The 72,089-nt window shown below is 45.1% G+C and overlaps 1 protein-coding gene across 6 annotated transcripts; it reads right to left on the reverse strand.

Annotated features, from left to right (window-relative positions):
- Nucleotides 1–794: 794 nt before the first annotated feature.
- Nucleotides 795–36,231, reverse strand: LAS1L (LAS1 like ribosome biogenesis factor). Of its 6 annotated transcripts, XM_037135163.2 has the most exons (15): nucleotides 36,160–36,231; nucleotides 32,554–32,651; nucleotides 29,518–29,643; nucleotides 29,358–29,427; nucleotides 28,455–28,524; nucleotides 27,524–27,605; nucleotides 25,968–26,249; nucleotides 25,641–25,687; nucleotides 24,702–24,811; nucleotides 22,884–22,969; nucleotides 21,907–22,113; nucleotides 21,404–21,551; nucleotides 5,859–6,355; nucleotides 2,639–2,789; nucleotides 795–1,074 (listed from the first exon to the last, which is right to left on the reverse strand). In XM_037135163.2, exons 6-15 carry the CDS (start codon nucleotides 27,549–27,551, stop codon nucleotides 951–953), a joined length of 1,680 nt encoding a protein of 559 aa, XP_036991058.2. In that variant the 5' UTR covers nucleotides 27,552–27,605; nucleotides 28,455–28,524; nucleotides 29,358–29,427; nucleotides 29,518–29,643; nucleotides 32,554–32,651; nucleotides 36,160–36,231; the 3' UTR covers nucleotides 795–950. The 6 variants fall into 6 exon arrangements, with proteins under 6 accessions (XP_036991058.2, XP_036991056.2, XP_036991057.2 ...); XM_037135161.2 differs by lacking the exon at nucleotides 29,358–29,427; XM_037135162.2 differs by having other exon boundaries at nucleotides 28,455–29,427.
- Nucleotides 36,232–72,089: the final 35,858 nt, after the last annotated feature.

A 72,089-nucleotide genomic window follows, 5' to 3' on the forward strand; every position in this document is an offset into this window, starting at 1 on the left:
ATTCCTGTCCCCAGAGTGGGGGCTGGGGAAGCTATACCCAGATTTGGCCTTGATCAACCACCGCCCTGGAAATACCGCCCTGAGAAAAACCAAGAGCTTGTGGTGGCACACCACAGGTCCCTAGGACACTTATTGGTGACTTTTTCCTTTCTCACCAGGCAGAGGGTTCTGAGGGGTGAGAACATGGATTATTCATTCATCCATGTGTGTTGGCAGCTCAGGGCTGACACGGGGTAGGCGCCGTTAAGTATCTAAGGGAACTGGGTGCTCGTGGAGGAGCTCTGGGCCAGTTGCTAAGGCAGCTCTGGCTTTAGTGTGCTCCACAGGGAAGTCCACTCTATTTTTTCTAGGCCAAAGGAGAGGGAAAGGAACGAACAAAGGATTCTCTCACTTTCAACTGCTGTCTGGTGGCCAGTAAGGGCAGACAGGGAAATGAGTCAGAAGCCTGCTGGGGAGCATCAGAAAGGTGTGGGTATTCCCACTGCCAGGGAGGTTCTGAGTAGATTCCCCTGCTGCTGGCTGGGCTGTGTGTCTAGCAGTGCTCTCTTCTGGGGCTTCATGCTTTCCGGTGAGCTGGCCCCAAACTAACAGGTGAGGCGAGCAAACGTGGTTTCAGTAAGGAAGAAGCAATGAACGGAGGGTGCTGATGGAAACAATCAGGAGCAGCGGGCTCAGTGGGCCTCAGGACCCAGCTCTTGCTCAAGACTCCACTATAATTCCACCTCCTCTGGAGCCCCCAGAATAAATGAAGAACCATGTTGGGTGTGACCCAGCACACAAATGATTTCAAAAACAATAATGGCTTGTTTATTGTATTTCAAACAAAAACCAAACAAAACCAATCAAAATAACATTGGGGTGAACACTGAATTGATGTGGCTGACAAGGGTTGGCTCCCGGGAGGTTTGGGGGAACATCAGGTACAACAGGAGGGGGGACTAAAGCGGACATCAGAAGAGCTGCAGACCAGTTTTGAGCCCATGCAGCTGGCCCTGGCTCCAGAGAAGGCCCTCCAGGTCGTTGCTGCCGTTGCTACAGTTGCCACTGCCGATGCCACAGGTCAGGGCCAGGGTGCTATGGAGAGGGGGGGCAGTCAGGGAAGGACGCAGGCTCTGGAAGGGCTAAGAGTGCTTGCCTGGGTGTCTGTGGGAAGAACCCACCGTTCTGCTTGGCCTTACAAAGAAGAGATTAGAGCAAATCTGAGAAACCACTTCAGATGGCCTCCAGCGAGGGCTCTGCCCTCCCCTTCCCGGTGAGGAAGGAGAGAAACAGAACTTTTCAAGTTAAACTTTATGCAGAGCCCCGATATGTAAACTAGATCTTGGTTGAGAGACAGAGGGGTCCTACACGACCCCGCCCACAGGAAGACACTGACAGTGGCTGCCTTAACAGGCCTTCTTCTAAGAACCCAGAAGAATCCCAGGCTGGATCCCTCCCACTCCCCAGAGCTGGTGAAGGAGCCCCGAGGCCAGGTGTGGGCGGCAGGACAACGCCCAGCTTCCCAGCCAGGATTTCAACTTTGCTCTAGGGAGACTCTGTGCCCACCATGTCCCTGGCCCTGCTCAGAATGTTGTTGCCCCCCCTCCCCGCTTTCCGTGGGTCAAAGGACCTTCCAGGTAGATGAGGATGACAGCTCAGAGCAAAGCTCCCCTCGGGCAGGCCTATGCTTACACTACAGCTTCTGAAAAAACCTTTATGGGTGATACAGTCCCATCCCCTCCCATTACCCACCAATTTACAGCCCAGGGACCTCAGGGCTCAGACATGAAAAGGGACTTGCCCAAGGCAGAAAGCCAAAGTCAGGGGTGAGGTGCAGGAGCTGGGCGAACTTAGCTTCATTCTGGAATTAGTTCCACCAACCCACACTTCATTCACCCTTGATACCTGGGGGTGGGGGGGGGGGGTTCATCGAGCCAGTGTCATCAAGGGGACAGGAGCTGATGTGTGGGACCCACATACAACTACACACCACCTGGCCTCTCCAGCTGCCTCCTCCCTTCCCATCTCTGAGAGGCCTGCTGTGTCCCAGCCTTGGACAGCCAGTTCATGGCACTGCCTTGGGCCTGGCTGGCCGCTGGCCTCTCAGTTATACAGCCCTCTCCCTGAATGTCCAGCGCCTCTCAGCAGGGGCTACCTGGTTCCTATCTCTCTGATGACCCCAGAGCTCCCAGGCCTGTGACACAAAGGTGAGTTACACAGGGGAGAGTGGAGCTGTGTGCAGGCCTTGCTACAAGATGTCCAGACAGTGTGGGGAGGCCCACTGATTATGTGCTCCAGGCCTTTGGACAAATCCCTTCCCTCTTGACCTTTTGGGAGTGGCGGACCCTTCAGAGAACCTGTTGAAAGCTATGGAACTCTCTCCTCCTAGAATGCACATACACACACTCACACATGCACAAACACTGGATGCCAAGCCAGTTCTATGTGGCTGCCTTGAGGGCTGCCCCCAGTAGTGGCTGGGGGGAGCCGCTGCAAAGGCCCAGCCTGGGACTGGAACTTACACTTCACTCATTTCGGCCTTGACTGGGGAAAGCTGTGTCCCCCACCCACCCTACTTTGTATTCTGTCCATCCCTCCTGTCCTCCCTCCGCAAGAGGTAGAGAAAGGGTTGAGAAATCCTGCTGCTGTGGGCACTCACCCCATCTTGCATGTTGGAGGTTCCAGCCGCTGCTCTAGCACAGGCTGGTCCAAAAGATACATGGTCTCATAATTCTCCACCATGAGCTCTGCTGGGTCCTCAGTCTGACCCGGCATGAGGCCTAAGGGGAAGTTGGCCCACCGCACGTCTTCTGTAGAGCAGAGCAAGTGAGACAGGGTTGGTTAGTGAGTTCTCACACCGGTGCACGGGCCTGCCTCCTCGGTCTACCCACCACGTCACTGAGCGCACTCGGCACAGGCTCTGCATGTCCAGCCTCATTCCTCTCTGCAACACTTTTCCCGTGCTCCTCTCCCAGCTAAGTACCCTCTCCACCCCTGCCACACCCCCATACAGCCTTTAAGGCCCTTTTTCCTCTGTGCATTCACACTTACACCCCATTCACCCTCAGCACCTGCACGCCGAGCACAGAACTACAGACACTTTTGTTCCCCTCTACTCTTCTCCCACGTCTGCACACTTGTCTTTGCACCAACACAGACAACATCTTCAGGCCTGGGTGTGTCACTACGTAAACTCCTCACCCTTACCAATTTCCACACGCACATATATCCTAGAAAGTCTACGTGCCCCAAATTCCCACGTCACCTCCTCTCCAAATGCACAGACACCTCAGAGTATGTGTGCCATACCACAGTAAATGTGTCACACTAGAGGTTTTGTTATCATATCCAATGCATTAGTGGCTACAGGAATCTTTCCTCTAAGAACTATGGTCAGAAGGCAAAGTGACAACATCCATGCCACTGAGCCCAGAAACCACAGCTAAGAAACATGAGCAGTCAAGCATCTGTTTGCACAGTGAGCTCTCTCTGGCATGCTCCTCACTCTAGTTAGCAAGGCCGGGATATGGGGCACAGTCCCAGCGAGGTGCTGCACCCATCTACTCCTGGGCTTCCTTGTGGCTCAACTTGTAGATCTTGGTGGGTCCGTCCACGTGGGTGATAGTAGGGGTGAGCTGCGGTTCTTCCCCACTGTGGACTCTCAGATCACTGTTAGACTGGTCATCTTCAGAGTTCTTATGGGATGACACATACAAAGACATCAAAGCAAAGACATATGGGTTCCGCATCCCATACATGCCTGTGGAGAAGGCACTGCAGATGTGCATGTGAACTCCCTGACGTGTTTGAAGGCCACGCCACTTCTTAATAGCCTTGGCTTGTGAGACTGACACACCGGCTGAGCATGAACTCCCTCTCGGACACAGTATGGTCCCCCTACCCCCAGCTGCACACTCAAACATCCCTTCTCTGGGGAGGGGCCATGTCACTGCATGCCCCAGCTCCCATGGCCACCTAAGTACCACAAACACGAAGACCAAGTCCTCCATTCAACGAACGTTCCATTTCACACCCTGCTGCCTACATGTCTCATTCACAGGCACAAAACCCAGACGTCTCAACATCACTGCATCCCCACAAGTGTAGGCGCAAAGAGGAAGCAACAGCAAAGGGCGCAGAGAAAGGATTTAATGTCTTTGCCTTTCCATGTTCCCAAACCACAGACACTCCAGACCTGACAGTGGAGTACATCAGGCACCCCCCGCCCTCAGCTCTAGCATTTAAACACTGTGCACACACTGTTACACTAAAATATCCATCCCAACTTTACACCAGTACATTTGGTGTTTTCAAGTGAAGGCCTTCATAGTGAGCTTCTGCAAGTAGATCCACTTTCTGACCTTCTGTGTTTCCCTGGCATGCAAAGAATTCTCCTTGTATCATGCCCTTAGCATTCTGGAGGTGCCAACCCAGCACTACCTTTTTATGTTACCTGTACAAGCCCCTCAGGAAGGGCTGTTTCCCTGCCTGCCTACTTCCCCAGGCCTGGCTTTTTTATAGGAGGGCACTGGTGCCTGTCTTGATACCTGGCATTGCCCTGTGCGCACAAAGGCACCTTTGGCCACAGGGACCCTGCTCCCAAGTCACTCACCTGACCTTCCTTCCTCCCTGCCACTAACATCTCCAACCCCCCTCCATCACTCGCCCCTACCTCTGTAGCTTGACAGCCTCACACATGCTCCTTTAGGGACAGCGTGGACACCCCCACCTCATCGCCATATGTGACTGCGTGTGTGTGTATACCCAGCTGCACAGGCAACGACTTTACAATGATCTCTTCTCACAGCCCCTTCTTCTCTCAGACACATGCACACACTGCCTGGGCCCATGCCTCCCCGCTCACTTCCGATATTGACAAATACCCACAAACACAGATCTCCTTGCCCTAAGGTGTTTCTGTCACTGTGCCTTGGTTTGTCTACCACGTGCAGGCACACACCCGATCACGCACAGATGTAAATGTCTTCCTTCACCCCTTAGCACTCAGAGCCTTCAGGCCCCCACCCTTCTACACACATCCACTCGAGGCCAAAGTCTCCACCTTTCCCCTCAGTTCCTTCACCACCCCCTCAGGCTCCACCACACAGCATGTGCCCCAAACTGAAGCGTGGGTGCATACACATGTGCCCATGCGTGCACACCAGACTGTTCGTTCCTTTGCAGTCTCCCCGCCTTAAGGCTCCTGCTCCCCAATCTAAATGAGGGCAATCAAATGACCACCCTCAGGAGGATCAGATTCACATCCCCCCACTTTCTTATAACACAACTGTCCCTGTTCTCTGCCAGCTTCGTCTCACCAACTTGTACATTCACCTAAAAACCACATCACTCCCTATTCTCACTATTCTGATCTCACTTCCATTTCCTCTGACTGAATGCCCCTGGGCTCCTCCTTTCTCAGACATACAGCAACATCTTATCTCATCAGCACTCTGCCTCCTTGTGTACATACACATACACGTATACACAAAAAGCACTCCTTTGTCTCTGTGCCCGGCATCACTGTGCATGAGGAGCACATGCAGAATGAGACATCTACCCACCCTCTACCGCTCTTTCTCCTCTGTGTGGCAGCACAGGACCCAACACCTACACCATCCCCTCTGAATGTGCTCTCTGCACGAAGGAGCCAACAGCAGGACAGCGCTCAGGTCCCTGGCACTTACATGCTCTGGGACAGGGAAGCCAGCCGTCAAGCGTATTACTAGGCTGCCTCCAAGGCTTGCCTCCCATGTGCTACCTCTTGCTACCTTGCATTTCTCCGCTACTTTCCATCCTTTTGTAGAATGGAAAAATGGCTCAGGAGGTAGCCTGAGAGAGCAGATGGGTGGGGAGAAAGCTGGTATCAAGCTTCTTACCGGAGCTCACTTGCCACGGAGAGCCCTGCAAAGCTTCTCTTTTCTGGGCCAGGACCCTGGCACTCTCGGCACTGGGGGACGACTCCACCAGAGAGAGAACCCCCACCTCCATTCTGTCATCTTCTTCCTCGTCTTCATCGTCTTCGTCATCTTCATCTTCCTCTTCCTCCCACTTCCCTTGGTCAACATTCTCCTCTTCCTCCTCTTCTACCTGGTCTTCCATGACCTCTTTCTCCTCCTCCTCATGTTCATTGACGTTGTGAAGGCTGTCCTTCTCCTCCTGCTGCTGGTCTGCTCCTGCAGGCCCGCAGAGGGAGGCAGCTGGTTTGAGGCTCCAATACAGGCTGTCTAGTGTGTACGCAGACTTTGCAACGGGGGAGGCCTCTGTGCCCTCCTGCACCAGGTTGTTTTTACCATTCTGGGTATAGATGGAACAGATGCGCAGCAGCTTCTTCTGCTCCTCATCTGGCAGGACCTGCCCCATGGCTTTGAAGATGCTGCCCCAAGGGAGGGATGGGGGGGAAAGATTCATAATCTCAAGTCACAACATACCCACCACTCCACACTTTGAACTTGGTCTCTGAATTTCCAGACCTGCCTCTGAAAGGCTATTCAGTGGAACAGATGGAACACAACAGCAAGACCACGGATCCTAGACAAGCTCTGGGATTCATCTCTGTGGCTCACTTTCATTCTCAGTAAAATGGGGACAATTATGGCACCTAACAGAACGCCTGGCACAGTACCTGGCACGTGCTCACCGTGCAATAAACGACAGCTCATATTAATCTGTACTGAAACACTACAGAAATACACAAGTGAGACAATAACTCTACAAAGCTGGACACGAGAATGGCAGATTCTCTGGCCCAGCTGAGAAATCTGTCCTGAGATTCCAAGACATGCCTGGATGCACGCTGGGCTCCTTCTGAGTGGAGCACAAGTGTGATCCCTCTCTGGGAACAACTACAGCCCAGCCTGGAATGGACGAAAAGGAAAAAAGCAACAATTGACAAGACAACGCAGGATGCAGGAAAGATGTCAGGTGAGCACCGAGGACCTCGGGCACTACCGGAGCTGGGGGAGGAAGAAAGCACAAGGACAGCAGGAGAGATCGAGGGAGGTCTTGGTGCATGCAGAGACAAGAGTGAGCACACTGTGCTGTGAATGTGTGCTGAGACGAGCCTGGTCCAGGGGAAGGGCTGTGCTCAGGAGCCATGGGAGGAAGAACAGGCTGCAAAGGTGAAGTGTGTGTGTTGGGCAGAAGGGTCACCGGGTGACTGAGCACAGGTACAAGGTGCACCTCCGAAGATGCCTATGGTGCCCGTGTGGAGGACGGCCATGTGGAGGGTGGCCTGGATGTGGCAGCCTGGAGGCAGGGAGACCAGGGAGAGTCCATGAGGGCCAGCCTAAGACCTGGGCAGTGGAGATGGGAGGGAGATAAGCTGTGACAGAGGGCAGCACTGGATGAGCAGAGGGCAGCAGTCCTGCAGAGGGAGAGTTAAAGATGAGGACACTGGGTCACACAACAGATGGCACTCACAGCAAAACCACCAATAGATACAGACCCCTGGAAAGGGAGAGGGTGAACACGACCTGCAGAACCTGGAGTAGAACCAGGCACCTAGCAGGCACCTACTCACTGCTGGAGGAAGGGTGGGCACACAGATGCATGGTTTCTTCCAGATGTGTTAACTTTGACCTGTGGGCCATTCTTGGAGGGGTCATATGTTCTGAGGGGGCTGTTTTCTCTCTGTGCCCTATAGGCACACTGGCCATATTTGAGTGATCTCTGGTCACTGGCTGTGGGGAGCAGGGCTGGGGGCTAGGGACTCTACTGGCAGACTGGGGCACCTTCCCTGTGGGGCTAATTTCCTATGCCAACAGGATACTGGCTCAAGTTGCATTGATATCGGCTAGCTGGGGGAAGCTCTTGAAAAGCTTGCAGCTTTATTAGAGGAAAAGCCAGAGAGAAACTCTCCTCCCTCTCACTGTGGTCCATTAGTATGATTAATAATAAATATTCCTAGGCACTTGATATTGGCAAGATGCCATATCGCTGCTTTTTATTACTACCCATACGCTATCTTGAACTGTCTAGTCTGCCCACTGAGGTGCAGGGGTGATGTGAATCTTAAATGCACCTCCGTCCTCAGGTTTGTCAGGTCACAGGTGAGGTTCATGAAAAGAAGGTGCATTTTGCATTTGCAAGACCTTTGCCCAAATCCTCGCCCCACCATCAACAAACCAGGTGACTTCTGGATAAGTCATTTGCTCCTCCTAGCCTCAGTCTCTCTCTTATCTGTCAAATAGGGATATTATTCCTCTGTCTTCCAAGACTGCTGTGTCAAATGACATAACTTCTACTGAAAACACAAGCACACCTGACATTTAATTGCCTGTACTAGCTTTTATTTTTCCTCTGGGGAAAACAAAAGCCACGTTTTTTTGGTGTGTGTGCGCCTAACACAAGCTCCTGGCAATAGTGCCATCTAGTGGAACACTGTAGAAAGAGCACAGGAGCAAGGACAGGATATCTGGATTTTGACCTCAGCTCTGACTTGCTGAACTTGCTATCCACTTGAAACATAATACCCGACTACATCCCTTTTCCCAATATGTGTAATGGGGTGATTCGGACTAGATTCACTGATCATCTGGGAAAAGCAGGATCTGCGCACGAAAAAATTGTACTCCAAGCGAGCCGCTGTTGCTGCTGGCATGGGTGGCATCCCTCTGATATGCTTGGGCTGGGATATCTCTGGGCTCCAGACTTCTCCAAGACCAGCAGCTTCCACTCTGCAGGCTCTCAGGATTGGAAAGTACCTTGAAGGCCACCTATCCAAACCCCTCCATACTGCTCTTTTCACTCTCCCCCTATAACATACACATGCCGTGTTCTTCTGCCTTGGAAACTTCCTTTATTACTTTCAGAGTTCTAATTGCTGCCATGCCTCGTCTGTAATGCCTCCCAGTTTCCAACCCATCCACATTACTTTCAGTGTGGAGCACACATGTCTGGAAATTTGAGTATCTGGTTTAGTCCCATTTCCTGCAGGGCTTTCCCCGGCTGGCTTTGTCTGCGAGGCTACCTTTTTCTCTTATAAGCTACTACCATGCCCCCAAAAGCATCATGACTCAAGAAAGACTTTCTGACTGTATGAGGGGCATCAGGGGACTAAGAGGGTCTTGGCATCCAGCCTACCCCTTCTTTCACTTCCAAGGCACAGAGTTAGCTCCCATCAAAGACAGCACTGCTGGCAACAAGACGGCTGAGTATAGTTTAGTTTGCCAATGTTCACTGAGATGTGTTTGGAGCCTGGTCGTGGGTGGTGTGCTGGGGCACAGATGGCTAATGCAGAGTCCTTGCCCTTGAAAAACTGAGTCTGACAGAGGGAAAGAAACGCTAGGGGAAGGAGACACTAATGTAAGATCTCAGGTTTGGAAAGCAGTTGAGAGTCAACACGACAGGGTAGGCGGTGCCGGCACCAAGAGAGAGCGGGAGCTGAGGGGGAAGACCACTTAGAGCAGGAGTGCCAAACTCATTTTCACCAGGGGCCACATCAGCCTCTCAGTTGCCTTCAAAGGGCTGAATGCACAGCTCCTTGCCCCTAGTTAAAAGGCAGTTGCATTTATACAGTCCTAAAATTACACTCAGCCCTTTGAAGGCAACCACAAGGCTGATGTGGCCTCCAGTGAAAATGAGTTTGACACCCCTGATTTAGGGGTTGGACTGGACAGTAAGATGATCAATGACTGTTTTGGACACACCCAATTCTCTAGGCCATCCAAGGGGAGACATCTGATGAGCTTTCAAATATAGGACGCTGAATCTTGGGGGAAAGGCCTGGTCTAGACAAAGAGATTGGGGCCTCAGCATTTTATAGGAATGAGTAAAAAAGCATGGGAATTTCAAGGAGAGAGTGGTAAATAGCATCAATGTCATAGACACAGAGATGGACCAGGGCCCCCTGGGTTTGGTAATTAGGTCTAAGAAGCTCTGGGGGTGTATGCCAGATTGTGGCAGGTTAAGGAGTAAGAGGATAGTGAAGAAATCGAGATTGTTAGACTTCCGCCAAGATGACGGCATAGGTGGAGATGCCGTGCTTCCTCACACAACCAAGTTTAGAGACAACTAAATATTAGCAATAGAAAACACAGCCAGAACACAGAAAATTGAACTTTTCGGAAGTCTGTTAACAACAAATTCTTCAGCCTGACCGGTAAGGGACAAAACCACCGGCTGGTGGAGCCGGGTCGCATAGGAAAACTCGGTCAGAGGACTCAGGCACGTGGAATCCAGGCGCAGGGTTGGACCTGGTGGGCAACTCAGCAAGCAATCGTGGGGAAACAGCGAGGGAGCACGGCTGCGGGTTGACTGTGGTCGCGCATTCGTGTGTGGATAGACGAGCGAGGGAGTGGGCGATTGGACGAGAGCCAGCAGCAACACCGGCAACGGGCAGTGGAGGGCGCCACCATTTCCCTGCTCTAAACCCGCCTCCACATACAGCGTCATAATCCAGCGACCTAAATGGCCCTGCCCCGGTGAACAACCCAAGGCTCTGCTCATCACCCAGCTGCGAGAAAGAGCAGGGGGGGCCGCCATTTCCATGCTCTGACCCCGCCTCCACATACAGAGTCAAAACCCAGCAACCTGGGAGTCCAAGGCTCCGCTCCTCATACTTAACGGGAACAAACAGACCAAAAATGGCTCAAGAAGATCTCAAAGCCCCAGAGCCTATAAATCTAAGCAATGAAGAAATAGCAAAACTCTAAGATGCACAGTCTAAAACACTGGTGATCAGGATCCTCACAGAACTGGTTGATTATAGCCACAAATTACAAAAACATATGAAGGCGAAACTAATTGAAATGAATGGAATTGCACAGGAAACCAATAGCGATGAAAAGGAAACTGGGACTCAAATCAATGGAGTGGACCAGAAGAAAGCAAATAATGGCCAAACAGAAAAGAGTGAAGAAGCAAGAATTCAAAAAAATGAGGGGAGTCTTAGGAACCTCCAGGACATCTTTAAACACTCCAACATCCGAATTATAGGGGTACCAGAAGGCGGAAAGGAACAGCCACCAGTGGAAAACTTATTTGAACAAACAAAAAAGGAGAATTTCCACAATCTGGCAAAAGAAATAGACTGCCAGGAAATCCAGGAAGTTAAGAGAGTCCCAAAGAAGTTGGACCCAAGAAGGAACACACCAAGGCACATCATCATTACATTAGCCAAGATTAAAATGAAGGAGAGAAGCCTGGAAGCAGCAAGAGCTAAGGGGGCAGTCACCTACAAAGGGGTCCCCATCACACTGTCAGTGGATTTCTCAAAAGAGACCTTACAGGCAAGAAGGGGCTGGAAAGAGGTATTCCAAGTCATGAAATCCAAAGACCTACAACCAAGATTGCTCTATCCAGCAAAACTTTCATTTAGAATGGAAGGACAGATAAAGTGCTTCTCAGATAAGATCAAATTCAAGGAGTTCATCATCACCAAGCCCTTATTATATGAAATGTTAAAGGGACTTATCGAAGAAAAAGAAGTTAAAAAAAACATGAACAGTGAAAGGACAACAAACTCACAGTTATTAACAACCACACCTAAAACAAAAGCAAACTAAAAGGACAGCTAGATCAGGAGTGGAAACATAGCAATGAAGATCTCAAGGAGGGTTAGCAACAGGGGAGTGGGAGGAGGAGAAGGGGGGAGAAGGTACAGAAAATAAGTAGCATAGAGAGTAGATATAAAATAGATGGGGGGGGCAAGAATAGCATGGGAAATATAGAATCTAAAGAACTTGAGTGAAAGGCTGGAAACAAGTATTCCAAGCAAATGGACAAGGAAAAAAAAGCTGAGGTAGCAATTCTCATATCGGACAAAACAGACTTCAAAAAAAAGGCCATAAAGAGTGACCCAGAAGGTCACTTCATTATACTCAAGGGAAGAATCCACCAAGAAGACATTAACATTGTAAATATATATGCACCAAACATAGGGGCACCCAAATATATCAAGAAAATCTTAGAGAACTTCAAGAAAGATATTGACAACAACACAATTATAGTAGGGGATTGGAACACCCCACTATCAAAAATGGACAGATCTTCCAAACAAATTATCAACAAAGATATTGTGGCATTAAACAACACCCTAGATGAAATGGACTTAACTGATATATATATAGAGCCCTTCATCCCAAAGAAGCTAAATACACATTCTTTTCAAATGCACATGCAACATTTTCAAAGATATACCACATGATAGGACACAAAACGAGCCTAAAAAATTCAAGAAAATTGAAATCATACCAAGCATCTTCTCTGACCACAAGGGACTGAAATTGGAAACCAACCCCAAAGAAAAAAACCCAAAGCACCCAAAATCATGGAGACTGAATGGTATGCTATTAAACAACCAATGGGTCAAGAATGAAATTAGGGAAGAAATCAAAATGTTTCTGGAAACAAATGAAAATGATCTCACAACAACCCAAAACTTATGGGACACAGCCAAGGCAGTCCTGAGAGGGAAGTTTATAGCAATACAGGCCTACCTAAAGAAGATAGAAACATTTCAAACAAACAACCTAACCCTACGCCTGCAAGAACTTGAGGAACAACAACAAAGACAGCCCAGAGCAAGTAGAAGGAAGGAAATAACCAAGATTACAGCAGAATTAAATGACATAGAAACTAAAAGCACAATCCTAAGGATCAATGAATCCAGGAGTTGGTTCTTTGAGAAGATAAACAAAATAGACAAGCCTTTAAGTAGGCTCATCAAGAAAAGAAGAGGACACAAATAAACACAATCAGAAATGAAAGAGGAGAGATTACAACTGATACCACAGAAATAGAAGGAATTGTTAAGAAATTACTATGAAGAACTGTATGCCTAGAAATTTGAGAACCTAGGGGAAATGGACACATTGCTAGAAAAATACAATCTTCCAAAACTCAGTGAAAAAGAAGCAGAAAATCTAAATACACCAATAACAGCAAAAGAAATGGAAGCAGTAATCAAAAAACTCCCATCACACAAAAGCCCTGGACCAGATGGTTTCACAGGAGAATTCTACAAAGCATTTAAGGAAGAGCTAACCCCTATTCTCCACAGACTATTCCAAAAAATCCAGAAGGACAGAAAACTCCCAGATTCTTTTTATGAAACCAGCATCATCTTAATTCCAAAACCAGATAGAGACACAACAAAGAAAGAAAACTTCAGGCCAGTATAGCTGTTGAACATAGATGCTAAAATCCTCAACAAAATATTGGCAAATCACATCCAACAATATATCAAAAAGATCATACACCATTACCAAGAGGGATTCATCCCAGGGATGCAAGGATGGGTCAATATTTGCAAATCAGTAAATGTAATACATCACATAAACAAAAGCAAAGACAAAAATTACATGATCATATCAATAGATGCGGAAAAAGCTTTCGATAAGGTACACCACCCATTTATGATAAAAACACTCAGCAAAGTAGGAATACAGGGAGCATTTCTCAAAATAATAAAGGCCATATATGAGAGACCTGCAGCCAATATCATACTCAATGGGAAAAAACGAAAAGCTTTTCCACTAAGATCAGGAACAAGACAAGGATGTCCACTTTCACCACTTCTATTCAATATACTATTGGTTGTTTTAGCCACAGTGATCAGGAAAGAAAAGGAAATAAAAGGCATCCAAATAGGAAAGGAGGAAGTAAAACTGTCACTGTTTGCAGATGACATGATAGTGTACATGGAAGATCCTATAGACTCTACCCAAAAACTGCTCGAACTAATTAATGAATTTGGCAAAACAGCTGGTTACAAAGTCAATATCCAGAAATCAAAGGCATTTTTGTATACCAACAGTGAATCAGCAGAAGCAGGAATCAAGGAAAAAATCCCATTCGATATAGCAAAAAGAAAAATAAAATACCTGGTAATAAACCTAACTAAGGAGGTAAAAAACCTGTATGCAGAAAACTACACAGCCCTGAAGAAAGAAATCAAGGAAGACACAAACAAATGGAAACATATACCTTGTTCATGGATTGGAAGAATTAACATCATCAAAATGTCCATACTACCCAAAGCAATATACAGATTCAATGCAATACCTATTAAAGTACCAATGGCATATTTCACAGACATAGAACAAACACTTTGAAAATTTATATGGAACCATAAACGAGCCCGAATAGCAGCTGCTCTTTTGAGAAAGAAGAACAAAGTAGGAGGGATCACTATACCTGATATCAAACTGTATTACAAGGCCACTGTAATCAAAACAGCCTGGTACTGGCATAAAAACAGGCACATAGACCAATGGAGCAGAACAGAGAGCCCAGAAATGAACCCAACTCTCTACAGTCAATTAATATTTGACAAAGGTGGCAGTAACATAAAATGGAGTAAAGATAGCCTCTTCAACAAATGGTGTTGGGAGAACTGGACAGCTACGTGCAAAAAAAATGAAACTTGAGCACAGACTTACACCATACACCAAAATAAATTCAAGGTGGATAAAAGACTTAAATGTAAGTCGTGACACCATTAAAGTCCTAGAGGAGAACATCGGCAAGAAAATCTCAGATATTTCATGCAGCAACTTCTTTACTGATATGTCCCCTAGAGCAAGGAATGTAAAGAAAAGAATAAACAAAAGGGATCTCATCAAAATAAAAAGATTCTGCGTGGCTAAAGAAAACAGTATTAAATTAGCAAGACAACCAACTGTATGGGAAAACATATTTGCCAATGATACCTCAGACAAAGCTTTAATCTCCAAAATATACAAAGAACTTACACGACTCCACTCTAAGAAGACACCCAACCCAATTAAAAAATGGGAAAAGGACTTGAACAAACACTTCTCCAAGGAGGACATACAGAACATTCAGAGACACATGAAGAGATGCTCAATATCGTTAGCTATCAGAGAGATGCAAATTAAAACCACAATGAGATACCACTTTACACCAGTCAGGATGGCTATCATAAACAAAGCAACAAACAACAAATGTTGGAGAGGTTGTGGGGAAAAGGGGTCCTTAGTTCACTGTTGGTGGGATTGCAGACTGGTACAACCATTATGGAAAACAGTATGGAATTTTCTCAGAAAAATAAAAATCGACCTGCCTTTTGACCCAGCAATTCCACTGCTGGGATTATATCCTAAGAATCCTAAAACATCAATATCAAAGAACCTATGCACCACAATGTTCATAGCAGCACAATTTACAATAGCCAAGAGTTGGAAGCAACCTAGGTGCCCATCAGTCAATGAATGGATCAAAAAATTGTGGTACATATACACAATGGAATTCTAGGCTGCAGAGAGAAAGAAGGAGCTCCTACCTTTTGCAACAACATGGATGGAACTGGAAAGCATTATGCTGAGTGAAATAGGCCAGGCACTGAAAGACAAATACCATATGATCTCACCTTTAACAGGAAGCTAAACAACAAAACAAACAAGCAAGCAGAAAAAAAGAAAAAAAAAAACAAAGACACTGAAATAGAGAATAAGTGGATAGTGACCAGAGGGGAGAAAGAAGGGAATTTAAGGGGGAAAAAGGGGAGGGATTTTGAGGAACAAGTATGAAAGACACAGTGATGAGGACTGGGTGGGGAGGAAATTGGAGGGAGGTGGAGAGCAAGGGGCGGGGGAGGCTGGAATGGGAGAAATAGACAAAAAACTGTACTTGAAAAATAACTAAATAAATTTAAAAAAAAAGAACTTGAGCCCTGGCTGGCGTAGCTCAGTGGATTGAGCGCGGGCCTGTGAACCAGAGTATCGCGGTTCGATTCCCAGTCAGGGCACATGCCTGGGTTGCGGGCCGGTTCCCAGCAGGGGACCAATAAGGGGCAACCATACATTGATGTTTCTCTCCCACTTTCTCCTTCCCTTCCCCTCTCTCAAAAAATAAATAAAATGTTTAAAAAAAAAAAGAACTTGAGACACATTGTCGTAAACTAAAGAGGGGGTAATGGTCGGGACGGTGGGGTAGGGTGGAGGGGAATGAAGGGGGGGAATAGAACATCTGTAACAGCATAATCAATCAATCAGTCAATAAATAAATAAATAAAAAGAAATCGAGATTGTTGACTTCTGCCAAGATGGAGGCATAGGTGGAAACACTGTCCTTTTTCCCACAACGAAATTGAGAGACAACAAAATATTACAACAGAAAACACAGCCAGAACACAGAAAATGGAATTTTTCGGAAGTCTGATAACAACAAATTCTTCAGCCTGACCAGTAAGAGGGGCAAAGCGAGCAGCTGGCGGAGCAGGGTTGCACAGGAAAACTCGGTCAGACGGACTCAGGGGCGCGGATCCCAGGCGTGGGGTTGCAACGGGCGGACCCAGTGAGCAACTCAGTGAGCAAGACCCAGTGAGCAACCGGTGTACCCAGCAAGGGTGCAGGGTGGCGGGTTGACTGTGGTCCTGCATTCATGCATAGATAGACCAGTCAGAGAGTGGGCAGTGAGATGATGGGACTGAGCAGGCCCCAGCAGCAAGAGGCAGCAGAGGGGGCCGCCATTTCCCTGCTCTGATCCCGCCCCCACATACAGCGTCACAACCCAGTGACTTGGGTTGCCCCACCCTGGTAAACACCTAAGGCTCCGCTCCTCATAATTAACGGGCGCGAATAGACCAAAAATGGCTCAAGAAGATCTCAAAGCCCCAGAGCCTCTAAATCTAAGCAATGAAGAAATAGCCAAACTTTCAGATGCACAGTTCAAAACACTGGTGATCAGGATGCTCACAGAACTGGTTGATTTTAGTCACAAATTAGAGGAACATATGAAGGCTAAACTAATTGAAATGAAGGGAATTGCACAGGAAACCAATAGTAACGGAAAGGAAACTGGGACTCAAATCAAGGGAGTGAACCAGAAGGAAGAAAACAATGGTCAAACAGGAAAATATGAAGAAACAAGAATTCAAAAAAATGAGAAGAGACTTAGGGACCTCCAGGACATATGTAAATGCTCCACCACCCGAATGATAGGGGTACCAGAAGGGGGAAAGGAACAGTCACCAGTGGAAAACCTATTTGAACAAATAATAAAGGAGAATTTCCCCAACCTGGCAAAGGAAATAGATCTCCGGGAAATCCAGGAAGCTCAGAGAGTCCCAAAGAAGTTGGACCCAAGAAGAAACACACCAAGGCACATCATAATTACATTAGCCAAGATTAAAATGAAGGAGAGAATCCTAGAAGCAGCAAGAGCTAAGGGGACAGTCACCTACAAAGGAGTTCCCATCAGACTGTCAGCAGATTTCTCAAAAGAGATCTTACAGGCAAGAAGGGGCTGGAAAGAGGTATTCCAAGTCATGAAATCCAAAGACCTACAACCAAGATTACTCTATGCAGCAACACTTTCATTTAGAATGGAAGGACAGATAAAGTGCTTCTCAGATAAGATCAAATTCAAGGAGTTCATCATCACCAAGCCCTCATTATAGGAAATGTTAAAGGGACTTACCTAAGTAAAAGAAGATAAAAAAGATGAACAGTGAAAGGACAGCAAACTCACAGTTATTAACAACCACACCTAAAACAAAAGCAAACTAAGAGGACAGCTAGATCAGGAGCAGAACCAAAGAAATGAAGATCACATCAAGGGTTAGCAACAGCGGAGTGGGAGGAGGAGAAGGGGGGAGAAGGTACAGAAAATAAGTAGCATAGACAGTAGATAGAAAATAGATGGGGGGGCAAGAATAGTATGGGAAATATAGAATCTAAAGAACTTGAGACACATGGTCATAAACTAAAGGGGGGGTAATGGTGGGGATGGGGGGTAGGGTGGAGGGGAATGAAAGCGGGAATAGAACTGTAACAGCATAATCAATAAAAAATTAAAAATAAATAAAGAAAGAAAGAAAACAAAAGCAAACTAAGAGGACAGCTAGATCGGGAGTGGAATCATAGAAATGAAGATCACATGGAGGGTTAGCAAGAGGGGAGTGGGAAAAGGAGAAGGGGGGAGAAGGTAGAGAAAATAAGTAGCATAGACGGTAGGTAGAAAATAGATCAGGGGGAGGGCAAGAATAGTATGGGAAATATAGAATCTAAAAACTTGAGAAGGACTTCCGCCAAGATGGAGGCATAGGTGGATGTGCCGTGCCTTCTCACACAACCAAGTTTAGAGACAACTAAATATTAGCAACAGAAAACACAGTCAGAACACGGAAAATTGAACTTTTCCGAAGTCCATTAACAACAAATTCTTCAGCCTGACCGGTAGGGGGCGAAACCAGTGGCTGGTGAGGGGTTGCACAGGAGGACTCGGTCAGCCGGACTCAGGCACAGAATCCAGACGCGTGGAATCCAGGCGCAGGGTTGGACCTAGTGAGCGACCGAGCGAGCCACCAGGCGAGCGACCTCGAAGGAGACAGTGGGGAAGCGGTGCTGCGTGTTGACTGTGGTTGCCCATTTGTGCGCGAGCGAACAGGCGAGGGACCGGGCCGGCGGTCCCCGTGGCAAGCGGCAGAGGGGGCCGCCATTTTCCCCGCTCTGACCACGCCCCCACATACAACGTCACAACCCAGCGACCTGGGAGTCCAAGGCACTGCTTCTCACACTTAAAGGGCCAGAACAGACCAAAAATGTCGCAAGTTCTCAAAGCCCCAGAGCCTATAGATCTAAGCGATGAAGAAATAGCAAAACTCTCAGACGCACAGTTTAAAACACTGGTCATCAGGAGACTCACAGAACTGGTTGATTATACCGACAAATTAGACAAATATATGAAGGCAAAACTAATTGAAATGAATGGAATTGCACAGGACACCAATAGCAATGAAAAGGAAACTGGGACTCAAATCAATGGAGTGGACCAGAAGAAAGCAAATAATGGCCAAACAGAAAAGAGTCAGGAAGCAAGAATTGAAAGAAATGAGGAGAGTCTTAGGAACCTCCAGGACATCTTTAAACGCTCCAACATCCGAATTATAGGGGTACCAGAAGGGGGAAAGGCACAGCCACCAGTGGAAACCTTACTTGAACAAATAATAAAGGAGAATTTCCCCTAATCTGGCAAAGGGAAATAGACTTCCAGGAAATCCAGGAAGCTCAGAGAGTCCCAAAGAAGTTGGACCCAAGAAGGAACACACCAAGGCACATCATAATTACATTAGCCAAAATTAAAATGAAGGAGAGAATCCTAGAAGCAGCAAGAGATAAGGGGACAGTCACCTACAAAGGAGTCCCCATCAGACTGTCAGTGGATTTCTCAAAAGAGACCTTACAGGCAAGAAGGGGCTGGAAAGAGGTATTCCAAGTCATGAAATCAAAGACCTACAACCAAGATTGCTCTATCCAGCAAAGCTTTCATTTAGAATGGAAGGACAGATAAGGTGCTTCTCAGATAAGATGAAATTCAAGGAGTTCATCATCACCAAGCCCTTATTCTATGAAATGTTAAAGGGACTTATCTAAGAAAAAGAAGTTAAAGAAACATGAACAGTGAAAGGACAACAAACTCACAGTTATTAACAACCACACCTAAAACGAAAGCAAACTAAAAGGACAGCTAGATCAGGAGTGGAAACATAGCAATGAAGATCTCAAGGAGGGTTAGCAACATGGGAGTGGGAGGAGGAGATGGGGGGAGAAGGTACAGAAAATAAGTAGCATAGAGAGTAGATATAAAATAGATGGGGGGGGCAAGAATAGCATGGGGAATATAGAATCTAAAGGACTTGAGACACATGGTCATAAACTAAAGGGGGGGTAATGGTGGGGATGGGGGGGTAGGGTGGAGGGGAATGAAGATGAAGGGGGGAATAGAACAACTGTAACAGCATAATCAATAAAAAAATTAAAAAAAAAAGAACGAGACACAGGGTCATAAACTAAAAGGGGGGAATGGTGGGGAAGGGGATGTGCAGGGTGGAGGGGAATGAAGGGGGGAAATAGAACAACTGTAATGGCATAATTAATAAAATATATTTAAAAAAAAGAAATCAAGATTGTTGAGTGCAGATTTTCTTTTGAGATGCTCTGATGGGAGAGGAAGCAGAAACAAGCTGGTGCTAACCCAACAGAGGGAGGGATGCAGGGTCAAAGGAGGTTTTGCTTGTGTTTTTGTTATTGTAGTTTTAAGCTGAGAAACAGTCAGGCGCATTCATAGGTTGAAGAACAAGAGCCAGTGGTGCCGAGAGAGAGGCTGAGATGAGACCCCAGCAACGCTGGCAGAGGTGGCTGCAGAGCACAGGCAGTAGCAAGGCTGAGTGGGGAAAAGACCACCTCACCCTGACACTGGTGGGTGGGTCGAGTGTAGCCACAGTTCAGTTCATGAGGACTGGACCTTGTGTGGAGGGGGCCCTGCTGGATGCCTCCATGTGCTTGAGGAAGCTAGGGTGAAAGGTGAAAGGGGTATGGGCTTAAGATGAGTGGTAAGGGTTTCAAACAGTCGGGAAACAGGAAAATGGGCAGAGAACAAGGAAAAGTTCAGATAAGCAGAACCGGGGCCTGGCCCGAGATTAGTGGCAGCCATCCGTAGGGCTGGGTGCTTTTCTCCTGCAGGGCTCAGCTCCCCACGCTAAACAGTTGGGGGAGCAGAATGGGGATGAATCCCAGCTCTGCGGTTTGTAAGCCAGATGTGCCAAAGGATGGGCAAAGCCAAGGGCGCCGATGAGCAGCTGAAGCAATTAACCACAGGATCATGGGGAAGCAGGGCTGAGGGAGGCAGGGAATGCAGGGATGGAGATCTGAACTCGAGCAAAGAGCAGATGCCATGGGGCGAGAGGGTGAGGATTGGAAGGACAAGAGGTAGTGGTCACTGAGTACGATGCTGGCATGTCGGCTTTGAGAGATGGAACAGCTCTGAGTGATGGAAATGGCTTGGCGAGTGTCATGGAGAATGAAGGTCCCTGGAGTGGAGGAGTCACAGTGTCAGATGGGTCACTCCAATGAAACAGACACTGCTCTAGAAAGCAGGAAGAGAACTGGGTGCCAAAGGCGGCCACGAGCATGAGGGAAGTGGCTCAGGGCAAGGAAGTGACAAAGGAAATGGAAGGGAGACAACCACAGGTCATTACGGGAACCAGTGCAATATTCAGACTGACCGCAGTGCCCGGGGTGGACTGAGTAAAGGCGAATCATGTGAGGTGGGGTTACAGTGGTAGGTTGGGGTGGAGTCACAAAGATCTTTGAATAGCAGGCTAAAAAGCCTACAGATCAGGAAGGCAATGGAGAGCCACTGAAGGTTGTGGAGCCTGTATGCCAGGGATACTCTGGGAAGACAAGACAGGAGACAGTACTGGGCTCAGAGTCAGAACCCTGGGCTCAATAATCAGCAGCAACTGCCATTTACTGTGCACTTACTCCGTACAGGCCACTGCACTGAGCACTCTAAGAAGTTTGTCTCACTGGTTCTCATACTGGACTCGGTTCTCCCATCAGTTAGTAGGAGGGAGATGAGGGAGATGGGACTAGTCTAACTCTGTCACTGCAGGGCTGTGCAGCCTTAAGGCCTGCCATGCCTCACTCTCTTAACAGATGGAATTCAGGAGACTTACAGCTGAAGGAGATGGGGGCTGGCCCAGCAGGGTGAGGCCAAGCAGGACTCAACCAACCGGGGCCAGTCAAGGGAGGCAGAGCAGTTGAAGAGCCTCCAGCTTTTCCTTGCTTCCCACTGGACTGCAGAAAACCGGCGGGCATTCCGTCCTGAGAGAGAAGAGAGGGCCTGAGGAGAAGGAACCAGGAACCGCCGCCCCCACCCAACGTACTTTGGAAAACTGGACGCTGTCCCTCCCCACCCCACCCCCAGAATCCCCACTCTATACCCTCCAACTGCTCAAAGCACTGTGGAAGCGCTTTGCCTCCAGCTCAGTGTAGTCGCCTCTGAGAAGAAAAAGGCGGAGGGGGATTGGCGTGCTGCTGCCGCAGGGCCCCCTGGGCAAACTTAACCCTCTAACAAGGGCTGCGTCCACCTGGTGCTATTCAGCTGAGCTGAGAACAGTGGGCAGATGCTCTCGTTTCGGCTGTGTGAGGCCCTGAGGCCAGGGCTGGTCTCCCTCACCAGCCTTGGTGTTGGCCACGATCAGTTCAACGGTCCATCTCAGGATGTAGGTGGCCCGGATCCCATTGCTCCCCAAGGCTGACAGCTCAGAGAACATCTTCTCCAGCAGGGCGTGCGTGAAGGCCTCGGAGTGCAGGCCCCTGAGCAGGGGCTGCCAGAACTGAGAGAACGGCTTTGGTACCACAATATCATCGAAGTCCATGTTTTCTGGTTGTTAAGGACCATGTGTTGAAAGAGAAAGAGCAGGTGGTGGGTTACAAAGGGAGACAGGGAGGGAGAGGAAGAGGGAAGAACGGGAAGGAGGAATGGAGGGAAGAAGGGAGGAAGGAAGGGGAGGAGAGAGAGGAAAGAGGAGAGAGACGGAAAAAGAGAAGAGATCCCACCACCAACAAAAATCACAGTTGCCGTCGGAGAACCAGAGGAAACAGGAGAGCAGAACAACAGGAAGAGAAATAACTTGGTATCCGGCATCAAACAATACACTCAAAACAGTGGAAGAGAAAAAGAGCTCTGGTTCTAGCTTCAGCTCTGTCAATAACTCACTGTGTGACTCTGGGTCAGTACCTTCCCCTTTCTGGACCTCAGTCTGCCCATCTGTAACATGAGGACGTTGAACCAGATGACCTCACAAGGCCCTTCCAGTTCTGCTGTCCTAGCTCTCTAGCAAGTGGCTGAATCACAATTAGCATGGCACAGTAACAGCATTAGACTTCCCCCATCCTCACCGCAGCCCCCCCAATTCCACGCCCCCTAAGGAAAGCCCAGTAAGGGCTTATCAGTAAGGTTACCTGTTCTTCTCAGCCCAGTGGGACTTCCAGAGGCTGTGGAATGGCAGAGCACAGCCCTTTCCCCAAGTCCGGGGCCGCCCAGGCCTGCCCCGGCCCGCCCAGGCCCGCCCCGGCCTACCCAGCCCACCCCTGGTGTTCTTGCTTCCAAAACACACTGCCCTAGGCAGCAGTGAGCCCCCAAGACCCTACCTTCATACTCTATCTGTAAAGCTGCCAACTGCTCAAATGTGGGGATGAGGAAGCCATCATCCAGGAAAGCATCCAGCACAACGCCCCTGGAGAAAGACAACGCTCAATTAAACACACTGAGGCAGGCAGGAGACCCTCTCCTACTGCCCTGCCCACTCCCAAAGCAGCTAGTGCCTCTGGCTCAAGTGGCCAAAGCAGCATGAAGGGGAAAGCGGAGGGTTGACAGTTGGATCTCAGGCCTCAGCCTCCTGGGGAAGGGGCTGAGCCAGACCAGGACCAGTGGGTTCTGACAAGCACTGAGCAAGTACATGCTAACCTCGGGCCCATAGCGAGGGCAGCAGTGATTGAACAGGCTGAAAGCACAGATGGAGAAAAGTCCCAGGTCTGCAGAGGAGGTAAATGTCTGGAGTCAGTGGGCTAAGGGATTTTGGACTTCAGTTCCTGCTCAGACTGCTTCTCTGGACAGTCCTCCAGTCTCCTACCCCTCCTCTTCCCCTCACTTGCTGTCTTTCAGATCCCAGAAACAGAAGCTTTGGGGACCCAACTGCTGGATTGAATATTACCCTCGATCCTAGGGGCCCAAAGAACCCAGAACTGAGTTATAGGGGTTGAAAGTGTAGACAACAGGAGTGATTCCCCGCCCCCATCTAGCTCAAACCCAAACCAGCAACGGCCATCTCCTCCAGGGCCAGTGCTTCCCCCAGAGGTTCTCGCAGCTGAAGAGGCCTAGCGGGGACACAAGTTCCCAGGGCATCTTGATGCACAGAGACTTGTCATGCTCGGATCCCACCCTCGACCAGGCTAAAGAGGCAAAGAAGTTGGCTATGCTTCTATCCATCTCCCCAGTATCCAGGAAGAGCACTGAAAGAAGCCAGTCAGCTGTCTGCTGAGCACAACCAGGCAGACACTAGTATACTGGGGCACATTGATAGCTTCCCCCGCTGCTGAGGGGCCCACCACACACGCCTCTGCTGAAGGCTGTGGCCAAGAAGCCTAGGCTGGGCACACACTGAGAAAATGCCTTTGGACCTAGTGGTATCCTGGAAGTGAGGACAGACTGTCACCCAGGCCCACTCTGCCACCTACATACCACGGCCCTACACTCTCTGCTGGGTCACAGCTCCATTCTTGTCTCTAGCTGGGGAGGCCCAGCACTGCCTCCACAGGTGTTCAGTGGAATGTTCCCCAAAGTCTTTTCCAGCTGAATTTAGGTAGCAAGCCCCCAAGAGCTACGGAGGAGAGGAACAGCCAGACATTGTTTGTCTGCCCTGGATTGAATTGAGCAGTTTTTGGTGATAGGGGAAGAAGAGTCATGGCCATACTGAGTAGGGAGGGACTTAAGTCTTTGGAGGAGTCAGACCCTGGGAAGGCCCCAACCATGACTGTCCAGGGGATGCTAATACTCTCCAACAGAATTTCAAAAGGAAAGACCAGCAGGGCCTGTCAAGTACCTTTGACCTCAAACTTGAACAAGGCCCATGCAGTGAAGGGATAAGGATTAAGGGCTTCTCCTAGTTGCCAGGGCTCCACATACCACTGGACAGAGAGAAGCAATCCTGGCTAGTGCACAGATGACAGCAGACACCCTGCTTCTGGCCATTTCTGTGATTCACAGTATGCAACCCCGACCTGGTAGCTGGCAGTGCCCAAGCAAAAGGGTCATGCAGAATGCAGGGACCTGCCCCATGGCGGGATCAGAATCATCCCTGAGATTTCCAGCAGCAGAGACTGGCAAGCTGGGATATAGACACTGATTTCAGGGAGGTTGCCACACTATACCCTAGAGGGTAGGCAGTCCCTGGTGACTTAGTTACATACCTGTTCTCCCATGTAATGCCCTTGAGGTCTGCCAGGATGCAGTCTATAGGTGGAGCCAGCTGATTCCACACCTTAATGGCCTGAGGCAAATACCTAAATTTTTCCAGCACCTGCCAGCAAAGAGGGTCCCATCAGCAGGCTGGCTTGGCCAGGTAACCGGTCCCTGCCCCTCCAGGATCCCTTCCCATGGGACCTCTCAGCACTTTCCTTAAAGGGGATATGGCAGGGCATGCAGGGGTGGGTCCACCACTCCCCTGCAGGACCTGGAACTAAAAATATCCTGATCCTCAAATGCCAGACTTTCTCCTCTCCCTCCCCCAACCCCTGAATTCCCTGTGACTCCCAACACCAGATACCCTAATACTGAGTTATCCACTGGGGGCATTTGGTTGGAGTTGGACAGAGACCCTTGGGCCAAGAGGCGAGGGGAAGTGATGGATTATGGAAAAAAGGGAATATGGAGACCCAAGTTCTGATCCTAGTTCCATCGCTAACTGCACGTGACCCTGGGCCAGTCCACCTATCCATGGCTTCAGTTTCTTCATCTGTGAAAAGGAAGGGTGGAGCTAAATGACTTCTAAGCTATTTCCCTTCCTGATAAAAACAGAACCCCTTAAACTCACCTGATCTACAAAAGTTCTTTGGGCGCCACCTGCTGAACAGCTGCAAGTACTGCAAGGCTATGAAACCACCTCCACCCAGTTGTTCCCTACCACTGATGAGGCACAAACTTCCATCATCTGTTCCCTTCCATCAGTGTGGAGGATCAGCCAATTGGACTCGGCTCCTCTTGTCTCCTTCCTATTGCCCTCCCTCTCTCTTAGCAAGAAGTTCCCTCAAGCTTTGCCACTTTTCTTTCAACTTCCTTCTGAGGACTTCCCTCAGGTAACTGGCAGAAGGGAAGAGGTGGCTGGGGCCAAGTCAAGGGCACTTTCTTACCTTAAACTGCTCCTCTTCATATGATATCAGTAGTTCTCGGGCTCTTTCTGAAAACCAAAGAGGGAAACAGATAGGGCAGCCAGGCCAGCTCCTTCTGCTGATGGAGCTGAGGTAAATACCTAAATTTACCTCCTTTCTTGAGTAACTAGAATCCTTGCCTCTCCTACTTCACAGGGTTTAAGGAAGATGATTTGTGACAGTAATTATTTTACATGAAAAATCACCACAACCCCAAAGAAAAGGCTGAGCAAGGAAAATAACCAGTGTCAACCATAAGCATGAGAGGGGCTCACGGGCCCCTTTCTGCCCGCTCCCAACAATACTTACCGTACAGCTCTTTACTTCTCCGAGCCTTTTCCAAATGCGCATCTATCTCCTTGTCGCCTTGGCTGTCTCCACCAGCCCTGACATCCAGCTCTGCACCTTTCTCCTCATCCTCAGGCTTTGGTTTCTGGTCTGTGATGCCCTCGAGAGTGTTCTTTAATTCCTCCAGGCTGTCTTCATCCGCCTCTTCCTTGTCCTCCTCCAACTCCCATGCCTCTCTCAGGCTGTTCTCCAGTTGGCGGCACCAGTAGGTCTTCTGGAGCCATTGCAGGACAAAACAGCAACCTAAAGGAGGGCGCGAAGGCAGGCAGTGCCACAGGAGCAGCCACAGAAGAGTGACTCCTAGCAGGCCGCCGGCCTCATCTTGCAAGCACTATGGAAGGCCCAAGAGAAAAAGCCATGGCTCCAAGAAGGCACAAATCTTAAATATCCAGAAGTAGCCCCTCTTGCTCAGGGTTATTTGCTTTTTCCTGCTTACTAGCACCTTTCCTAGAAAAAAACTAACACCAGACTTGCAGACGGGATGCCAAAAATGGCACAGAACTGGCAAGTGGGAGAATAGGGATAGTCCCACTAGCAGGTTACAAGGCCTTGGCCAAGTCTCTTCTCTTTTTCTAGATCTCAGTTTCCCCCAGTATGAAGGGGCTAGGCTGAATCAGGGGTTCTTAGTTGGAATGGGGTATCCAAAGCACCTCTGGATTCATGACATTCGATAACTCACGCCTCTCAACCCACTCCTACTCACCTCCTCCTCAGGCACAAAACTTAAGGAGATACCAAAAAAATGCCCTGCCAAGCCATATTGGAGTCTAAAGCAAAAGAAGAAGTTTTAGTGTTCAATAACAGTAATCCTGTCTTTATTTAAAATTTTGGGGATTTTATTCATTGTGGGTTTTTCCAAATTAAAATGTTATCTATTACAATTGCTGAGCTTTAAAAAAATTGATTTTATATACATTTAAAGATTTTATGCCCTGGCTGGTATAGCTCAGTGGATTGAGCACGGGCCTGCGAACCAAAAGATCGTGGTTCAATTCCCCATCAGGGCACATGCCAGTTGCAGGCCAGTTCCCAGCAGGGGATGCACCAGAAGCAACCATACATTGATATTTCTCTCCTTCTCTCCTTCCCTTCCCTTCTAAAGATAAATAAATAAAATTTTTTAAAAATTTTATTAAAAGATTTTATTAAAGATTTTATTTACTTTTTAGAGGGGAAGGGAAGGAGAAAGAAGGAGAGAAACATCAATGTGTAGTTACCTCTTGTGTACCCCCTACCGGGACATGGCCCGCAACCCAGGCATGTGCCCTGACTGGGAATCAAACCAGTGACCCTTTGGTTTGCAGGCTGGTGCTCAATCCACTGAGCCACACCAGCCAGGGCTGATTAACTGAGCTTCTGGCACCCCCTTCAAGTTTGTGCCCAAGATGAATACCTCACTTGCCTCACCGTAGTCCTGGCTCTGACCCCAGGTGGAGAGCCTCCTTCCTGTCTCTCCTCACAGTGTTACTGAACCCTGGCCCTTAGGCTTAGATGTGATATATACCCTGGGGACTCACCTCTACGGCAGTCATTTATATGAGGCATTTTCTTGTGGGTCAGCTGATGGCGAAGTTCAACAATCCAATCTGGAATGTTCACCTGATTGTAGGGGAGGGTGTGCGTGCCGAAATTAGAGACCAGTCAAGCTGGAGGGGAGCACAGACATGAATGAGCCTGGCCTCCCCCCATTTTACAGATGGAGAAATTGAGGTCCCGAAAGGAGGTTTCAGTCTTTGTGGCAGAGCCAAGATGAGAAACCAGGTCTCCTGATTCTTTTTACTGCTCTGAGGAGATATCTTGAAAATCAGCAAAGACACTTGCCTCCCCCTGACCACCAGCCACATTCCTCCAAGAGATTCCTATAAGTGAGCATTAATAATACCAGTCCCTCTCCCTGGGTACCTTGTACCCCTCCTCCTTCCCTCCCTCCCTCCCTCCCTCCCTCCCTTCTTCCCTCCCTCCCCCCTCCCTCCTTCCCTCCCTCCCTCCCTACCTACCTCTGTCCCACACTCACTCCAGGAAGCTGTACCCGATTGCTGAAAACCCTCCTGCCCTCTACACACCTCGCACACCAGGACAGCATTGCCTGGCATTTCCATGATGCTTGGCTGAACTTGTCTCTTCCAGCAAACTGTCAGCTCCCAGAGGGCAGGCGCTGTGACTGCCACCTCTCTCCTGTCCCCACCCAGTAATGCATTCCATTTGGGCACCTTAGCTTCACTGGGCCACTTCCCAGCAAGCTGGGAAGGCCAAGCCCATTGAAGATAGCAGGCATACACAAGGGAGGAAGTCTCCTTGCTTCAAGCTAGAGGCTGAGGCTCTGGGGTTCTCGCTGGGCTTGGCTCGTAGTGATGGAATGAGGCAGCCTGGCTGGGTGCCCACGCGACCCCCATTTAGTGAGCCCTCCTAGGGGAAGAGAACTGAGCAAGACCACTTTGTCATACACACCTCCTGAGCCAGGCACTTGAGGGGGAGCCTGGCAGACTTTGTCTTCCTCTCCGAGATAAGATTCACAAACCTGGGGTTAGGGGAGAAATGAGTGGCACAGCCCAAGTAACTGTTTTACTCAAACCAGTGGGGCTTCAAAAGCCCTCGCTGATTTCCTGACACCTTGCATTTTCACAACCTGTCCACTGACTGTTCTGTCCTGTTCTTACGGTTAGTGTCAGCACAGCAGGGATGGCTCCATCCAGTCCAGCACTTACTGAGAGTCTGCCCTGTACTGAAGCCATACAGGTGAATAAGACACTGCTTTGGCCTCGAAGAACTCAGTGTAGGATAAATAGTCACGACATAAAACAGCATATTATACTAGAACATAGTACGTTATAAAGTGCTAGAACCAAGGACTATATCACATGATACGGAGAAAGTAAGAAGAGCCAGGAAGGACCTCGAGGCAGACAAGGGGAATAGGATGAGATGAGAATCTCTGACACATGAGAAAACTCAGTAGCAGCCTTTTCCCTGATGTGCATGAGACAGCTAGAACCCCTCTGAGGCACTTTGTAAGCCTGGAACTCTCAGCCCATGTCTCCACTTTCACAACTCAGCAACCGTTCGGAGAAGGGGAAAAGGGTAGCGCTAGGCGAACACTGGGGTAGAGTTGAAAAATCCACATGAAATCATGGGACAGGGCACTGAACCACTCAGAAAAGTTCCTCCGGGTGAAAGAGTTAAGGCGGGGAGAATGAAAGCAACCTGCCAAAGCTGGAAGAGACCCATAGAGATCACTTGGTGTTAACTGCCCCCCACCCCGCAGTCTTAAGAAAAAGAAGGCAAGAAAAATGGAAGAGAGAAGGCTCTCAGGTGAAGAAAAAGAGGAATATATGTTGACAGGGTATAACAAACCTGTCACATCAAGGAATCCCAGGGTGACCCGTACACAGGGAAACATGGGGCTTTTTCCTTTGGGTACCACCTGAAGCCAAGATTTGTTTATGGCATGCTAACTCTCCACCCCACCCCTATCCCCCAAACCACCCTCTACCCATACCCATGTAGGTCTTACCTGACCAATGCCATGCCATAGAGCAGTCTAAGTTCGTCAGTGCCCAAGCCACCAGTTACATCCAAGAGCTTACAGCGTACGAGGTCAGCAGTAGAAGCCACTGCCAGGGGCAGTTCGTTGCCTAACCTAAAGGGCCACAGTCGAGCACCATCATAAAGGTCCCTTACACTGGTCCACCCTCCACCTCAGAACGTAGCTTGCTGTGGGCTATTCCAAACACAGTGGTGTGAAAAGTAGGTTTATAGTTGTGAGTACACAAAACACAGTTTATTCTTGTATTATTACTTCTTAATTATTGTGTTTATTTGTATTATAACTGTATACCTACTTTTTCCAATTTATCTATATACTGGCTCAAGTGGAACTGAGTGGACACAAAGTGGAAAGAGGAAGGATAATGTCCGTGGGGTCCAATTGTATACAGGGCATGAGAGGTTGGCTAGGATACACAGAGGACATCTAACTGCTATGCAATCAATGAACAATTCAGCATGGACACATTCCTTTCTTTCCCTTTAAACTTTCAATTCATTCTGCTAGAAAAGACCCTTGTTCCTCCAGAATATTATCCCTTGTCTGCTTCCAAATCAATCTTACCAACCGGATTGAGGTACTCCATTGAAACATGGCTTTGCGGGCAACCTCCCCCCGAACCTCTCTAATTCAAATCAGGAATCCACCCTAAAATGCTAATCCACTCCTTAAGCCCTGGCTCAGCCACACTGGTCCCTCCGACAACCTCCTCAAACTGGGAGAAGTTAAGGGTAAAAACTTACAGATTTAACAAGAGGGTTGTTGAGACACACCCTCCTTCTTTCCACAAACAGGATTAGGACCAGACCTTGGCTGCAACTTTCCCTCAGAGACTTGAGAGAAGTATCGCCCAAACCACTGTGAGGGGCACCAGCGGCAATTTGGGGCATGACTGCAGAATGAAGCCATATAGGATTCCCACAGGTAGGTGTGATCAGCACGCAGGCAGGAGGGCTGAGCTGATCGCCTTACCTGCTCCTCCACGCTGTGATGCGGTTCAGCGCGTACCGCTGCAACTTATGGTCATCACAGAACAAGTACACCGTCACCTGATCCCACTCAGCCTTACTGAGCCAGGCGACTACGATGCGCTGGGCCCAGAGGGGCGACAAATTTTTCTCTTTGACGCCCTTCCCGCACCACGCAGTCCACACGCGATCCATCCCCCAAGAACCCAGACCTGACCTGACCCAGGAATCCCACTACACCCTAGGCTAGACACCAAGCCTGGTGTCACCGTACTCGCCAGAGCCTTCAGCTCAACGTGCTAGACTCACTCCTAACCGCCACCGCACCAGCAGCCAATGGGAGAATGTGACCCTGACGCAAGCCCGCCTCCCACGGAGGGTGTAACAAATCGGAACTTGAGAGCTGGGGACAGTAGGAAGCACGAATTGAAGATGTGGCTTCGCCTGCCGGAAGTGTTCTCTTCTCAAAACAACTCTACCAGCTACAAGTGTTCGGCCTCAAGGTTCCGCTAATTTCCTAGTTGCTAACGGGTCTCAGTGACGGATCCGGAGAGACCTTGTGTGGAGTACAGCAGAATTTTAGTATGCGCCCCCTGGCGGGCAAGAGAGGGATTGTGGTTATCCTAGGTACCAGAAATGCACTTAACGTTTTCCTTGCCGCCAATCAGCACCTGACCCAGTAGAAAATTATGGACACTGAAGCAGGACTACAGAGCAAAATATCTAATATCTAAACATCTAAAGTTGGGTTGAAAAATCTGCTGAGCCTTCACATCTGTACAACGCAGGGCTAAGAATGGCTGATCTCTCGGTTCTCTTCCATAGCTGAAAATTGTAGGGAGTTTACTCTGCCAGCTTTCCACTTCTATGTTGGCTTCATCATCCACAAAGGTATGTTTCATTTTTTTTGATTAATTCCTTGGAATTCTTCAGTTCCTGGAAGAAAGCAATTTTATGAACCCCCCTTCTTATTGTACAGGCTGGTTAAAATGTGTTTAGGACTCCACCCCAGTCCTCACAGAAGTCATTTTCCAATCTAATATTGGAGAGAGAAATGTTGTGAGCAATCTGAAGATCACTGTTGTGAGTAGGCTCTTTTTTTCCCCACTTTGCCGCAACAAATTCCAATCCATTTTCCACATATGCTTCTTTGTCCAGCCAGCTTCTCCTAAGATGTATTCTGCCCGTGGTTCCTGAATGGTGGTGGTTACTGTGTCCTGAGCAGCCATGCCAATCAGTTGGCCAGGTATCTGCTAGAAACCAGATGCCCTTTCACCTTCAGGGTCTCACAGTTCTGGAAGTCAGAAGTCCAAAATCAGTTTTATTTGGCTGAAATCAAGGTGCTGGCAGGGCTATAGTCCATCTAGCTGCTCTAGGGGAGAATCCATTTCTCGTATTTCCCAGCTTCTGGTAGCTACTGGAATTCCTTGGCTTATAGCTATATCACTCCAGTGTTCAAGGTCAGCATCTTCAAATGTCTCTGCTCTGCCTTCACCATTTCTCTATGTTGGTAAGACTTCCCTCTGCTTCCCTCTAGTACATGCAATCACATTTAGGGCCCACCTGAGTAATCCAGGATAATCTCCCCATTTCAAAATTGTTAATTTGATTATGTCTGCAATTAGATGTATTATTAAATTTGTGTTACCTAATAAGGTAGTATTATTTTTTAAATTTATTAATTTTACCATATAAAGTAACATTTACAGGTTCCAGGGATTATGAAGTGGAGGCCTGATTTGGGGGAGGGAGGAGTGATTTCTTCAGCCTGCTACAGACACATGCTCAAGAATCCTAAGAATCCCTAAGCATGCGGTGCTGCAGAACACCTTCAGCTGTACCAGTGGGCTTGAATTCAACAAGCACTCTCCAAGCCTAAACCATTGTCTATGACATCTTGAAGTTGGTTACATTTGTCTTCAAATTATTGGTTCCCCTGATTTATTTCACCATCCACCCTCTCTCTAACTCTTCAGCCCCACTTGATGCATCCTGCTGACCTAAGGCAGTCCCAAGGCCCCTACTGAGTACATACCTAGATGTTGATGCCCTTCAAGTCTCCAGCTCTGGTCCTAATCTTTCTCTGGAGCTCCACATTCATTTAATCAACTGCCTGCTGCACTCAATACCAACCTGTTCAAAAATAAAATACTTTCCCCATAAATTTGACGCCCTTCCCATACCCTTTGATCCCAGTAGATGGCCACACTATCCACACATTCATCCAAACTTCAATCTCTGAACTGAACAGCTGGGTGTTGAATTCTGGCTTTACCACTAACTCTATATGTAAACTTGAACAAGATCTCAAAATGCAGAAAAAAGAGTACTTACCTCACAGAACTATTGTAAGGGTTAAAAGAAATGAGTATAGTATTCTCAGTACCACATATGGCACATTATAAGCACTTGAAACATTAGCCTGTATTGTTATTAATATCATCATCCTTCACTATTCTACCTCCTTCAGCTCTTGTTTCTATTCCCCACACTTACATAATCTGTCTAGTAAATTCTACTTACTATTGTTTTAAAATATTTTATTTATTTTTAGATGGGAAGGGAGGGAGAAAGAGAGGGAGAGAAACATCACTGTGTGGTTGCCTCTCACACGCCCCCTACTGGGGACCTGGCCTGCAACCCGCGCATGTGCTCTAGACTGGATATTGAACCAGTGACCCTTTGTTTTGCAGGCCCCCACTCAATCCACTGAGCCACGCCAGCCAGGGCTACTTAGTATCTTTTTAATCAGTCGTTTCCTTGACATTCTCATGGCCACTGCACCACGGGTATGTAGTTGTGGCCTTGGTTCACTCTGGGTCATATACTACCTGCCTAACTGGTGGTTTTGTTTCCATGCCCCCATCACTTACACAGCAGAGAGGGGTTTCATAAACTAAAACTGCATCTTGTTAGAATCATAAATTCCTGGACTGTTTTCCTGAAACAGTAGGCATTAAGTAACTTTCCAAAGGTTTTTACAATTTGGCTCAAACCCACCTCATGCCTACTTACTCTGTATTATGTTGAAGTTACAGCCAATCTCTGAATATGCAAGCCTCTTGTAAGCCTCTGTCCAGGGGTGTCCAACCTGTGACCCTCAAGCTGCATGCAGCTCAGGATGGCTATGAATGTGGCCCAACACAAAATTGTAAATTTACGTAAAACATGATGAGATTTTTTTATGATTATGTGTTGCAATGTATTTAATGTGTGGCCCAAGACAACTCTTCTTCTTCCAGTGTGGCTCAGAGATGCTGAAAGTTTGTTTACCCCTGCATGCCTTCATCTATTATGTTAGCACTATTTAGAATGCTCTTCTTTCTTTCCTCTTTCTAGCAAACCACTACTCATCTTTTAAGATGCAGGATCCTTTGCAAAATCTAGTTCTCCCTGGCAGAGTAAATCTGTCAGGTTCTTCTCTGAACCCCCACATCACTTTGTACATTCTTTCATTGGAAGAAATAAGAAAATGAAACAGATGCTGAATGGCTACCAAGAAAGCAGACATTGTTGAGAAATTTCTCCACCCTTTTCATGTTCCAAAAACAGCTTATTATAAAGGACCACATTGCCCTGGAATATTCTGAGATAAGGCCCTCTCCATACTTCTTCATTATTACCCTAAGACTTCTTGATGGCTCCTTTGTTTACCTGCCTCTATGAAACTCCAACTTTCCTTTATCCCCCACTTGGAGCATTCTCCCTATGGCTATAATCTAAATAAAATCATCTCATTAATTGCCTGAAGCATTTTGTCTTCCACATGGTCCTCACAATTCTTTGACATTGGTTTAGTTCAAATTAGTTTACAGATGAGAAAACAGAACTCAGTTACGTGACCTAAGATGGCACCATAAAGAAAGGCCGCTCTTTCTGCAATGTTCACCCAGGAGATGTGATTTACCTGTTTACAGGTCTGCTTCAGACCTTGAGAGTTTCAAAAGCAGGGGCCTCTAGGGCTCCAATGAACCTTAATCCTTGTTTGCTGAGTGAATTCCTGAAGAAACCACAGCAACTCCCACTAAGGTAGCATTGTGGTGTTTTTCAGTCTTTCTTTTTAACCCAAGCCTCTTTTTAAGAATTAGGTAAAACAAATGTGAGTGACTAAAATTCTGAGCCAACGGAGATTTTACATTTTAAAACGGAGAATACGGTGCCTTATCCAAAGTAATGGGCCCTCTGAAAAGTTCAGGCCTGATGGGGGAGGGGAAGGAGAAGTTAATGTCTCTTCCAATACCTCCAGCCTTCAGGAGCCCCAAAGTGGCAGGATTTCCTCAGAAAAGTCAATGGCCCGCTGGGGACTGGAATCTCTTCATTGGCCACTGTATTACATTTATCGTTCTATGCAACAGTTCCGCAGAATCAGGTTCTGGGAGGTGATATCTAGATAAACGCATCTCAGGTTAACTGCTTATTCTGTTGTAGGATTCTGTCCAGAACCATAACATTCTCCCAATGGAGGGGAGCCCTGAGGTCATCTTATCCAGTCCCCTGACTAAGTAGGTTGTATTTCAGTCAAGGGGGAACCTATACCTTCTCAAGGGTTTGTTTTAGACGCTCACAGTAGGAAGTCTTTTGTGTCTAACCTCCATCTTCTGTGCTAATTTAGCAATGTGGCTTTCTTTCTGCTTTCAGCCAAAATGGTGGACGACAGACAGTCTTATGGATTCACAAAATTCCCACTAAACCATTAACTTACCTGAACAGGACCTCTGTTTCAATTCTCAGATTATGTAGTCTTCCCTAACACAGCTGGGCATTCCTCTACTAGCATGGGAGACTAGATTGGAGCAGTGCAAACTGGCTGCGAGAAGGGATCATCCCTCCCAGGAGGTCTATTAGCATTTCTCTAAGGCAGTAAGTCGATTTTGAACATGTCTGGATCCATACTCATTGTAAGAAATACATTTTATTTCATGACTAAGTTTTCACGTACAAATGTCTAACTAAAACAAAATTTCCACAAAACAACACTGACTACACGCAATTCAGCTCTAGCTTGTCTAGTTTTATTCTTTTAAATGCTGTGCATTACTGCCATGTAAGGGGCTCATGGATATACACCACTAGCACCTGTGAAGCAAAACCTTCTACCCCTATACTTAGCCTAGACATTGAAAACAGAAACCATGCCTTACAGCTACACTAATATGATTTTTTTTTGCTGTTTTGCTGTCTTCATCAGTATGACTTTGCTCTTCCAGGACTCCCCGCCTAAGCAAATGGTTCATTACCAGAACATCCCGAAAAAGCCAACAACTAAGTCTTCAATGAAAAGCATTAAGAGAGATTTTGAAATGCACAAAGATTCTTTACACCCCTCACCTCAAAATCCTTGTGTTGCTGTTTCCACCAATCCTGGACTGCTGTATTACAATCCTTACCTGATTCTAATGAAGTCTCCGCATTGAAGGAGCTACTTCATATCAAACTTACAGTTCCGAAGTTCTAACCGTGCCTTCCCTCCCTCTGAGACACCTCTGCTGAAGCTTTGCAGAGGTGGCGTTCCCCTTTAGCTGCTAAGCAAGCCACTCAGCTTGTTCTTTTCAACAGGCTGTGTTGGTAATATTTGGGGAGCCAGCTTTCCACATGCAGCAGGGTGCAGTTACAACATGGGGTTTATAGGGGGAAAACTTACAAGCAAGCCGAGAAGTAGCAGAGCACACGTAGTCTCCCAAACTCTCCTTGTTGCCTAACACTGGCCCGCCACAGACGTTCTGTGTGCAGCAAGGCCAAAGTCCCAGCAAAGAGGAGCTTCTTGGACAGTAGGCGGACTTCCACTGCTAGCACTCAAAGAGAACAGGAGCTCCGCCCACACAATGGGAGAAGGGGCTAAGGCAATACCTAGTTTCTCCAAGTAACAAGAAATGTATCAGTAATCCCTCAGATCAGGAACAGTTTGCATTGTGAGGGACAAGGGTTGTATACCCAGGGCCCTTGGAATTCTCCCTGTCAGAAATGCTGATAGCCAAAGCCTTTGTCTTTCTACAGCTGGCTCAGTACAGCACGGCCAGTTCTCAGCTAAACTACTGAAAAAGGGAATGAAATGAGGATGCAATAGTGAACAGAGCAAAGTCCTGGTCCACATGGAGCCTACTACATTCCAGTGTAAGGAAAGAGAGAACCTACACGAAAACAAATACCAAGTGATATAATTTCAGGTAATGATGCAAGCTATGTTAAAAAAAGAAATAGCACCTTGGCTGGTGTGGCACAGTGGATTGAGTACCAGCCTGCAAATCAAAGGGTCACTGGTTCGATTCCCACTCAGGGCACATGCCTGGGTTACAGGCCAGATCCCCAGTTGGAAGCATTCAAGAGGCAACCAATCAATGTTTCTCTTGCAAGTCAATGTTTCTGTCCCCCTCTCTCTCTCCCTTCCTTCCCTTCTCTCTAAAAACAAATAAAATATTTAAAAAAGGACTATTCAAAATATCCCCAATATTTATATAGTTAGATTTACATGGTTCATGACAATTTATGTAATCTGTAAATGTAAACCTGTTTGGAAGAATATAATTGAAATAATATAAAGTTGGCAGGTGGTCAGATGGTAGTAGGCATGGCAGTTGTATCGAGGATCCAACTAAGCTTGCACTCCCACAGGTGGAAGAGTTCCTGAATCCTAGCCAGTAAGTAAAGGACTGGGATTTAACAATTCTCAGTTCCTCTGGCCTTCCGACCTGATATACAGGCCACCTGCTGAGCAACATAGGGCACAGCCAATTCATTGAACAAGTGAAAAATTAGAGACAGAGGTGACCAACCAGAAACCAGTTAGGCTGTTTCAATTCTAATGGAACCAGCCCAGACAGAAGAAAGCTGGGTACTTCCTAAGGGCTCCAGGCTTACGCTGGGACTAGACTCCTTCATCTCAGCTTCTTAGGACTTAGCTTCCTCATACCCTGTATTTATTCCCTTCTATTAATAGTGGTAAGCTAGGGGGTTGACCCATTTCACTTGAACTATATCTTCCCTTATCTTTAGCACATTTCCTCCAATATCCTGTAAGTACATTCATTTAGAATATTTAATCCCTTTTTCCTGTTCCTTCTCATCTCCATTCCCAGTGTTTCCACTCCCAACTCTAGATTGAGCACATTCTGTAGAGGTCTTCCCTGAACTCCTTTATGAGTTACTCTTTTTTTTTTTTTTAAGATTTTTTATTTATTTATCTTTAGAGGGGAAGGGAAGGAGAGAAGGAGAGAAATATCAATGTACGGTTGCCTCTCGTGCATCCCCTGCTGGGAACTGGCCTGCAACCCAGTTGCCCTGACTGGGAATCGAACCGCGATACTCTGGTTCGCAGGCCCGCGATGAGTTACTCTTTTATGCCTGTACTTATTTCTCTTTTTTAAAGCATGTACACAAGTGTATTATTCCATTACACGTTTTTTAAAAGATTTTATTTATTTCTAGAGAGAGAGAGGAAGGGAGGGAGAAACAGAGGAAAACATCAATGTGTGGTTGCCTCTCACACGCCCCCTACTGGGGACCTGGCCCACAACCCAGGCATGTGTCCTGACTGGGAAATGAACCGGCGACCCTTTGATTAGCAGGCTGACACTCAATCCAGTGAGCCACATCAGCCAGAGCTTTTTTTAAAATAAAAGGTTTATTTTTAAAATATTTTTTTTTTTAGAGAGAGGAAGGGAGAGAAATATTTATGTGTGGTTGCCTCTAGTGCACCCCTACTCGGGACCTGGCCCGCAGCCCAGGCATGTGCCATGACTAGAAATTGAACCTGCGACCCTTTGATTCACAGGCTGGCTCTCAATTCACTGAGCTACACCAGCCAGGGGCAGTTATTTCTTTTTTGATGGCCACATAATATTCTGTGGTAGGACCATACTGTAACTGTTTCAACCATCCCATATCAGTGGGCAGTCACTTTGTTACCAATTTCTTGCCACTAAGAACTATGATACAAGAACATTCTTGTAGGTTTGCTGAAGAGGCAGTACTGCAGTACATAACTCACACAGCTAAACCTGGTAGCCCTGCCAGGAAGGATAAACAGACTCTTAATTTAAAAACAAACAACCGTGACTTGTACTGTTTGCTGATTTCCATGGTTGAAATACCTTTGTCATAGCTAATTTCAAGCTATCAGTGTCAAACTCCTAAACGCAGAGTTGTGAAGAGATGCACAATTGGCTCCAGTTTGTATCAACCGGCTGCAGAGCATCACTGTGAGGACTAAGAGGAAATGTGGAGTTTGTTTACTTGGTTTTTGTTAACTTTTTTCATGGCAGGAAGAAAAACAGCACCCTTACTAGCAGGTCTGCACTGCACAAATCTACATGGCACCATTCACATATAGGGAAAGAAAGTTGTACAAAATGCAACTGCTCTCGGGTGGCCCTGAGGCAGGTCAGTAAGAAACTGAGAACATTCATTCCCTGGCGAGTGTAATGAGGAAACTGAGACAAATGGTTGAACAAAGGGCCAGAATGGCTGAGCAATTAACAGCCAGCTGATAAATCACAAGACCCTCTCCTCCCTAACAGACAATGCCTAAGAGCAGATGGTTTAAATCACCAAAGGCAGGGAGGGAGATAAGAAAAACCAATTAGACCCAGACTAATCTAAAATGGAAGAAAAACTGACCAGAGAACGACCCCAAAGCTTATTATACCATCATTATAATAAAAATGACACCACAAGTAGAAGCCTATCCCCCCCCTTACTCTCCTGCCAGGATTGTCAAATACCAAGACACTCCCGGAACAAACCATATTAGGAACACCCCCCCCCCCCAACCTGAAGGCGGAATCAGAATTTGGCGCCGAGAAGCTTAGAGACTAACTCCGTCTCCCCCGCCCTCCGCCAAACACGTAAGATCCCAAGAATTAACTTACCACGTGCACAACTGAGTGAGTTGTCCAATGTCCACTGGGGTGTGTACTTTTTGCTTCTTTCACAGAGGTGCCTGCACCCTGACCTTTCTTTTTCTCTACCTGAATTAAACTTGCTTTATTGTCACCTGGATGCATGCCTTGAAATTTTTTGTGCTCGAATCAAAAACCTGGAGGTCTCCTGACACTCCAAAGCTCCCAGACCTTGCTGGGGCAGGGCCAGCCCCCAGTGTAGGAGCTGTCTGGTAACAACCCTATTTCCTAGTACCTGTAAAATGATACAATTTTGCCTCTTTGTAAACTAATAGGACAGGCCCTGACTGGTATGGCTCAGCGGATTGAGCACCGACCGGTAAACTGAAAGGTTGCTAGTCTGATTCTCAGTTAGGGCACATGCCTGGGTTGTGGGCCAGGTCCCCAATAGGGGGCGTGCGAACAACGTATTGATGTTTCTCTCCCTTTCTTCTTCCCTTCCCCTCTCTCTAAAAAATAAATAAATAAAATCTTTTTTTTTTTTTTAAAAAGGCACAGGGCAGAATGTCTCCAAGTTCAGCTTGTAGCAAGCTCACCTGGAGTTCTGGTTAAAACCAAGATTACTGGGTTTCACTCCCAGGGTCGCTGATACTGTAAGTGTGGGATAGGACCTGAGATTTTGCATTTCTAACAGGTTCCCAGAGAGTGGTGACATTATTGATTTAGGGACCACCTTCAAGAACCACTCTGTATATTAAGCTAGGTGTTTTCTCTGTGAGCAGGATATATGTAGCTGGAATACTCAATTAGAATGTCTGCCCTAGGGAATAAGGGCTTAAGGTAGAGTGGGGTCCCAAACTCCGATGCCCATTGGGTCTGGCAGGCAACAGAAGTATGTGTAGGGGCAACTTGGTGTAGAAAATGTTCATTTAGGATTAATTCCTTTGCTTTAAGGTTTAGTTGTGTTAAAGACAAAATTCCACTGAGTAAACCTGAAGATCTAGCTGGCTGTATTAAATAATTCATGAATCAAACAACATTCCATCTAGCAGTTAGAAGGACACTGAAGGTTTTGTACTAAATGGAAGGTTTCTATAGGAAGGAGCATGTGGCAGGGAAGTTCTTAGTAAAATAAAATCAAGGATTATGTTTAGACCAGGATATCACCTTTGTGGGGGGGGGGCAGCAAGGGTTTTATTATGCAGATTGCCTCTTGTTCCTATGGGGGGTGTGGTAGAGAGGCCCCACATGACAGATTACCTTTTTGGTGTTGACCGGAAAATTTAAGACCGGTTGATTAAAATTACATTTCTGGTTTAGGTTAAAACTGCAGTTAGGTTAGGTATTAACTCTAGGTTTGCTTTAGCAGAAGTGATGCCATTTTGGGCCTGTGGTTTTCTGTTTAACAGGAGCTTTACAAAGCACAAATTGACCAGGGTTAACGGCATTGGAGAAATAGGAGCTACACAGTGAAGCTGAGGAATGGCGTTGACATGAGGGAGTCAACAGCCCAGGACCACACTGTAAAAGAGATGTCAAAAAGGGGAGAGGGAAGGTTTATAGCTTCCTTTCTTCTGCCCTTCCCCCACCTCCATACTCTAACATCTGCCTCAGGATCCTCAAATTCCAGGATATTAATAGAGCCTGCTGGGTGGGGGATGTTTTGGCTTGCACCCAGCACTAAAGTGGAAGGGCCTGCTTAGCCTGCAAGCCTGATTCCAGAGAGTGTAGTGATATAGGATCTGCACTAGGTGGCAGCATATGCTAGTATTTCTGTCTCTCTCCTCAAGACAATGAGCCAGACCCTTATCTGGATTTCTGTATCTGTAAAATGAGAACTTTGGACCAGATTACGTCAACAGTTCACTTCTATGAGTTCCACAGTGCAAGATGTGGTCCCTCTTGAGACCTGGTTTTGGAATCAGGAGCTGGAGACATTCTCAATGTTGCCAAGAGGCTGAAGGGATGGGCTTTCTTTCTGTCTACCTGTAACTGACTATCTTTCTATTCCTACCTCTCCACCACCACCCTGCTCCCTGGCTGTTACTCACCTCCAGGCCTCTCAAGGGTTCCCAACCAATCACCAAACCTTCATTTCCATTATACCTGGTTCCCTGCGTGTGAGAGTGGGGTGCGGTAGGCTGCAGGATATAAAGCTAAAATGGATTGAGAAACTTAACCTGAGTTTTGGAAACTCCATCTTTTTATCTCTAATATAGGCTGTGTCTTAACATGCCAGGGACATGATACACCCAAAGAAGGTGACAAAGAAAACATTTCTCAAGAGCATAGCGATATTGTAAGAAGACAACTAGATTCAGAGTCAACCAGTCTGGGTTTGAATCTGGGCCCTTTTCCAGCTCTTTGACTTTAAGCTACTGATCTCCCTCAGCCTCACTCTTCATTTGTAACGTCTATTGAGCTAATAATAACCACTAGACCTAGGTTTCTCAACCTCAGCACTATTGACATTTGACCCAAATAATTTGTTGTTGGAGTTGTCCTGTTCATCACAGGATGTTGGCCCCCACCTACTTCATGCCACTACTTCTCCCGCATCCCCTGCTGTGACAACAAAAAGTGCTTCCACACATTTCCAAAGGGCCCTGCTGGTAAAATCACCTCAGTTGAGAAACACTGTGCTAGAACACAGTGCTAAAACAAACTTACAGATATTAGAAGCGTATTGTAATTTGTTGGACTTAGGGATATGTTATAAATTTTTAGGATTTTGATTAGAGAAATACAGAAGTTGATTGGTTTGTGAGACAAACAGATGAGGATGTGAGATGGTTGGATTGTACCTTCATTTGGAAAGTTGAGGAAAGAGGACAGAAAATAGGATGACCCACTGTCTTGTCTGCCAGAACTTAGGGAGTTTCCCAAGATGAGAAACTTTCAGTGCTAGAACCAGGAAAGTCATAGGCAAACTAGGATGTCATTCTAGTCAAAACAGGCAACACCAGTAGGTACTTTATGCTGTGCATTTTTCTGGGCACTTTACACAGACTATTCAACCCTGGCAACAAGTCTGTGACAAAAGTAGCATCCCTATTTCCTCAGATAGGCAACTGAGATTCAATGCAGTTGGATGGTGTAGCCACCGGCATTTGGAAAAGTCCATTCCAAGGAGATGGGATGGTTTCCGGTCTTCCAAAAACCCAGTGGGATGATTCAGACTCCCTTCCATCCCACTCTGGGATCTTCCTATTTCTCTGCCATTGGCTCAGGATGCAAGGAGGCCTACCAGAATATAGCCATTGACTTTCTGTTGACAGTGTGGACACACGAGTCTGAACATATTATGCCCAAAGCCTTCAGCATGAAGTGGGCCTCCTCAGAGCATACCAGCCTACATTGACACAATCATCTTCAAGGGTAAGGAGATGGTGATGAGAAATGGGGGAGTCCCAGGAAGATGTATCTACAAGATTGTCCTGGTACCTTTTGGAAGCATTACCCTTGAGTAGTAGAAGGTAGGGTAGGAAAGGTGAGTGGGGTGACTTGTGGCAGAAAAGAGACAGCAAATCCACTATGCCTCTCTGGCACTCACATTTCCCTAGCACACCATCATTTCCCAGGAGTCCTCAACACTCCACCCTACCCTCTACCAAAAAAACCCCTACAAAAACAGTTTTGTCCCTGGAGAGATTGGCACAATGGTCTGGTATCACAAGCCCTTGTTAGGCCTGTTGGGAGGAAGCTGTCTTTTCTCGGATGAGGAATTTTTTTTAGGGAAGTCTGGGGCCTTCTCTGCTAATTGCTAGAAAATACACTGTTTGTTTCTTATGCTCTGCTTCCTGCCTGCATTTTGATGTTCTAAGCAGCTATCCCCAATCTAGTCTTAGCAATGTGAAAACAAATTTGCATTTGCTCCTAGTACCCACAGTGTAATTGGTGAGCTGCTCACTGCTTTCCCATGCATATCATTTGATTAATTAAGGGCCAGAATTTATTAGTGTTGCTGTTTGCCTAATAGGAACTGTTCACTCTCATCACAATATTATCTGTTCTTTTCTGAAGTCCAAGGCTGCCAGAGAATAATGTTCTTTGATTTATCCCCCTCCCACTTCCTGGATGTAATCTACTGGTCTCTAGGCCAGTCAGCGATACTGCAGGAGTGGTGATGTTAGCGTAGGTTACTAGATATTAATAAAGGAAGGAAGCAAAGGGAATCAGACATTATTAAGCATAATCAACAAGAGAGCATGAACCTGCTTAACCAGGAAGCTATAGCTTCATACACTCCAGGGCATAGCAGCATTGCCCTGCCACGGGGATTAACACTCTTCCCTCCCCTGTGTTGGGAGGACCAGCTTTCCAGTCTCTGCAGGGTACAAACAGTCCATCCCCCTCACACCATGGGGAAGGTAAGCACATGTGCAGTAGAAGCCAAAGTGGCAAAGGGGGAGGTACTTCTATGAGGCATGTGCAATAGGAGCCAAGATGGTGACCATAAAACCTGTCTGTTTAGCCCCAGAGAAGAATTGGACTGGATAAAGAAAGATCTGGGAAATAGATCAGTTAGATGGAGGATCCAGCTCTAGTGCACAAAAGCTTGGGAAGTTGATCGGTTAGTTTAAAGAAGTACCTGGTCCATCCCAAGTTTGAGATAATATATATAATCAGCCTAACAAAGAATCTCTCTCCCTCCCTGTAATATTGTTCATTCTAGCGTTCTCCTTGTAGCAGTCATGTGGCCCTAGCAGCCACCTGAGGCCCACAGCAGATTGTGAGGGCCTGAGCTCAATGCCAACCGGGAGCACACTAAGCTCGCCAGATCTGGGCAGAGACATGGACCAAACCAAGGGTGCAAAATGTCAGGACACTGGTCCTATTTCTGGGCCTGATGAAAAAAAGATTGGACTTCATTTAGAGTGAAAGGAACACAGATGACACATTAGGAACCTGGGGGCAGCCCTTCTATTTCCACCCAAAAGAAAGCTTATCACCAGACTTCACCCTCCCTTGTGGGTCCTTGAAGATGCTTTTCTCATGGCACTGCAAGGACCCCACTTCTACCAGCACCAGCGAGGAGGCGGGCTCACACGGATCCCCTCTTACACTTAAAATTGCTGAAGCAAACTCCCCCAGACGCATGGACAATTGGAGCTGGAAGGACCTTCAGAAGATCAGCGAGTTTAACTTTCTAAGCTTAGAGAAGGGGAAGCAGTGATGACCAGAAAGGCCAATGGCCTAGCCCAAGATTGCTCAGTGAGTCAGGCACTGAGCCTGGCACTACAATCCACTGCTATTGAAATCTAAATAAACTAAGAGACTTCTTAGTTTTTGAACATTGTCCTGGCCCTGGTGCAGATGAAGGAATTGGAAGTTCTAGCCAGGAGTCTGGCTGTATGATACCTTGAGCCAAAGAGCACCTTGCTGATTCTCCTGCTCCTTGGAAATGTCAGTGTCCTCAGCCTTAAAGTGGGGAGGGAGGAAGCCAGATCATCCAAGGTATTGGTGAGGTGATCGCTGTGATCCTGGATGGGACTCATTTGCCTAGCCTGGCATTATTAAGTTAAGCAATTGACTTTTCTCTATTTATGTTTTTTTTTATTCTGCAAATCACAAGCCAATAGTTTGTATTAAAATGAAGGGTCTGAGCAGCTTCTCTCTCTCTCTTTTTTGTGGAGTTGTGTGCTGTGGGTTATGATTTTACACATGTGTATGATTTGTTGTGTTGGAAAATTCTTCTCACAGTTTTTGTGAAAGAATGAAATAAAAGTCAGGAGACTAGTAGATAGGACTTAGTTCTAGGCCCATTTGAGTTTACTTACTGGTTTTCTCTGTGTATGCAGAATTTTCTACTCTTATTCCGAAACTTAATATGGCCAGTCTTATAGTGTGTTGTATATTTCTGTTCAGTACCCCCTTAAGAGTTGCAACTCCCAAAGAGTGACTTTGGCTTTGGAATCTGAGAGGTCTGGATTGAAACTCTGGCTCTACCACTCAATTATTGGTTGTAATACCTCCAACAAATGGTTTAACCTCTTTTTAAAAAATTATTTATTGATTTTAGAGAGAGAGAGGAATGGAGGGAGAAAGAAGGAGACACTGATTTGTTTTTCCGCTCATTTATGCATTCATTGCTTGACTCTTCTATGTTTTATTTATATTTTATTTTTTTAATTTAATATTTATTGTATTTTTTTCATTACCAATTAGTCCTCTTATACTCCCCTCACCCCAGCAGTCACCATACTGTTGTCCCTGTCCATGATTGGTTGACTCTTGTATGTGCCTTGACCAGGGATCAAACCTGCAACCTTGGCATACTGGGATGATGCTCTAACCAACTGAGCTAACTGGCCAGGGCAAGTGGCTTAACCTCTTGAGTCCAGTATCTGTATTTTAAAAATGGTGTAAAATAGTAAAAATCATATTTACTCCTTATTACAATTCATAGGGCGGTGTATAGAGTTGTTGCAAGGATTAAATAAGATAATGTGTGCAGTTTGCCCAACATAGTGCTTGGCACATATTAGATATTCAACCAATATTAGCTTATTATTTATTTATGTTATGAAAGTAGCAACCACATTACATAAAATAGAAAATGAAGAAAAAAAAGAATAATTATTCATAGTTCCACTACCTTAACATAACAATGTTTGGCCTTGTCTTTAGGGATCCTGTCTTATTTACTTTTGTAGTCTCCACAGTGCCCGCCACATAGTGGACACTTAATCAACATGTTCTATTCAACTGACTTAGGAGGGAGAGGTAAATAAATGGCAAACATACATAGAGACCTTGACAGTTTACAAAACCCATGTCTACTACACATTTGTTGCCCACATCAACACTTTGAGGCTAATAGATTGTCATTCCTTCCATTTTACTAAGGAAGAAATTGAGACTCGAAGAGGTACAAATGATTTGCCTGAGTCTGCACAGCCAATAAGTAAATAGCAGTGGTAATGACAAAACGGCACCAGATGTTAGAGCTCGGGCCTTGAGTTCGGCTAGAAAAATTTAGAGCTAAGGCATTCAAATACAAGCAAAAGTTTATTTCGAAAGTCACAGGGATAGAAGTGATCTGTGGAAGAAGTGAGCCAGCTGGGCTGCACAGGCTCAGGAGAAAAGCTAGAGAGGCAAAAGAAGGGTGCTTGGAGCTTAGGAGAAAGGCAAAGATAATGTGCCTGGGGGGAAGGAGAGGGGTGAAGGGGCAGGTGTGTTTCAGAGAGAGCAAGAGCTGAGAGCCATGCTCATTCCTTTGCCTCAAGGGATTTTATGTTTTCCAAAGGCAGTGATTTTTGGAGAGGTCTCAGAGGAGGATCTCAACAGAATATTCATCAGCTTTCCAGGTGTGTCCCCTCAGGGTCATGATCACCACTGACTGGTTGGCCTCTAAACAGGGGGTCGTTAGTCATCACAGCTGGTCCTGATGTCAGCCATGACATCATCCTGCATGGCCTTGCTGCTTTTCTGGGCCTGGAGCTGAAACACAACTGAAGCCTAGATGTTTTATCTCTAGGGCTTAGTGCTTAATGGAGTGGTTGTGCAAGGGCTTGTATGTGGGTCATATGGGCTATTCTCCCGTGTCCTGTTCATTCCCCCTGTAAGGGGGTCTAACCCACATGACTAAGGACATGTCATTGGGAGGAAAAGTCAGGGGAGTATCTGAACTGCACAACCAGCAATATGAAAAGTTAGGGCAGGGTCTGAACCACATGACTAGCAACAAGCTAAGGGAAGACAGGTCACCCTGGAAGCAAGGTCCCATCCCAGTTTTGCTCATTGCTAGGTACCCAGGGCTTTCCACCTTGGTGACCTCCAGTACCTGGCCTATTGTTCCTCCCCTGCTTATGCCTGTCTAACTGCCTACCACAGTTGGACCTGGACTCTGGCCCACCATTTCTAACTCCTAAGCTTGGGCATTTGCCACTATCCCTCATTCCCAAAGCCCAGTCCTCCCCCTGAGAAAGCCTAAATTGCCATTCCTGCTCCTAGGGGTGTAATCCTCCCAGGCAAACTGCCCAACTATGCCAGCTCCTTACTCTTCGCCCCTGAGATGTGTGTTGGGGAATAGAGATGATGGTGATACACAAAAAGCTGAAGCATAGAGGACAGTGGATCTGCCAGTCCAGAGGGAGCTGAGGGAAAAATGATATGCCCAGAGGAGCTTGAGGGTGGGGAGGGAGAGGAATACTTTAGAGAAGGTTTAGTTTGTCTGAGATCAGTAAGCTTTGGGAGAAAGCGAGCTCCTACTGGCACCCCTGTCCAGCCAATTGGGAAGGGATTGTGGGCCACTTCAGATCATCTCCAAGTCCTGTGCCTAGAGCAGTACTATGTTCCTGAGACAACCCTATTTCTACTCTGCACCTACTTTTGGTCACCCAGTCCTAGTATTTAAATCCCCACCCTAAATTGGGGCCTTCAAAATTAAGTGGAATTAAGCTAGGACTCGAAGGAAGCCTCTTCTGCCCTGTACATCAACCCCAGCTTTCATCCCCACAGTTCACTGCAGGAAGGTGACTCACATACCTATGAGGCCCTCTGTGGCCTGCCTTGATCCCTGAAATCTAAGTATGTTTTCACAGATTCATAAAATGTCCGTGCAGATGATCATGGAGAAAATTGAAATGATAGAACTCCAGCAGGAGTTCAGCAAGTGTGAATAAATCTCTACCAGGAAGTTTCTACAGAAGGGTGATAGCAGGGGAAGTGGGATTTGTCAAGAGTAGGGCTTGGAAATTTATGGCCCCATTCAGCTGTGTCCAGACTGCTGGGTGGGATTTACCTCTTTAGGTTTCAAATGCCACCTGAGTTTGAAGGAAAGGACTCACAGAACATTCAAATTTGGATGGGCTTCAGAGCTCTTATCCCACCTGAAACCCAGACTCTTATTTAATGGAAGTTGATGTCAGAACTTGGAACTAAACCTGAGGAACAATGCCAAGACAGTGCCTAGCACAGAGGAAGAACTGAGATATTCATCCCCTTCTTTCTTCCTGACTTTCTGGCCAGCGTTCTTCTTATAGTGACCAACTTGTCCTGAATCCTGAGAATGCCTCTCAGTCCTGGGCAGACGAGAAGTGTTGGTTACCCTAGTTCTCTTACTGCTTTCCTTTTACCACCTTACTTTCCTTTGGGAACTTTGAACTTGCAGGCAGAGTTGAAATTACTCCTCAAGCAAACAAAATCTGAATTTAGCATGTTTCATCAGCATTGTGTCTGAATTTATAAATCACTGTATGAGTTTTAAAGGTGTTTATAGGCATTCTGTACTTTAGTCCTCTTTCTAGCTTTGGGAGGAAGATAATGATCAGCCTCCTTTATGGATCAGGTATATACATGTGGCTCACATGGGTTAGTTAGTGTGCCTAAGGTCAGGGGTGAATAATCAAACCCAGGACTTCTGACACTAGGTTCACTGTTTCCGTGAACACTCCCCATTGCCTCCTAAAAATGGACTTGTAACACACCTTTGAAATAAATCATAACCACTCTCATGGGGGCACATAATCTTGTTAACCATTCTGTAATCCAATCCCTGCCTTCCTGTCTCCTTCATGTAATCTACCTTAGCTTCACAGTTTTTAAAAAATGCATCATACAAACTTTATTTAACAAAAGTAACAGGTCTGTGCCCTGACCAGGGATTGAACTCACAACCTTGGCATATCTGGACAACACTCTAACCAGCTGAGCTACTCAACCAGGGCTTGGTTTGAATATTTCTTATTTGACACATTCTAGTTCTTGATTTTAGCTCCTCTGGGATCCTCTCCCTTCAGAAATCATTATGATTGTTAAGAGTAATAACTGGATAGTCACCAAACCAGCAGGTCAGATAAGAGCTTGTGCTGTAGAACATTTGAAATCTTGTTCCCTGGCATATGTCATCAGTTTGGCTCAAATAAACTCTTATAAATTAAAAAAACAAACAAACAAACCTTGGGCTCTGGAACCAGATAGTCTGGATTGGAATCCAGTTCTGCCACTTTATTGTGTGACTTTTGGCAAGTGACTTAACCTGTCTCAATTTTTCTGATTTGTAGCTCAAGAAAAATAAGAAGTGCTGAACACAGTGGCTGGCACTTCAGAAGTTAGATATTATTATAAAAACCTACATTTATTCCTCATAACAATCCTATGAGGTAGAGACTATAATTACAACCACTTGACAAATGGGAAAAATGAGGCCAAAGCAGGTATAAGACTTTTCCAAAATCACACAGCAAGTGTCAGCAGTGGGCTTCAAACCCATGCACTGCGATTCCAGAAACTTTTCTCTTAACTATTGTGCTATGCAGTTTAAAACCACCCACTTGCCCTCTCTGTATGATAACAATAAACCTATGAGTTTATAAGCAAATCATAGTTTTGCTTATATGTGTACACTGCTTTAGTTGTTTACAAAGTACTTTCATATGTGTATACTGCTTTAGCTGCTTACAAAATACTTTCTCATGCATCTCTCTCTACGTCTCTCTCTTCATCTCTACAACTCTGAGCAGCAGAGCTTCTTTCCCATTTTATGGGGGAAGAAACAGATTAATAGTCTAAATGATCTGCCCAAGGTGAACTCAGTGGGCAGATGTGGTTCCCAAACACATGCAAGTTGCCTATTGCTCCACCATGAGAGGCATGGAGGGAGAGGGAACCAAAACTTAACTAGTCTTTTGAAAATTTTCTTTATTTATGTTTAGGAAGAGAGGAAGGGAGGGAGAAAGAGGGAGAGAAACATTGGTGTGAAGGAGAAACATTCATAGGTTGCTTCTAGCATGTGTCCTGACCAGGAATTGAACCAGAGACCTTTTGCTTTGTGGGACAATGCCCACCAACTGAGCCACAATGGTCAGAGCTTTAAAAAATTATTTAGCCAGTTTTGCTTTCCTAATATCTAAAGATGATTGTAATATATTTTGCAGGCTGTTGTGAAGATTTAAAGTTTTTCTAAACTTTTTAGGTATAGAGAGACAAGTGGGGGCATATTGATTCATTCAAACATTACACAAATATTTATCAAGTGCCCTCTAATTGACAAACACTGTGTTTGGCTCTGAGGAAACACAGTACAGGATAAGCAGACAAGGTCTGAGGGAGAGTTTCAGGAAGTCTCCTGTGGCAAGTCCTGGGTTTCCTTAAAACATCTTGTTTTAGCATAAGCATTCATGAAGGATTTCTACACCAAAATATTCTGTTTAATATTAAAATAATGTTTTACAAATATTTACCATTGTGGATGAAAAAGCAGCCACATACTAAACTTGATAAGCCCAGGGGAGGCCTGCACTGCATCCTCACAAACTCAGAGACTGAAAGTGACCACATAGGATTAAAACTTCTAACTAAAAGCGACATATGGTGGGTAGTCATGTCCTAGGCTGGTGTCTTCCTTGAGAAAGGTCGATCTTTATCTTAACTAAGCCTGTCTATTGTCTTTTTGCATCCATAATAACATAGGAATGTCAGGGTTATTTCCTTTTTCCAGACCCCTCAGGACACAACCTTCCACCAGAGCACAGACCACAGAACCTCTCATTGTTATTGTTATTGTGTTCATTGTTAACTGTCCTATACCCACTGAAGTAGAAGTTTGCTTTACTATTTTTCTAATCCCAGAAACTGCCTCCCCCCCTTCTGCTTTGCTTTCTCCCACCTCCCTAATCTATCACCAAGGTATTTCATGTAATCCCCTTAAGGCCTCCTCCTTCAATTGTTCTGTATAAATTACAGAGCAAAACTGCCATTCTCTGGAGCATTTTCTCAGTCCTTTGAGGTTTTTCTTCCTGGCAATTGCCGACAGTTTTGCCCAAATAGGCTCCTAAAGATTCTTACAGGTGTGGGTGTTTCTTATGTCAATACCATGGAGAAAAATTAATTTTTCAGGAATATGCACTGTGTTTACTGTTTGATTTCATGGAAAACTACCTGGCACACGATGTGTGAAAATAACAGCTACTCTGTACTGGGTGCCGGGCACCTTTTTAAATCTGATGCATGTGAACTTATTTAAAATTTACAGCCAGGGCACATGCCCAGGTTGTGGGCTAGGTCCTTGGTTAAGGACATACAAGAGGCAACCAGTTGATGTTTCTATCCGTCTCTTTCTCCCTCCCTCCCTTCTCTCTAAAAGTACATAAATAAAATCTTTCAAATTTACAACATTTTTTGAGGTACATGTTATTGTCATATTTACTTTCCAGATAAGGAGACTAAGGGCAGTGACAGGGCACTTTGGATCCACAGTCTACTCTTTCACCACTCAAGTTGCTTGCCTTTGAGACCTGTGTGCCCTCATTGGTGAATACATGGCTTTTTAGATCCTCACAGTGATGCCCTGTGGCTCTCAGGAGGCCAAGAAAGGCCTGAACCTTACCCAGGTTCTTGTCATGGTACAAGAAAATATTCAAGACTGTGACAGAAGGATTTAGCAAAGTACAGTAAATTTATTAAAGTAACAGTACACACTGGAAAAGTGAGAGCGGGTGACCTCAGAGAACAAGACATGCTGATGGGGTCTGGGTGAAAGGTTTTCATTAAATGTGGTCAAGGGGGAATAAGGTGGTCCTTGGCTTCTGACACTGGTTGAGTGAGTGTCGACGTGGCTTGTCCTTGTCTCTCCTTTCCAGATAGTGATTTCTTTTTGGTTCTCTCAATGACAGGAAATTGGGGAGGGGGAAGCGGGGGAACAGGTGGTCAGTGAAGGTTGTGTCCAGCCAAGACTGAAAGGGGGAGGGGTAGAGCTTAAGGCCTTTGTTCCCTATTCTCTTTTCTGTGTCAACAGTAGGAGCTCATTAAATGTGTATTTCCTCTTCCCCCTTCCTCTTGAGTCTAATCTTGTCTTTTATGCGACATAAGCAGCTGCTGATGGCTATAAGGCAATTTACTGTTGGGAAAGATGTCAGTCAAGACATAGGAGCTGGGGAGCCTTTGAAATCCTTTGCCTGGAGGGCCTTGGACACAGAGATCACTCTTTAGTTAGCCTGAGTTTACCTTCCCCATTTGTTGTCAGAGATGGTAGAACAGAAGTCTTAAGACATCTTGAAGCACCTCAGATATTCAGGAGGTCTTCCTTGCTGTTGCTGCTCTCAGGTAGCCACCTACCACCTTGTTCTTAGATCAGGGGTCCTTTAACCTTGCCACCTTCCTGTTCCGAGGGCTTTTATCTGCTGTTCTGAGCTTTGGCACCTGAAAGGGAATTTAGGGGCAGTGTCAAGGAAAGAGATACTTCTCCTCTGAGTGGGTTGGGTCTCAGCTTTAAGCGAACAATCTTCGAATTAAAGTGAGAAGTACTTCTTAAACACCTGCCTAGTGTGGGACAGACACCTTCTCCCTAGCTGCCTGGGTTCATTCTTCATAGATGAGGCAACAGAGATTTCACAGAACCTTCAGATGCTAAACTACCTGAAAGCCCTCCAAACTGCAGACTCTTGGGTTTTTATGGAAACTTTATTACATAGGTATGATTGATTAAATGATTGGCCATATAGGTCAGTCAACTTAATCTCCAGCCCTCTCCCCTCCCTTTTGGTTAGGGTGGTGGGACTGGTTGGTTCTCCTGGCAACCAGCCCCATTCTAAAGGATTTTCAGAAGTCACTTTATTAACATAAACTCTGGTGTGGTTGAAAGGTTTGTTATGAATATCAAGACACCTTTATTGCTGTTATCACTTAGTAAATTCCAATGGTTTTAGGAACTCTGTGCCAGAAATGGGAGGGGGACCAAACTGTATATTTCTTATTATAAATCACAGTATCACATCACCGTATATATAGATGAGCAATCCACACCTGACTAACCAGCTGGCTGATTGAATAGCTAACTCACAATCTCACTGACTCACAACTCAATTTACTGACTGGAAGAACTCTTTGGATTGACCTTCTGACGGACTAAGCCCTTATCCTAATGACCTGATTGAATAATTAACCTTAAGAAATTCAACAATTACTGATTGACTGGCTTGAACTAATTTGGATTGCTTAGTCCTGATTAGGAACTAACCAATTAACTAACTCTAACCCACTGATAGCACAGACTGATATATGGGAGGCACAATTTTCCCCTTTTTCCCTCTTAGGTTCTGTAACTGGTCTAATAATTAAATTGACATAAGACAGGTTAACAAGATAAAAATAAATTGAATTGTGTACATATGGCAGGGCCCACAAAGATAGATCAAAAAAGCCAAACAATTGAGGTTTAGAAAAAGATTATGGGCCCGAGGCTTCAAAGAGGAAAAAGGCAATTCACAGGAAGGTGAGGGAAGAAAATATATCATAAACAGAGGTTGCCGTGCCATACAGATAAGTCTATAAGATTAAAAAGTTATCTCTAGTAATGTTACAGTAGACAGTTATTAGTGAAAGAGAAGACAGGCAGACATCTGATTAACTCGGGAAACAGCAGTTTCATAGTCACCCCAGGGAGAAACTGGCATTGGCTCTGGACAACATCCTGCCTAGTGGACTACGCAGGAAAGATAGCTTTACAGAGACGTGGGGTGGGGGAGCCGGCAGCGGAAAACTAGCATTGTTCCCCAGGATTGATGGTGGCAGGGAGAAAATGGTGCAGAGAGGTTCCTTTTACTAAGTGAATGCGCAGTAGAAACCAGGATAGTGCAGAGGGACTTCTTTTACTAAGCACGGGCACAGTGGAAACCAAATGATGAAGCAGAAGTATGAGCCACGCACAGTAGGAGCCAAAATGGTGACCCTGAGGCGGAGGAGACTAATCTGGGAAAATCTGAGGAAAAAGTCAGATAGGATAAGGGCATGAAGCTTCAGAAGATTCACGGAAAGGGACTGAATTCAGAGAGGGCAAAATCACAACCCCAGGAAAAACCAGAAAGAGATTGGATAATTTGAAATAAAGTCTACTGTTTTGGGAACCCAAGAAAATATATGGAGGCTTAGCAAGGACCTCAAAGAACCCCCTTCTATAGCCTGTGTACTCTCTGCCTCTCTGAGGGCACACTATCTCTTTTAACTCTAATAAATCTTGCCACTATTGCTTCAAATCTTCCTGTGTGTGTGTCCCTGAAATTCCTTTCCTAAAACACCACAGAAGAATCCTATTCCCAGACTGTGCCTGGGCAGACCAGCTTTGGTCTTGCTCCTTCTCTGGTAACTGTAATAGCTCCCTTTCTGGTACAGGCTCCCTCTCTGTAAATTTTCTTTATAAAAGGATAACTTCTGCTCTGTTTTTAGAGCTTTTCCTGTGTCTTCAGTTTCTCAGAATAATTCTTATGACAAACAGGTATATTTTAGGATAACATTCGGCTACTTTTTAACGAGTCGGGATGTATTGTTCCATTAACTGATTGGTGCCCACCTACTAGACCCTGACTCATTGGGCCTAATTCACTGATTAACTGAACAGTCAACACTGGCTAGTTGACTAATCACCTAACAATCTCTTTAGATAAAACAACTCTCTAATTAGCTGACTGATTTGGCCGAGGGTACAAAAGACTGATTAAAACTTGCTGTATAATTAAAGAAAGGAGACGGAGTAGGGGAAAGTTGATTGGGTGAGTGGCTAACCAGCTCTTTCTAAGACTAGGGAGTTTGGGGCCTTGCTCTGGCTGCCTAAGAGATAAACTCAAAAAACTAGACATAGATTTTCCTATTCTCCATGACTGAGGCTCTGCGAGGCGAAATTTCACAAAAGTATGACTTTGGGAGAGTCTGAGGGTAGGTGAGGTAGAAAAGAATGTTTGACAACAACAAAAAACCCACTTCCACCCTGGCTGGTTTGACTGCTGGCCTGCGAACTGAAAAGTCACAGGTTCAATTCCTACTCAGGGCACATGCCTGGGCTGTAGGCCAGGTGCCCAGTTAGGGAAATGTGAGAGGCAACTGATGTATGTTTCTCTATCACATCAAATCACAGAATCACAGAAATGGAGATCATATGGAGGGTTATCAGTGGGGAGTGGGAGGGGAAACATAGGGGGAAAAGGTACAGGGAATAAGAAACATAGTTGGTAGGTACAAAATAGACCAGGGGGAGGTTAAAAATAGTATAGGAAATGGAGAAGCCAAAGAACTTATATGCACAACCCATAGACATGAACTAACTGGGGGAAGTGTTGGGGGGAGGGGGTGTGGGGGAATGGAGGGGAGAAAAATTGGAACAAATGTAGTAGCATAATTAATAAAATATACTGAAAAAAGGAAAAGGTGAATGGATTAGCCAAAGAACATACACATATTTTGCAGTGTATAATGCACACTTTTTTGCCCATTTTTTATTTATTTATCTTTAGAGGGGAAGGGAAGGAGAGAGGGAGAGAGATGTCAATGTATGGTTGCCTCTTGTGTGTCCCCTGCTGGGAACTGGCCTGCAACCCAGGCATGACTGGGAATCAAAACGTGATCCTTTGGTTCACAGGCCTGAACTCAATCCACTGAGCTACACCAGCCAGGGCGGGGTTTTTTGCCCATTTAAAAAAATATATATTTTATTGATTATGCCATTACAGTTGTTCTTTTTCCCCCCTTCCCATTTTTTTGAGGGAAAAATAAGGATGTGCATTATACATGGGTAGTACTAATTCTGTATTTACGTAAATGTTTTTAATTTTTTTATTTATGCTTATGCATTAAAAGTGTAAATCTAGAAGGCAATAATGATATCTGTATGCAAAATAATACCCTGGAATATGATAATAGGTTTTGCTGAACTTGCAGGGAAAGCAGTTTTGCCCAACAATTCAACAAAATGAAACAAAGAATCATGTTTTTTATCCACAGAATCAGATAGATGTTGATAAGATAGGTGATGCCAACTTTATTACCATAGGGTGAATAGCAGGACATTTTTCTTTGTACACTTTAGGTGGAAGAAATTATTGGAAAATCCCCTGAGAAATGTCCAAACAGTTTTTGCACACTGCAAGCTTTAAGCTAAAAGTTACTAAATATGCTAAAAAGCATAGCAACAGAGCTGCCAAGAGACACTTTGGACATCCTCCCACAGAGAGTGTCATCAAACTGTGGAGGTGACAGGAAGAAAAGCTTCTCCAGATGCCAAGACAGAAGAAGGCAAGGAGAGGGAAACCTCCACAGTGGCCAGAGGTGCAGCAGGAAGTGAGGACCTGGATTCTGGAGCAGCATCAAACTGGGATCTCTGTTTGGACCAAGATGATAAAAGAAGTTAAAGGGATTGCATGAGAAAAAAAACATTGATGATTTCTCAGGGACACCTAGATGCTGCTTTAACTTTGTGAAGAGAGAAGGTTGGAGCATGAGGACACGAATGAAACTTACCCAAAAATGAAACTTGCCCATGGATGGAACTGAGAATGATGACATTTACTGGGACGAGGAAAGGGACTCTTCAGAAGACACTGGTAATGTAGAAATTGAGGGAGATACTTCTGATATTGACAGTGACAGAGAGTTCTTGGCCTTCTATGATGAATAAATATTGTAAATTTGTTCCATGTATGTAAATTTCTTGTACCTTGTGTCCATTCTTGTGTTTTGTAATTATTTGTTACGTAAAATTTCTTGTACCATAATATGTTAAAAAATAAATACTAAAACTTCTATATAATACAAAAAACAAGTATCTAAATATAAATAAATAATCGAATTAAAAAAATAAAATGGAAATTTTTTTCCCCTGAAAGTTTGGGCCAAAAACATGGGCGCTCATCATATAGGGAAAAATGCAGTATATGCATAACCCATAGACACAAACAGTGTGGTGATGGCCTGAGGGGGAGTAGGGACTGGGTGGAAATAGTAAGACAGGGAAAAAGTGGGGACAACCGTTACAGCCTAATCGATACAAAAATAAAGAAAAAAAACTTAAAGATGGAGGTAATAGTTGCCCTGGCTGGGTAGCTCAGTTGGTTAGAGCATCGTTCTAATGATTGTTTGTGGTTAGGAACATGTGGCTTTTTACCCTGGTGACCTCTAGTACCTGGCCCTATCATTCCTACTCTGCTCATGTCTAACCACCTGCTACAACCTTGGCTAAAATAACTTTCCCTTCTAAGCGTTAGTTTCTTCACCTGTAAAATGGGGTTAGTAGAAGCTAATTCCTAGGGTGGTTTGTGAGGGAAGCTTGAAAAGAGAAAATGTGTGTATGACATCTAATAGGAATGTAATGACATTTCCTTGCTGTTTCCATCTGTTATATGCCTGGGGTGTGACTACCTACCAAATTCTACCCAATTAGAAATTTATGATCTGTCTTGGCTGGTTTGGCTCAGTGGATTGAGCATGGGCCTGCAAACCAGAGGGTCACTGGTTTGATTCCCAGTCAGGGCAGATGCCTGGGTTGCAGGCCAGGCCCCAGTAGGTAGCATGTGAGAGGCAACCACACATTGGTGTTTCTCTCCCTCCCTTTCCTTCTCTGAAATGAATAAATAAAATCTTTAAAAAAAGAAATCTGTGATCAGATTATCCTGTGAGGTTACTTTCCATGGAACTCCTTGTTTTGGTCCACATAGCACTTATGGTCACTCCACTGAGAGCCTGGTGTCCTTGCCAGCCCCTGACTCATTCATCTTCATTCTCTGTCTGATTCTTTATGGACAGATGGTATAGGCCTTGGATCAGGTGCTCTAGTCTTCTGCTCTGAGAACCTCGACTTTAGCAAGGTCCAGATACAGGCTTAGCAAAGCATCTCTGACCCAGGGATTGTCATAGTTAGAATACTAGTAAACGTATGCTATCTAGGAGGAGGTGGTAGAAGGGAAATGAAGGCAGTGTACACAAAGGGTTAAAAACAGGTTTTAATCACAAACAATGAAACACCTTGTGAATAATTCACTAGTTATTAGTACATGGGTAATTGAGAGTTGGCCTTCTAAGCTTTTTGCAAGACTTACGATTTGGGTTAAATGTTCCCTGGCCCCTTATTAGCTAGCTACCTCTTGGCACCAACTACTGCAGGACAGCAAGCTGGCCTGAGGTGCTTACAGAGGCCTGACCAGGGCTAAGACACTGGGAAGCTCAGGGCTTTGATCTTTCCCTGATTCTCTTTGTCCTAACCTTTAAACAACTGATAGGTTGGGCGAACATGGGCCATGGAGGCAAGTAGCCTGGGGGTGAATTTCTGGCTCTACTATTTCCTGGCTATATTAGTTTGGTAGGGCTTCCATAACAAAATACCACGGGTTGTGTGGCTTCACAACAGACATTTATTTTCTTACAGATCTGAAGGCTAGAAGTTCAATACCAAGGTGTCCTCAGGTATGGTTTCTTCTGAAGCCTCTCTCCTTGGCTTGCAGATAGATGGCCACCTTCTCTTTGGGTATTTACATGGTCTTTGCTCTGTGCACATGCGTCCCTAATATTTGTGTGTCTAAATTTCTTCTTAGAAGGACACCAATTAGATTGAATAGGGCCCACCCTAACAGGCTCATTTTAACTTAATCACCTCTCTAAATACTCGCACATTTAGGGGTACTGGAGATTTAAATTTTAACATATGCATTTTGGGGGGAAACAGTTCGGCCCATAACACTAGGTATGTTACCTAGCCCAAGTCATTTCATCTCTCTAAACCTTGATTTTTCCCCAGAGTAAGTGAAGACAATCAGACATAATATTTAAGGTATTTAACATTTGTCAGAAGCTCTGACCAGCCTGAAATTTGGGGGCCCTAGTTCTAGAGCAGGATCCTAGAGGGCCTCTGCTATGCCAGCCATTTAGCTTTTGGTTGCTAGATTATGGGGGGAGCTCTGAGTTGGGGGATCCCAAGGAAGGAATCAGATTGGGGGTGGTGAAAGTGAAGGATGATAATAATCAGTACAGATATTTTTCAATATTTTAACAACCTGCACAATTCTACCTGTGAGTACCACTTGGATATTGGTACTGGGTACATAATGCCTAACTCAATAGTCTAATTCCCCACACATAGGAGTGCTGACCTCCTCTCCAAGCATTCACCTTTGGTTTCTCTAAGGAAACCCTACAGGGCTCAATTGTAAGGTCTTAATGTTCCCTGTCACCTAAAGGCTTAAAAGCTTTTCTCTCCTCTTAGGTATAGCATGGAGCTCAGCAAGACAAAGTACCTGAAAACTGTTTGGGGCACACTTTCTGGGGACCCTGCAGAAGGCGCCCATCTATATGCCCTGGAAGGAGTCTACACCATCAGGGTGCAGCAGCACATGGGTAAGATTCCAGTCTGGGCTTAACTACTTCCTTACCAACCCTTCCCTTCTGTGGGCCTCACTCTTCCCTCTGTCATACAAGACATTGATTGGATTAATTGTGGAAGCCTTAGGCTGGGAAGCAGAAAGGAATTTGAACGGTAATCATTAAGTTAGAGGAGTCATCCTTCTCCCACTTTTGATCCTGGGATCTGTTCTATCCCACTTCCCTTTCTTTCTCAGAGGCCAGAGATGAATCATCTTTGGATGAGGAAGCTAGAGCAGGCTGCCTCTTCTCACTTGACTGAGGGCCACAGCCTTGGTGGCCCCTTAACTCCTGACCCCTGTCTCACTCCACCTCTAACTAAACAGTGTGGTGGAGAGGAGGTGGCGGCAAAGTGTTTACCTGGGGTGGGAGCTCCTTCACAGGAACTCAGGCCAAGAGAGAATAATGAAGCTTTTATTAACATCAAATGGCACCAGATGTTAGACCTCACTCCTTGAGTTCTGCTAAGAAAAGAATTCAGAGCCAAGGAACTCAAATACAGGCAAAAGTTTATTTAGAAAGTCACCAAAGTCAAAGTGAGGTGTGGAAGAAGTCAGCTAGAGCCAGCTAGCCTGTATGGACTCAGGAAGCAAGTTAGAGGCAAAAAGGGGAGGGAACTTGAAGCTTAGGAGAAAGAAAGCAAAGCTACATGCCTTGAGGGGGACAAGGGGAAGGAAAGTCACGAGCGACTGAGAGAGAGAGTGGGTGGGGGAGAAGAGAAGGAGGTGGGGAAAGGCACAGGCATACTCCAGAGGAAGAAAAAGAAAGAGCAAGGTGGGATGAAAGGGGGAGAGAGAGTTCTGAGTCCATTATCTTAAGCATTTTTATCAGTTTTCCAAATGTGGGGAACTTTAGGGGAAGATCTCAGTAAAATTTTCATCAGCTTTTCCAGGTGTGGCCTTTCAGGGTCATGGTCTCCACTGATTGGTTGACATCAGGATGGGGGCCATTAATCAATGCAACTGGTCCTGATGTCATCCATGGCATTACTTGTCTGGTTTTGTTGCTTTTTTGGGCCTGGAGCCGAAACACAACTGAGGCCTAAATGTTATCTCATTTGACTAAAACTCTGTTTCTGTGGTCAACAGATCAGAAAGTTTTTCCTAAGATTATCTGATTCGGGGCAGTACTTCATTGTTCTGAGGGTTTAATGCTTAAGGGAGTGGTCATGTAAGACCTTGTATGGGAGTCATGTGAGACTATTCTCTGGCCCTCTTGTTCCTCCTCTAAGTGGGTCCAAACCTCATGACTAGTGATATGCCAGGGGAGAAAAGGTCAGGGGAGGATCCAAACCTCATGACCAGTGACATGAAAGGTGAGGGAGGGTTTCTAAAGCACATGACCATCAATATGCCAGGGGAGGAAATTCTACAATACTTGTTTTCCCAGTTCTGCATGTTGCTAGGCATCCAGGGCTTTAACCTTCTATTCCTGTTCATACTCTGTTCCTGTCTTACTGCCTACTATATAATTTTCAGGGCATACTATTGATCCCAAGCCTCAGGGCTTAGCAGGTCTGAGGTGGAGGGTGAAGTCAGGTTCACTGACTCAGCACTCCTGGGGCTGTTTAATAGCACTCTATTGGAAAGCTGAGGTGTGTGTGTGTGTGTGTGTGTGAGAGAGAGAGAGAGAGAGAGAGAGAGAGAGAGAGAGAGAGAGAGAGAGAGAGAGAGACTCTTTATCACAGTGGTAGCGAGTCGGAGATGGACTAGGAGACCCCAGAAAATTGTAGGAAATCATTTACAAATCGCCCCCAGATTGTTGAAGGTAGTAATTGTGAGCAAGACTTGCTGGGATGAGGTTTGGGAGACTGGAGTCTCATCTCTTTGGTGGAATCATGAAGTTGCTCTTTGATTCTCAAAGGAATCAACTCTTTCGCCTTGAGTTGCTAGGACAGCCTGATGTTATGAAAAGAGCACTGGACTTGGAGGCAAAAGGTCTGAGCTCTAGCTTCAGCTCTGTCAGACTTGCTATGCTACATGGGCAAGTTTCTTCCTTTCTCTGACCTCTGTAACATGAAAGAGTGAACTCCATGATCTCTGAGGGGTCCCTTGCCACTGTAAATTTCTGAGTCTAGTCATGGGTTATGGTAGGGTAGGGAAACAGAACAGTTCCTTCCAGCCTTTACCTTGCCACTTTGCATTTTAGGGTTGAAGCCAGTAAGCCTGAGAGAGGTCATTACTCCCTTTGCCTCTTCCTCCTAAGAAATGATTCACTGACCCCCATTCTCCCCAGACCTCAGCTACTGCTGCTTCCTCACACACAACCAAATATTCCTGGCTGTCTCAGGCTTTTGGGGAGCATTTCCACAAGCTCCAACCAAGGGAGCATTGCTTGAAAATCAGAACAGCTTGATATGCTGTGTTTACACTGCTGTTGAGATGCTAGGAAGCATCTTTGAAGTATTTGGGGACCACCTGGATGAGGTGAGATAACCCTTTCAGAGATCCCTTCACTATAAAGGTGGAGTCTCATAGGGCAAGGAGTTTAGTAGCACCACTGTGCATTTCTGCCACCATGGGTGACAGTCAAGAAAAACAAGACTATTGCTTTTAAGAATACATCCATAACAGGTATGAGATGCAATGCTCTGCCTCCAGTCCTAAATTATGCTCATTGGCCACTGCAAGAAAATGTCCTATTTGGGATTTAACCAACATACATTCACCCTTAGACTTCAGCCCTGCCTAGTGGAAGTGGCAAAAACAATCAATGAAACACTTTGGCCTGACTGTACTCACTTTCTAAAATTATTGCAGTAGATAAGAGTTATTTTAAAATTAATTACCTTTTAAAACTTAACAGTAAATAATTTACAAGTGCAAACAGCCAGACTGCCATGTTCATTCCCCAGGAGGTATCCACTTGTAAGAGTTTCCTTTGTGTATCTACCACAAAATGTTAACGGTCTATATAGAACAACATACTTTTTCTTTTGCACAAATAAACTCATACTAGACACATTCTTCTCTATCTTGCTTTGTTTACTTAACTGTATTTGGATGACTTTTCATATTTACCCCATTTTCTTTCTAATTCCTTTATATATATATTTTACTCCCTTCCCAGCCCACTCCCCCAGCCCTCCCTCATTCTTTTTAACTGAGGCACAGTTACCGGTAGAATTTACGCTTTAATTTTATTGACCTGTCCTTAACCAATAAATATGTAGGGATTTCCTCCCCTTAATCCCTTGTACACATGTTCATGAACAAGTGTGATACATTTGCAGGCTAAATTCTTTGGAGTATAATCATCAGGTCAAAGGTTATGCACACTTAGCAGTTTTGATTGATAGATATTGATGAACTGCCCTTAAAAAGGTTGCCCAATTTATGCTCCTACTAACTATATATAAGAATGATTATTTTGCTCTGGCTGCTGTGGCTCAATAGATTGAACACTGACCTGCAAACCAAAAGGTCACCTGTTGGATTCCCAGTCAGGGCACATGGCTGGATTTTGGGCCAGGTCCCTAGTTGGGGGCATGCAGGAGGGAACTGTGTATTTCCTGGACATTGATGTTTCTCTCTTCTCCTTCTTCCTCCCTTCCCTTCTCCCTAAAAGCAAATAAATAAAACCTTTTAAAAAATTTTTAAATGGCTGTTTCTCTGCACTGTCACTCCACTGGTCTGATAAGTGAAAAATAGTATCTCACTTTAATTTAAGTTTTTTCATTATGACTAAAGATGAGGAATTGTATTAGTCATTAATATTAGTTTGTCTGTGTACTCCCTATTTGTACCCCCTTTCCATTTTATTGTTTATTATTCACCTTATCGTTAATGATTTATATAATCTCTTTGTTATTGAGGAAAGTAATGCCATCCTTTTCTGTTCTATGAAAATATGTTTCTAGTTTGCTGTTCATATTTTCACTTAATGTTGTATCTATTTTTATGATGCAGAAGTTTTAAGCATCATGTAGTAAAATGTACTAATCTATCTTTTCTTTTTTGTTTTTTCAAGATTTTATTTATTCATTTTTAGACAGAGTAGAGGAGGAGAAAGAGAGGGAGGGAAACATCAATGTTTGGTTGCCTCTGGAGTGCCTGGTACTGGGGACCTGGCCCACAACCCAGGCATGTGCCCTGACTGGGAATTGAACTGGCGACCCTTTGGTTTGCAGCCCGTGCTCAATCCACTGAGCTACACCAGTCACAGCTATCTTTTCTTTTGTGCTTTTGAATTTTTGTGTCGTGTTTAAAAAGGGTTTCTTCACTTAGAGGCTATACAAGTTTTGCCAGTTTTTCTTTTTGCATTTTAAAGTCTCTTTTTCATTTTTAATATTTAAATCTTAAATCCATCTGGAAATGTTCTCACTTTATAGTTAACTTTCCAAGTTTTGCACTCCTAACTCTGTTTATTTTCCTCAAGCCAGTGATTTTCAAATGTTTCTACAAAAGGACATCTCAGAGGAGAGGAGTGTCCTTGAGCCCCTGGGGATCTGGGGGAGGAGATTTGGTACCAGCTGCCAGGTCAAAAAAAGGTTTTTGAAGCCTCATGTTTTATCTTAAACAATCATGTCAGCCTTTCAATATATCCCATGTTACATCCCTGTTTTCTTTAGTATAAGTATCAAGATTTCAATTACTTACCCATTGACTGAAATTAATTCTCCCAGAAGATGGGCTTTGCCATGTTTAGGCTGTTATTTCACTGCCCTGCACTGGCCCTCCTGTGCACATGCTGTATTTGCTGGGAGGTTTGCTGGCCACTCTTGGAGAAGCAAAGGCTCAGGCTATCGGTCTGAAGTCAAGATATGCAGATGATAGGAGAGAATATAAAAGCAATGGTGCCCATATTAATTTGCTAGGGCTGCTGTAACAAAGTACCACAAAATAGATGGCTTACCACAACAGAAATTTAGCCTCTCACAGTTCTGGAGGCTAGAACTCTGAAATTAAGGTGTCAGTTCCTCCTTGAGGCTTAAAGGGAAAATCTGTTCCATGCCTCTCTCCTAACTGTGGTAGTTGCTGGCAATCCTTGTCACTCGTTTTTTTGTGGCATAACTCCAATGTTTGTCTCCATGTTCATGTGGTATTCTCCCTATGTGTCTCTGTCTGTTTTCTTCTGTTTAAAGACACCAGTCTTATTGGATTAACAGTTTGCCATACTTCATAGTTACCTTATCTTAACTGTTATATCTGCAGTGACCCTATTTCCAAATGGAATCACATCCTGAGGTTGTGGGGAGTATATGATTTTTGAGGGGACACTATTGAACCTAGTGCAGGGACTTTGTTAGAAGGCCCTGGTTCAAACAACAGGATGGCTCTGGGTTATACTTCCCACCCATATCTTTCTGCCCATTCATTATATTTTCCTATCAAAAACCTCCCTTTAAATTTTTATTTAAAAAATTTTATTGTGGAAAATTTTAAATTTATAAGAAGTAAATAATTTAATGAACTTTGTATATCTACCACCCAGCCTCAATAATTATCAACTAATGATTTTGTAAATAAAATACCTTGCCCACTGGATTATCTTAGATACCATTTTATTTCATCCATAAATATTTCAGTTTATATTTTGGAAAGATAAGGACACTTTTCTATATCCATAATACCATTTTTCATGTGTTAAATAAATCCTTAATCTCATAAAATTACATACCAGTGTTCACATTTCCCCAATATAAATTGTTAATTTATTGGTTAGGGAATGACGAAAGAAGGTGAAGGATTGGCCAAGTAACATACGGGTGTATGCATAACTCATAAACACAGACAATAGTGTACTGATGGGCAGAAGGAAGCAGGGGTGGGGCTAGTTGAAGGCAGGCAAAGGGGGGAGAATGGAGGCATCTATATTAGTGTCAACAATAAAAGTGAAAATATAAATGAAATGAAATAAAAAACATTAATTTATGAAGACAGTTTAATGGATGTTCACTCACTCCCTCTCTAGAGCATGCCTCTGCCTTTCTTCCCTCAAGGAGAATGAATTTGCTTTCTTTCTCTTAAGCTCTAAGGGCCCTTCTCTAACTTGTCTCTAACTTTCCTCTCTAACTTGTCTCTTGAGCCCATACAGCTCAGCTGTCTCACTTCTTACACAGCTCACTTCTGCCACCTGTGACTTTCTAAATAAACTTTTCCTTGTATTTGAACAAAAAACAGTTTAATGAATTGGTGTTTTATTAACACCAGTAACTTGTGAGGAATATATAAGGGCTTTATATGCAAGGTATCAAGCCCTAGTACCTTCCTGACACATCCTTAATTATTAACACCTAAGTGTAAGATTCTTTCAACCTCTCTCTGGAATATTATGTTTGAGTCAGACTGCTACCTTAATTAACTTTTCGCTTCCTTAGTTAGATCTTCTAAGAAATGAAATCTCCTGATTAATTCCCTTAGGAACTAGTCACTTTTAAAAAGTTGCTTCTGACAATAAGAATAGAATTCTACCAATCTCAGTTACACTAGAACTTTTCCTAAAAGAATTTTTCTTCTTGAAGAAAAATACCTCTTCCTTTTTCACAGAAACCACTTTAAAAACAGTGTTTGTTTAGAGCAGTTTTAGGTTCACAGCAAAATTGAGAGGAAGGTACAGAGAGTTCTTAAATACCTCTGTTGTCAAATATGAATAACCTCCCTCATAGCAGCATCACTTACTAGAACGGTACTTTTTTTTATTTACCAAGAATGATCTGACACTGACACATCATAATCACTCAAACTCCATAATTTACCTTAGGGTTCATTCTTAGTGTTGTACATTCTATGGGTTTGAACACATATCCATCACTACAGTATCATATACCATATTGTAACTATCTTAACTATCTTGTAAGTCCTCTGTGCTCTGCTTATTCATCCCCTTTCCCCCACAAAGTACTTTAAAAAACAATTTAATAAATTCACATTGTTTTTGTCAGAGGACTGCAAGGCTCACAGTAGATGGTGGTGAGCATATCCCTTAAGCCCAGCCCATGACTCACTTTCAAGTGACTGGCATTGCTGAGCAGGTTTTCCAACAGTTCTTCATCCACATCATCAAAGTGAAGGAGACTGCTACAGTCCATCTCTTAGCTGGCTTGGTACCATGTGCAGGGACATATCCCTATATTGCTGGAGTTTTCTGCCACCACGACCAGTACAAAGCTCACCTGAATGGTCACAGCCTACAGGGAGCAGGCTTTCCGGAAAGAATTAGGTCAGAGGTGGCTGGGAGTGATAGAGAAGGGGCTGAACCTAGGATTCTCGGGCTATGGTTTTCAAAGTTTTTGACAGAGACCCATAAATAGGAATATACTTTACATACCCTTCCTTAAGGGTGTGTGCTCACAGACACATGTACATACAAACACATCTCTTAAACATAAGTTTCATGAAAAATACATACCTTCATCATGTGATGTGCAGTACTCTGAAAATATATATGATTCCCTATTTCATTAAAAAAAAGCTGACCCTTTAAAGGTCTATTTCAAAACTCACTATAGTTTGAGAAAGAGATCTAAGGAGGGCTTAAGGATTCAGTCCTAATTAATGATGCTGGAAATCTGTTTGCTTAAAAATTCTTTGCTCTAAAAACCAAACTAAATAAAAATTTAGTTTTCTGTTGGTTCCTCACAATCATCAGAAAAAAATTAAATTTGGCATAGCATTCAAGAGTTTATAATCAGGCATCTACTAGTTTTTTTCAACATTAGGCCCTCCTTTGTGCTTCTCCACTCTAATATTTTAGCTCCATGAAACCCTGTACTATTCTGGAATCCACCATGCCCTCTCATGTTTCTGAACCTACCTTTGCACATGGCATTTCCTCCACTTAGACTTTCCTTCATCCCCTTTGCCTAGAAAACTACTTATTATTCAAGAGCTGGTTCAGATGTCCTTTTGTTTCTGAGACCTGGTGTGCTTCTACTCTTTTTAACTCCACTAGCACTCTGTGCATCCCTCTAACACAGTACATGTTTACATATTTATATTCCATATAGTATTCCATATATTCCATATGGAATACATATAATATATGGAATATGGAATAATATATATGGAATATATTTTCATATATATGAAAATAACATATTCCATATATTAATTTAAACACTGCCACATTTCCAAAAGCACAAGTGACAATGATATAGAGGGTGCTATAATTATTTGCTTATGTGTTATGACACTGTTATAACACATAACAGCTTAGTGTTATGACACTAAGACTGTGTCTTAGTCCCCACTGTGTTTCTGATGCCGGACACAGTGACTGACTCAGAGTAGGAACTCTGGGAAAGTTTGTGGAATGGATGGATAAGAAAATGAGCTAATGCCTTATAGCTGTGTATGTTCTTGGGTGCTCATTGGATCTGATCTAAGATCACTGAAGGGTTTTGGTGGCCCCAAGGTGACTTTAGGCAGAGCTGTGAAAGGCAGCAGGTACCAACTCCAGGATCTGCTCCAAGGTTCTCCAGCTACTGCTGGAGAAGAGACTATTCCTGCAAGAGATCTGGGAGGCCAACAGTCCCTACTTGGAGTTTCTAGCTGTGAGTTGCTACCACTACTTCCTTCCTCAAACTGATGAGGGGCTTGGACAAAAAGGTTTAACTATTGAGGGTAAATGTTTGTGGAGAAGAAAGATATTTGAGCTGTGGCATAAGCCAGGGAGTCTCAGGGTAAAAAGCAGATCCTGTACCTGGGCCAACTCCTCAAATATCAGACTTCCCCTTATCTGAACCCTGAGCTCTTTACAGGCGTCATGTCCTCACTCTGCATAAGAACCTGGAGACCCAGGGCAGGTTAGGCAGCAAGTACTATTCCTGGGTATAGAGAGGATGAGAGAGAGAGTAGGTGTTTTGCCTAAAGTCATGCAGCCCACAGATCCCTCATTCTACCCAGCCTTATTTTTTTTGATCATCTGTGTCTCTTGCTTTTTTTTTTTTTAACATCTCACCATGTTTGAGATGCTCTCTGTCCCAGGGTACCAAGAAGCCATGACAGCTATGTACTCCCATATCTTTATTCTGACAACCTACATCCATTGTGTCTTTGAGCTCAACTTCATGTGTATTTAGGGGTGCAGGGAGTCTGAGTTTGTTCTGTGGGTGAACTGGCACCTGTACAAAAGCCCAAGTATCAAAAAAGCATGATGGGCACAGGAAAGAAGATGGAGACTCACACTCTACCTCAGAGATGCAGGTCCCTGTGTCACTCTGGGTGGCTTTATCTGCTCCCTCCACTACCACCTTCCCTCCAAAGCATAATCAAGTTAGGTCCTAGAGTCTTTCCCAGACCTCTAGTGCAGGGGCTGTCAAACATTTTCTGAATATGATCAAATAGAAAATAGTGTTTGTAGGCTATCTGGTATCTACTGCAACTGCTCAACTCTGCTGTGGTAGTAAAAAAACAACCACTGACAATATGCAAATGAATATGCATGGCTATGTACCAATAAAACTTTATTTCTAATAACAGGTGATTGACTGGACTTGCACTCTCCTCTGTGGTTTATAGTGTGCCAACTTCTGTTCTAGTATAACAATGAAGCCTATGAATTATGTGCTCATGTTTGTCTTTTCTACCAGACCAAAGGCAGGGACAGTGGCTTATTCATTATTTCTTTAACCCCAAAGGCCAGCCCATGGCCTGGAAATTTTTAATTCAACAAATATTTACTAAGCATGTACTATGTCCTTAGCCCCCCTACTACATCCCAATAGCATACACATGCAGAGTACCAGCATATGGTAAATGTCTGTTGAATTGTTGAACTTAAATGTGTATAAATAATTGTGGAAACTAAATAATAGGTTCACAAGATTCATTTCAGTATTCTCACTACTTTTACATACTTCTGAAAATTTTCATATAAACAAGTTTAAAATAAGAATGAAGAAAAATGTAGAAGTAGGAAACAAGGATGTCACACAAAAGACTTAGGGCTAGCCATGGCTGGTGTGGCTCAGTGGATTGAGTGCCAACCTGTGAACTGAAAAGTTACCAGTTTGATTCCCTGGAGGGGTATGTGCCTGGGTTGCAGGCCAGACCCCCAGTTGGGGGTGTGCAAGAGATAACCAGTCAATGTTTCTTTTGCACATCGATGTTTCTCTCCCTCCCTTCCCCTATCTCTAAAAATAAATAAATAAGATCTTTAACAACAACAACAACAAAGACCTAGGAGTGGTACTCTTAGGTACAACTAGGTACAAGGTAATATAAAGCTTTAGTACCTGCAAAGCAATATGCTGTGTATGTTTCAAGGTAGTATTGGATGTGTGTAGGTAAGCACAGAGGGTGGGAGCGTGTGTTCTCAATGAGTGTGGTTGTATGTCTTTGCATCTGTATATTATCCTGTGGGTATGTAGAGTGATATGGTTATGTGAGAATGCAAAAAAGTTATGGGTGTGAGTGTGACCCCTTGTGTGTAAAGGGGATGAGTGTAAACACTGTGAGTGTGGCTGATGTGCATGTGCAGGTTTAGTTGAGTTTATGGGTATGTAGTTGTGTGAGCGTTTGTATGTCCATGGGTGTGTAATTGTGAACATTTTATGATTGTGTGTGTATGCACACATTATACACACACATCTGGGGTGTATGTGTGTCTGATCAAGGAGCAGGTTGAATGTGAGTATGTAATGGTAAATTTGGGTGATTCAATGTATGTGTATGCCAGGAGAGTGGTGAGTCACTCATGGCTATGAGTTTAAGGATACAGTGTCCTGTTCCTTTGCACTATTGGACAGAGGTTGAGTGCTATGGAAATGGGCTAGTATGATTGTGCTGAGGCTGAGGTGCAGAAAGCTTCTGGACACACAGTCTTCACCTCCCACAAAAGCCAGACTATCGTGAAAGAACCATTACTGTGTTTGGAAACTTGGTGGGTAGTCTGGAGGACAGAACAACACTACTTTCCTCCACAGTTGGGTTTGCCATAGCTTCATTCCCTTGCTTTTCCACCTTATGGACTAGAATAAGGAGATGGTGAAGGTGAGCTCACAGACCTCAACTAATTTGCCCTATGCTCCCATCTCATTGTCCCCTTCTCTTAGCAGCACCACTAGTGTGTATTAGTGGCAAGATCCAAGGTGGCCTCTAGAATTATGGAATGCTTTATTCTCTGTGGTAGCCTGAGGCCTGTTTCTCCAAACAAGAGAGGCTGACAGAGAATGGGGATGAGGCTGAGAAAAAACCTACCCCTTCATCTAGGGCTCAGCCTGTTTGAAAAATTCCTCAGTGAAAACCCAAGTCATCTAAGGCCCACCTAACTGCCTCATAATTTCTTACCTCCAGGACACAAAGGCCTCCCGTCTCATCCTATCCCATTTCCTTTCACCCCTTCTCACTTCCCTTGTTTAGGTTTGGGACCCTTTTACTCTTTCCTCCCAGAAAATTGGGGAGGAGGTCAGTGCGTGTCTAGGGACAGAGAGGTTGTTGAAGGAGTGTCATAGCCTGAAGCCAGAGTCACTGTCCAATTCCCTCATTTTAGTTCCCCCCCCCTTTTTTTTCTGTATAGAATGCCAAAGTCACCTCCTTCCATTGTGCCCATTTCTTTTAGTGGTAAGAGCTCCATAAGCCCTTTTACCAGATGGCCTGGGATGCAGATTTGTGGGTCCTGCAAAATGTCTGCAAGTACTTCATAAGGATGGATTTAATGGTTGAAACTGGACAAGGTTTCGTGTAAGAACTTGGACTGTGAATTGTCTTATACTTTTTTGGCTACCTGGGGCCCATGCCATGGGTCGCCTGGCATGGCAGCTGGTACTCTAGCTTGGCTCATAGGTAATTGAGCTTTAGCCCTGGATACAAGCTTATTTATTCTGTTTTCTGTAGATGGAGAACATGTTCTGAAAAGTGAATATCTTCTTCTCCCAGGCCGTCAACTATATCTGTTGCAAGAAGCTAAATTTATACAGAACTGCAGCCCTGTATGCTGGTACACAGGCCCAGGAGCTTCCTTCTTGACACTACCTTCACCATTCAGGCCCTGACACCCACACTCCTTCTTATCCTATTGTTTGGTTTAAGTCCAAGTTCTGGGTGGTCTCATATTCCTCAGCTTCTAAGCTAGGAGCAAAATTTATAGAGGACAGAACACTGGCTTAAGAGTTTGAAAATTTTAGGTATGGTCCTTTTCAATTCTTAGATAAATCTCTTTGTTGCTCTGGCCTCAGTTTCCTCCAGCTATAATGTTGATTTATTATATAATTTATAATTATATATAGTATATTATTTATTACTATTTATTATTATATTGTAACTTGCTCCGCTCTCTTCCCAAGGCAGCTAGAAGAAAGGGGTCTTTGAAGGTTGAATATAGGCATGTCTGCATGCAAAATAAACTAGATGACATATAGGCCTGATTTCCTGGAGAAATTAAAGTGTGGAAATCAAAGCCCTGAACAGTGTATTTGGATGGTGGATATACTTGCAAAACAATATGCAAATGACTGCTCTGGTTTTGAGCTGACAGCACAGTTAATTTTTGAAATATTCCATGTAGCTCTGCTCACAGCACATTGCCTCTTTAGGGAAATCTCTAGTTCTAGCCCTAAGCCTCTTCTCAAATTATTACTGCATTCTTTTGTGCTTTTGAGGCCAGCTCTGGTTGCTTAAGCAACATCTGGGAACCTCTGGCTTAGAGGAAATGACTAGCCAAGATCCGCCCTAAACCC

Source organism: Artibeus jamaicensis, unplaced genomic scaffold, assembly GCF_021234435.1.
Source record: "Artibeus jamaicensis isolate MK-2021 breed Jamaican fruit bat unplaced genomic scaffold, CSHL_Jam_final contig_457, whole genome shotgun sequence".
In the NCBI taxonomy this organism is placed as follows: Eukaryota; Metazoa; Chordata; class Mammalia; order Chiroptera; family Phyllostomidae; genus Artibeus; species Artibeus jamaicensis.

What these genes read in the sequence shown, in the direction of transcription:
- LAS1L (XM_037135158.2), bottom strand. Translation starts at nt 30,713, where the DNA reads ATGGATCGCGTGTGGACTGCGTGGTGCGGGAAGGGCGTCAAAGAGAAA. An exon ending in TATGGCATGGCATTGGTCAG is followed by an intron (nt 28,525 to 29,517) that starts GTAAGACCTACA and finishes CCCTAACCCCAG; the next exon opens with GTTTGTGAATCTTATCTCGG. An exon ending in ATGAAGAGGAGCAGTTTAAG is followed by an intron (nt 24,812 to 25,640) that starts GTAAGAAAGTGC and finishes CTTTGCTGGCAG; the next exon opens with GTGCTGGAAAAATTTAGGTA.